Raw genomic sequence first — 72,089 nt, forward strand, 5'->3', positions numbered from 1 at the left:
TTCTGCTGTATTGAAGGTCCCCAAGAACACAGTGGCCTCCATTCTTAAATGGAAGATGTTTGGAACCACCAAGACTTCCTAGAGCTGGCCGCCCGGCCAAACTGAGCAATCGGGGAAGAAGGGCCTTGGTCAGGGAGGTGACCAAGAACCTGATGGTCACTCTGACAGAGTTCTTCTGTGGAGATGGGAGAACCTTCCAGAAGGACAACCATCTCTGTAGCACTCCACCAATCAGGCCTTTATGGTATAGTGGCCAGACGGAAGCAACTCCTCAGTAAAAGGCACATGACAGCCTGCTTGGAGTTTGCCAAAAGGCACCTAAAGGACTCTCAGACCATGATAAACAAGAATCACTGGTCTGATGAAACCAAGATTGAACTCTTTGGACTGAATGTCAAGCGTCACATCAATCAATCAATAAAATGTATTTATAAAGCCCTTTTTATATCAGCCAATGTCACAAAGTGCTATACAGAAACCCAGCCTAAAACCCCAAAGAGCAAGCAATACAGATGTAGAAGCACGGTGGAGGAAATCTGGCACCATCCCTACGGTGGTGACATCATTCTGTGGGGATGTTTTTCAGAGGCATGGACTGGGAGACTAGTCAGGCTCGAAGGAAAGATGAACGGAGCAAAGTACAGAGAGATTATTGATGAAAACTTGCTCCAGAGTGCTCAGGACCTAAGACTGGGGGCGAAGGTTCACTTTCCAACAGGACAGCGACCCTAAGCACACAGCCAAGACATTGCAGGAGTGGCTTCGGGACAAGTCTCTGAATGTCCTTGAGAGGCCCAGCCAGATCCCGGACTTGAAGCCGATCGTCCCTTGACCCCTCCTCCACCCCTACAGCAGTTAGTTGGCAATGTCATCACTTAGCTTAACTTTGCTTTCAGAGGCAGCTTATTTTTAGCTTTGGAATCCTATGCATTCTATTTGAAATTCTGCAGATTTTCGTAGGAATTCTATGAGCACGGATTCCATGCCGGTCTAGTCATCACTCAGCAAAACGCCTGTCACTCAGTCAGTCTAGATATTATGAACTTCTTCCGAAAGAGTGGCAATAAAAGCCACTCTTTTACGCCTGTGATTTGCTGCTGCGGTGCAGGTGCCTAATCCAGGCACTTGTGATCTCCTGTCTGAACTACAGCAACTTGCTGTTGGCTGGGCTTCCCGCTTGTGCCATCAAACCCCTTCAACTTATCCAGAAAGCTGAAGCCCGCCTGGTGTTCAACCTTCCCAAGTTCCCCCATGTCACCTCGCTCCTCCTCACACTCCACTGGCTTCCAGTCGAAGTTCATATCCACTACAAGACCACGGTGCTAACCTACGGAGCAGCAAGAGGAACTACCCCTCCCTTCCGGCTCTGCTCAAACCCCACACCCCTACCAGAGCACTCTGTTCTGCCACCCCTGGTCTCTTGGCCCTCCCACCCCTACGGGAGGACAGCTCCCGCTCAGCCCAGTCAAAGCTCTTCTCTGTCCTGGCACCCCAATGGTGGACCTAGCTTCCCCCTGAAGTTAGGACAGCAGAGTCCCCGCCCATCTTCTGAAAACACCTGAAACCCTACCTCTTCAAAGAGTATCTTAAATAATCCCCTAACACTTCCCTTGCACCATTTTCATGAACTGACACTTAAACTTGCCGCCCCGACCCTTACTAGCTTTGACCTTTTTGATAGTTACTTTGTGGAAAAATGGACTTACTATGACTGTGATGTGGTTCTCCCACCTAGCTGTTTTAAGATGAATGTACAAATTGTAAGTTGCGCTGTATAAGAGTGTCTGCTAAATGTCAAAATTGTACAAATGTTGAGCAGAATAAGGAAGCTGCGGAGCAGGTGGAGAGGGCTGAACACAGTTAGAAAGTCAATGCAGCAACAGTAGCAGAGTTGGTCACAGGTTTGTGCAGAGTTGGGTGGTAGCTAACTAGCTAGTCTACCTCAGCACAAGGGTTTTCTAATGCTAATAAGCACTCAGCATCCTTAAGCTATTGGGTGTCAGTCACAGTTACTACCAGTATACTTAATGAATGGGCAAGCTAAGGATGTTGATAATCAAAGGGCTACCCAGACCCCTCTTATGCTGCTGCTACTCTGTTTATTATCTATGCATGGTCACTAACTCTACCTACATGTACATTTTACCTCAATTAGCTTGACTAACCTGTGCCCCCGCACATTGACTCTGTACTGCTACCCCTTGTATATAGCCTTGCTATTGTTATTGTACTGCTGCTCTTTAACTATTTACTTTCATTATTATTAATTTCTTTTACATATCTATTTTTTACTTAACATGTTTTTCTTAACTTCTTAAAGCATTGTTGGTTAAGGACTTGTAAGTAAGCTTTTCACTGTAAGGTCTACCTGTTGCATTTGGCACATGTGACAAATACAGTTGTATTTTATTTGATATAAGTCATGATATTAGGAAACGTGTTTATTTCCAGCAAGTGTATTTGGTCGGTTTCATTTCTGTAGCTAGCTTGGCTGCCTAGCCACTTCGGTAGCTACTGGCTGGCTAGCCACTCCGGTAGCTACTGGCTGGCTAGCCACTTCGGTAGCTACTGGCTGGCTAGCCACTCCGGTAGCTACTGGCTGGCTAGCCACCTCGGTAGCTACTGGCTGGTTAGCCACTTCGGTAGCTATTGGCTGGCTAGCCACTCCGGTAGCTACTGGCTGGCTAGCCACTTCGGCAGCTACTGGCTGGCTAGCCACTCCGGTAGCTACTGGCTGGCTAGCCACTCCGGTAGCTACTGGCTGGCTAGCCACTCCGGTAGCTACTGGCTGGCTAGCCACTCCGGTAGCTACTGGCTGGCTAGCCACTCCGGTAGCTACTGGCTGGCTAGCCACTCCGGTAGCTACTGGCTGGCTAGCCACTCCGGTAGCTACTGGCTGGCTAGCTAGCTGAAACCAAAGAGATGAGAGAACCTTTTTTGACTGAAGTACATATCTTCTGACAGTGACACTGAAGCTTTACTACAACATTATATTTAACCCTGTTTTAAGACGAGCAATGTTGAAGTGGTAGAACTGACCACATGAAATGAATCATGGAGGTGTTATAACCTATTCCATGCTACAGGTAAATATGCTTGGCTCATGTCTGTTATTTCCATATAGGTTATATAACTATATAAAAAAAGCCCATTATTAAATTGATACATTTTTTAAATTGAGATTTTATTTTTGACTCTTTTTATTCACATAGCTACTTACTTTTTATATTGTGGTTACATTGTTGAGAGGTTAATCTGCAAGTAAGCAATTCATTTCACTCTGTGTACTCTGTGTATATCATGTGTTTGTGATGAATAAACAAATGTGAACTTAGAAGGGGTAGGGCAGCCAGAAAGACAAGGGGAAAGATGGCCACCTTTGCGTTTAGATTGTAGGTGAACAAAACATTGGAAAAAAAATAGGCCCTTTAAGTTATGTGTCCTCAAATGAAATTAATCAGGGGTTTTAAAACGTATTCCATTCTACAGGTTCATGTCTCTTTATATTCATATAGCCTAGGGGCTATGTAAGTTCTTATCTGTCATGTCTCTTTATATTCATATGGCCTAGGGGCTATGTAAGTTCTTATCTGTCATGTTTGGAGTTGTGTTGCTCTTATGCCCATGTGGCAACAATATGAGTCAAAAATGTATTATACTGTGAAAATTGACAACAGTCGTTCAAAACTGCGTTTTGTGAGACTTGTGGTCATGACTGCATCACGACGTAAATGAACGTTGGGTTTGTTTCAATTCTGCCCACGCCCACAGCTGACAGTACACAAGTAATCATCAATTCAGAGTGCAGCTGCACATGACCCAGTTCTAATCCCTGTGGTAAATTTGTCTTGACTTTGGATATCCCTGTGGGGCTAGTTAGGGACCATCGTTAAAATTCCAATAGCTTAAAATGTCAATGACTTAAAAACCTCAAACAAAATATAAATTGTAGAAATTCAAATATAAATATTGTAAGCATTTAATGAGAACTAAAATATGTACAACATGAAAATGTTGTTTCATTTACATTGCGTAATTTATTGACGGTCCCTAACTAGCCCCAGAGATAGGCTATTCAAAGTCAGGTCGCAAAGCAGCCCGCTGAAGCTAATTGGCTAAACAATTTGGCTAACTCTTCCAACCTGCGAACACACACACACTAACACCCACATCAAATCACAACAGTTTGTTTGAAGTTGAGTGGCTTTTTGACAATACACTATAGATGTATTTGTTCCAGAGTAGAGAGACCCACATTAGCAACTGTAATTGAGTACAGGCAGTGTCTGCTGTGGCAGGTGGGAAAGTGTAAGTTACCTAAAGAATATCGAATCTCTCAATGTTCTGATCTCTTAATATTCAAAGTGCACCAAAATCATGAATTTATCAGTTGAAATTTGTAACTTGTTTTGCTGGGGGAGAATGCCCCCGGAACCCCCTACTGACATTGGGCTAAGCCCCATAATGTCTCAAAATCATAGAAACGTCCCTGATACCTACATCCATACACTGAAGTAAGTGGTGAGAGATACATGTATTTGCCCTAGCTCTCATTAATGGATGCTTTTCAGTGTGCCGGAATAGGCTGCAACAAGCATGATAGATGATTATAAAATTGTATCCGAATCTGTCAGGTGAGTAAAGTTGGACTTTACTGCTTTTATTATCTTGCATCTTTCATCACTACAATACAACAGCACTTTATTTATCCCTTGATGCGCAATAATCAGGCCAATAACATATAACACATTGTATAGAACAACATTCCTACAGAACCATCACCGTGCACAGAATACTGTAGTGGATGTGAAATGTTTTATACATCATTTCTCCACCTTAAAAGACCCATTACTGTCGTTATGGTAATTATGTTAATTAGACACACCAAAGTAAAGAGACACAAAGGGCTCCTCATTGGCTTCTTGATGTATCGGAGCTCACACATAACGGAACTGATGCGGGGCTGGATGGAAGAGTCCACCTGCAGATTCCACCAGTGGGAGAGACCAATTCGAATGGGATTAAAACATGGGAATAAATCAGTCTTTTCTATATATCAAGGTAAAGTAAATGTTTAATTATTCAATTAAAACGAAGAGTATTTTCATCTTTCATTTTTATATCATAAGACATCCAAGCAAAATGTGAAAATGTTCTTATGCGCAGTACGGTTTTAAATATTTTTATTTGATATACTTGCGTTTCTGAGAGCAAAATTTGTAGGCTATTCAATGACTTTAATTTACAAAAAAATATCAACATACCTCCTTTAGCAGCCAGATGTAATTGACCACACTAGTTTGTATTGAGGTGGGAAAGCTCTGCATTTGGTGTTGACCCTATAATAATGAGGCAAATGCATTAGATGGATGTTTGCGTTGGACAAACAGTAGAGAGGAGGATATATGCATGTACAGTAGGAGTATGTGTATGGTCAACACACACTATTATCAGTGGCTAAAGAACTACATAGGAGTTTGGAATAGGAATTATTTTCTTTAAGTAAACGTCAAGATAACTAAAAAATCCCTTCAATTTGGCTTTTTGTTTCTTGCTCCCAAAGACATTTATTTAGTTATTTAGACAGTAACCATATACTCTCAGATATTTCTCCTTAGCATTTAAAGTCATTTATCGTTTTTAATAAACGTATTTGATAAACAAAAACGTTTTGTTTTATATGCTACAATTGTATTGATTATTTAGATATATGTTGCATATGAAATTTTGCTGTTGAAAAATATGAAAAATTATGACAATGTTAAAATGCATGTGATCCTTTATGGGAGCATAATATAGCCAGCCTATAAAATAATTTATTATTCAGCACTGCTTAAAATTAAAACTTCGATGACTAAATATTTTCAAGAGCTTAAAAAACATTCAAACTGCAACCTGTATTCCTTTTTCATATACTTTCTTGTTTAGATATCAATCGAAAAAAATATTTAGGGTGAACATAAAGTTAATGTTACATTAGGCTAAATTTTGTTATTAGCCTACACAATTGTTAACGCCAGTTTTAGGATGATTGGCGTTGTTAACATCAAGGGGTTATAACAACTTACTACAGTTGTTAGAATATTGTACGAATATTTTCTACACATCTTACAGATTATTTAGATGGCATAATAATCAAAAAAATTCTCTATTTACACCTTATTATACCGCAGTAATTTACACCAACGTCTACATGGCTTTTGTATGCCTTGTCTATGCGTATAATGTTGGCGTATAACCTGTAACGTACAGCCTAGGTCTACACTTCTTTTAAACCAAAAATGAAATAGGACTTTAGATATTATTTATTGTACATGATCCCCCCAGTGTCGTTGGTAAATTAATGTGTAGCCTAAAATTGGCAATTACACTTTCCAAAACGAATAGGCCTGTACACCAATCGCAAATTGAAATCCTTTAATTGCCATTGATTTTTAAATCGTTATCTCCATATAGTAGCCTACATACAGTATGAAAAATCAGGCAGGCTTTACAGTAATAAAATCTTTATAGCTTTAAATTAACTAGTTCTTGATTCCAATAAAAACGTTCAGACCGTTTTCAGTCACAGTAGAATATATTCATCAACCACGCTTTGTTCATAATATACAGCTTTAAATTCACTGGAAATTTTGAAAATGTATGCATAAACATAGCACAAAAAAATTGCTAATGCTCGAATTGAATTTAAAAAACATCTTTAAAAATAAGATACATTTGAATGTTTTTTGGGCTTGTGCTCTGTAGGTACCATGATAGTGTGCACTCTCATATTAACCTCTAAAAATAGCCCAATATTAGCACTGGCAAGTATCAAAATGGGCATGGTTCTGGGCACAGAGACAGCATGTTCACCTCTGGTCTGTACAGGGACACTCCTCAGCTCACTGAGGGGGCAGTCACCCAGGTCACTGAGGGGGCAGTCACTCAGGTCACTGAGGAGTCAGTCACCCAGCTCACTGAGGGGGAAGTCACCCAGGTCACTGAGGGGGCAGTCACCCAGGTCACTGAGGGGGCAGTCACCCAGGTCACTGAGGAGTCAGTCACCAAGGTCACTGAGGGGGCAGTCACCCAGGTCACTGAGGAGTCAGTCACTCAGCTCACTGAGGGGGCAGTCACCCAGGTCACTGAGGAGTCAGTCACTCAGCTCACTGAGGGGGCAGTCACCCAGGTCACTGAGGAGTCAGTCACCCAGGTCACTGAGGAGTCAGTCACTCAGCTCACTGAGGGGGCGGTCACCCAGGTCACTGAGGAGTCAGTCACCCAGGTCACTGAGGAGTCAGTCACCCAGGTCACTGAGGAGTCAGTCACTCAGCTCACTGAAGGGGTAGTAACCCACCTCACTGAGGAGTCAGTCACTCAGCTCACTAAAGGGGTAGTAACCCACCTCACTGAGGCTCCCCTGGGGGGGTACTGGGCAGTGGTAGAAAAAGTACCCAAAAGTAAAGATACCTTAATAGAAAATGACTCAAGTTAGAGTGAAAGTCACCCAGTAAAATACTACTTGAGTAAAAGTCTAAGAAGTACTTGGTTTTAAATATACTCAAGTATCAAAAGTAAATGTAATCGCTAAAATATACTTAAGTATCGAAAGTAAAAGTATAAATAATTTTAAATTCCGTATATTAAGCAACCCAGACGGTACGATTTTCTTATTTTTTTAAATTTACGGATAGCCAAGGGCACACTTCAACAGTCAGACATAATTTACAAATTAAGCATTTGTGTTTAGTGAGTCTGCCAGACCAGGGGCAGTAGGGATGACCAGGGATGTTCTCTTGATAAGTGAATTAGACCATTTTCCTGTCCTGCTAAGCATTAAACATGTAAGTACTTTTGTGTGTCAGGGAAAATGTCAGGAGTAAAAAGTACATTATTTTCTTTCGGAATGTAGTGGAATAAAAGTCAAAGTTGTCAAAAATGTAAAGTAATGTACAGATACCCAAAAAAACGACTTAAGTAGTGCTTTAAAGTATTTTTACTAAAGTACTTTACACCACTGGTATTGGGTAATGCCAGCAATGCCTGCTGGACTGGCAGAGTCAGCTCCGTAGAGATTTGACTATTCCTTTCATCCATTGAGATTCTGTATTCATTTAGGAAGCTGGGTTCTACTGGGTGTTAAAGTCTCTGATTACTATATTTATTCTATTGCATGTGATATGTGAAGTGGAATTTGAATTCAAAACAGACGTGGTTTTCTTTGCGTTACAATATTTGTAAATTACAAAGATACCTCTTAGGAGGTGATAATTAACTAAAGCCACGAGTCAAAACATTATTTGACATATATAAAAAAAGATTCAAAATGCTTTCAGAAAATAAAGCAGTTTTATTGATATATTTCTCTGTTCTATTATTACTGTACTCAGCATCAATTAGATATTATACATACACACAGATTTTTTTCAGAAAAAAATGATAAACGGAGGTGACTGTCCATAATAATTGAATAGCAATATTGAAGAGGCAATTTCTGTATTGTGATTTTGTCCAGTTTTAGATGTCCATGTTACTCAACATTCCCTGAATCTTCATAGAAAGCTTGAAGTCAAAGGAGTGTTTTTCCCGCTCTTTTCTTAGGTGAACCAATGGGAGAGCTCCACAAGGTCTTGTGATCCAGTTGGTCCAATCCAGCGCCTTCCTTCTTTCACGCTCACAAGTTCGTCTGTAAGAACACAGAAAGAGAATGCGTTAGATCATATGTGAGTCTTTCAATTGTTCAATGCTGTTAAAATACTACTGAAACCACTCTGTGGACAATAAAAAACATTATACTTTACCTAAATATTTTCTAAACTCAATTTTCTTAAAACGGCATTGTTGGTTAAGGGCTTGTAAGTAAGCATTTCACGGCAAGGACCCCCAAAATGACCTGTTGTATTCGGCGCATGTGACAAATGAAATTAGATTTGATTAGATTTATTTGAACACAGAAATGCAGTAAGATACTATTGCTGTCAGTCCAGAATGCTAGTGGAGTATAGCGGTGCTGATACATGCTACTGCAATGGCAGGGTGATGATGCTGTATGTGTGTGTATGTGCAGTGGGTAATAAAAGTGGTGATGCGCATAAGAAACACACTGTCCATGTGTTTCTCTCCCATCTCTTACCGTTAGTCCTGCGGTTATCGTGTATCTGTCCCCTCAGTCTGCACATAGACACAGGTCAGCACACACAGTGTGTGTGTGTGTGTGTGTGTGTGTGTGTGTGTGTGTGTGTGTGTGTGTGTGTGTGTGTGTGTGTGTGTGTGTGTGTGTGTGTGTGTGTGTGTGTGTGTGTGTGTGTGTGTGTGTGTGTGTGTGTGTGTGTGTGTGTGTGCGTGTGTGTGCGTGTGTGTGCGTGTGTGTGTCTGGGCTCCCACTACCCCTGACCTCTATGTCTGGGATGGGGGTGTTTAGAGGAAGAGCAGTCAGCTAGGACCCCCAAAATGACACCTCTGGGAAAACACACACACACAGACACAATCACAGACACACTCAGAGACACACGTCTCATGTCTGGTTTTTGCAATGTCATGGCCCTATGACTTGTCTGCACTGCACAATGTCCATTAGGCTAACATCACTTCCTGGTGTGTTCACGTTCATTTCAAATAAGGAATAGTAACAGTCATAATCATCGATCATAAAATACAGCCACGCCCAGTTTAAAACAAGATCTCAATTCAGATCAACCCATTTTGACCAGAAATCCAAATGCAACAGACTAGATTCCATAAGGACATGAAAGCACAATATCAATTAAATAAATATGTTTGGTTGTAGTCACATTTCATGCAGTGCAACAAAGAGAGAAATCTAAGTCAGATCCTAAATTCCTCTCTAAGTGGGAAAAATATAAGCTTGCATTATAGGGATAGAGATGTGTTTTGTGCATAGGCACCAAACAACCAAACACAACTCTTCTGCACGGGAGAATGTCAACATGTACTTTACAACATAACATTATTGGGGACCGATATGACATACTGTATGATGACTGAGTACCAGTAGCAGCCTGAAGGCAGAGGGGTTGGACTTAATAGTGAGGCTCAGCCATAGACCACAACACATGGCTTGAAACAGTTTCAGACATTGACAATCCATGTAGACTGGGGCAGACACTGTTTCAGACACAAGGCTTAATTATGCCCCCCCCCCCCCCTGTCTCCCTGTCCCCCAACCCCTCAGAATAATTATATTGCAACCATATCCCCCAACTCCTAACTCTCATACACTCTAAAACCAATGTAAAGATAGAAACCAGGCTGTTCACACCCCACCCCACCTCACCAGACTGAGAGGGGGGACTGGGGAGAGGGGACCTGGGAGAGGGGACTGGGGTGGTTAGGGGGCAGTCCATCCACACCAGACTGGGGTAGTTGGGGTTGGGGGGACTGGGGAGAGAGGTAGTTGTTGTTGGGGGGACTGGAGAGAGGGGTGGTTGGGGTTCGGGGGACTGGAGAGAGGGGTGGTTGGTTGTTGGGGGGACTGGGGAGAGAGGTAGTTGTTGTTGGGGGCCTGGAGAGAGGGGTGGTTGGGGAGAGGGGGACTGGGGAGAGGGGTGGTTGGTTGTTGGGGGGACTGGGGAGAGAGGTAGTTGTTGTTGGGGGGACTGGAGAGAGGGATAGTTGGGGTTGGGGGGACTGGGGAGAGGGGTAGTTGTTGTTGGGGGGACTGGAGAGAGGGTTAGTTGGGGTTGGGGGGACTGGAGAGAGGGGTAGTTGGGGTTGGGGGGACTGGAGAGAGGGGTAGTTGGGGTTGGGGGGACTGGAGAGAGGGGTGGTAAGGGGTACTGTGGAGAAGAGTGATAAGGGTGACATCCAACCAACCAGACTGGGATAATTGCAGTTGAGTGGACTGGGGGAGAAAGGTGGTTATGGGGTAGTCCACCCACACCAGACGGGGTTGAGAGGACTGGGGGAGAAAGGTGGTTATGGGGTAGTCCACCCACACCAGACGGGGTTGAGAGGACTGGGGGAGAAAGGTGGTTATGGGGTAGTCCACCCACACCAGACGGGGTTGAGAGGACTCGGGGAGAGGGGTGGTTATGGGGTAGTCCACCCACACCAGACGGGGTTGAGAGGACTCGGGGAGAGGGGTGGTTATGGGGTAGTCCACCCACACCAGACGGGGTTGATAGGACTCGGGGAGAGGGGTGGTTATGGGGTAGTCCACCCACACCAGACGGGGTTGAGAGGACTCGGGGAGAGGGGTGGTTATGGGGTAGTCCACCCACACCAGACGGGGTTGAGAGGACTCGGGGAGAGGGGTGGTCGTTCTGGTCGTGTCTGGGAGGTCTGGGTTCAGTTCAGACTGTCTGATTCCTGTCCATGTCAGGAGTGGTGGATGCTGTTCTATCAGTACTTCCAGATAGACTACAGTCTAATTATGAAGTCCAATTAGATGTTACTATGCACTCAGCTCTCTGGTGGTCATTTAATCTGAGGAAATTATGAAATAATAAGTGTTTTGGTGGATATGGGGATAGTGTCCATCTGTGTGTATTGAAGAAATAGAGAGAGGGGGAAACACAGGAGCTGAATATGTCCATCAGGGGGGCTTGCCCTTCTCTCTCTCTCTCTCTTTATCTTTCTTTCTTTCTTTTTCTCTCTTTCTTTCTTTCTTTCTTTCTTTCTTTCTCTTTCTTTCTTTCTCTCTCTCTCTTGCTCTCCCCACCCTCTCTGTCTCCCTCTCTCTTGCTCTCCCCACCATTTCTCTCGCCCCCTTTTCCTCTTTCCCTCTTTCTGTCTCCTCCCCCTCTCTCTGTCCCTCTCTTTTTGTCCCTGCTCCTGATATTGTGTCCGTCCAACAAAGACGTCCCCGCGGCCCGCTCATTATAAATACATGTCATTGGATCACACCTCGTCTCAGTCTGCTGTGCTTTAAGTGTCCATGACTGAGTCCTGAATGGGTGGCCGGGGGACAGCTAGGCCAATAGAGCTGCTGTGTGCGCGCATGCCCGTGTGTGGCTATGGCCCCCAGACTATGGGAACTACAGCCTCACAGCAGGCTAGGGTCAAGGATCAGGGACTGTCTGTTAGACACACACACACATATGCTTGCAAGCTTATCTAGCACACACACACACACACACACACACACACACACACACACACACACACACACACACACACACACACACACACACACACACACACACACACACACACACACACACACACACACACACACACACACACACACACACACACATATCTACCTCCTGGAACGTCCTTTATGTAAACTACACAAAAGCGAACTTGGACTGGAAGATGAGAATGGAAGGTAAGTGATGATGGGAGAAAAAAAATATGAGAGAGGAAAATATGAGCCAATATGAAACATTTGAATCCTGAATGCATGGATAATTAAGAAGCTGAACCATAAATGGTTAGTGCTGCTGCATGATGCGGGCCTAGGTCAAATAGAAAGAGAGAGAGAGAGGCAGGTTTACTTTCAATGTGGGGTGCTGAGTTTTCTGCTGCCGGAACAGAGACCTATGCAGCCAGCCCAGTCCTGACTCACTTAGCAGGGAACGATGTGTTTCTCTCCCTGAGGATCCTATAACCAGGCCACAGCATTGTTCACGCTCTCACTTCACCCCCCTCTTTCTGCCTCTTCTCTTTCTCTCTCTCTCTCTCTCTCTCTCTCTCTCTCTCTCTCTCTCTCTCTCTCTCTCTCCCTCTCTTTATCCCCTCCACCCTCTCTCTCTCTCCCTTGCTCTCCCTCTCCTTTATTTCTTTCTCTCTCTCTCTCTCTCTCTCTCTCTCTCTCTCTCTCTCTCTCTCTCTCTCTTCATCCCTCCCCTCTCTCCCCCTCTCCCTCTCTTCCTCTCCTCTCTTTCTTTCTCTCTGTCTCTCTCTCCCACGACTGCAGAGAGCAAAGACGCTATTTCTGAGTCATTCCTCTCCTCCCTCGTTCCCTCTTTCCCTCCGTGGTTTTAATAGTTTTTCTTCATTCTACTTTCACTCGTCTTTTTAACCCGTGAGCAAGGTGTAACCTAGACTAAAATACATGCACAAATCTGAAAAGTTACAATTCTTAAGTCCAAATAAACAGTAACATATAAACAACTACTATCTATGATCTGCATACTGTACTAGAATCTATTCTGTGAACTGTGCTATGCCATCAGTCCTCTGAACGTCAACAGGGGTTACACTGGGAGTCCACCATATAGATTTAAACTGGGTGCTCCAACTCAACTCACACCTGACCACATATATTCTATAAATCAGTGCAGAGGACTGTTGTTTCACTTTTTAGTGATCCAGAGTGTAGACAATAGTCATATTATAAATTGGGGGATGAACTCGTCCAAATATTTACAGTTGAAGTCGGAAGTTTACATACACTTGGAGTCATTAAAACTCGTTTTTCAACCACTCCACAAATTTCTTGTTAACAAACTATAGTTTTGGCAAGTCGGTTAGGACATCTACTTTGTGCATGACACAAGTTATTTTTCCAACAATTGTTTAGATAGATTATTTCACTTATAATTCACTGTATCACAATTCCAGTGGGTCAGAAGTTTACACACACTAAGTTGACTGTGCCTTTAAACAGCTTGGAACATTCCAGAAAATGATGTCATTGCTTTAGAAGCTTCTGATAGGCTAATTGACATAATTTGAGTCAATTGGAGGTGTACCTGTGTATGTATTTCAAGGCCTACCTTCAAATTCAGTGCCTCTTTGCTTGGCATCATGGGAAAATCAAAAGAAATCAGCCAAGACCCCAGAAAAAAAATTATAGACCTCCACAAGTCTGGTTCATCCTTAGGAGCAATTTCCAAACGCCTGAAGGTACCACGTTCAGCTGTACAAACAATAGTACGCAAGTATAAACACCATGGGACCACGCAGCTCAGGAAGGCTCCTAGAGATGAACGTACTTTGGTGCGAAAAGTGAAAATCAATCCCAGAACAACAGGAAAGGACCTTGTGAAGATGCTGGAGGAAAAGGATACAAAAGTATCTATATCCACAGTAAAACGAGTCCTATATCGATATAACCTGAAAGGCCGCTCAGCAAGGAAGAAGCCACTGCTCCAAAACCGCCATAAAAAAGCCAGACTACGGTTTGCAACTGCTCATGGGGACAAAGATCATACTTTTTGGAGAAATGTCCTCTGGTCTGATGAAACAAAAACCTGTTTGGCCATAAAAACACCATCCCAACCGTGAAGCACAGGGGTAGCAGCATCATGTTGTGGGGGTGCTTTTCTGCGGAAGGGACTGGTGCACTTCACAAAATAGATGGCATCATGAGGGAGGAAAATTATGTGGATATATCGAAGCAACATCTCAAGACATCAGTCATGAAAGCTTAGTCGCAAATGGGTCTACCAAATAGACAATGACCCCAAGCATACTTCCAAAGTTGTGGCAAAATGGCTTAAGGGCAACAAAGTCAAGGTATTGGAGAGGCCATCACAAAGCCCTGACCTCAATCCTATAGAAAATTTGTGGGCAGAACTGAAAAAGCGTGTGCGAGCAAGAAGGCCTACAAACCTGACTCATTTACACCAGCTCTGTCAGGAGGAATGGGCCAAAATTCACCCAACCTATTGTGGGAAGCTTATGGAAGGCTACCCGAAACGTTTGACCCAAGTTAAACAATTTAAAGGCAATGCTACCAAATACTAATTGAGTGTATGTTAACTTCTGACCCACTGGGAATGTGATGAAAGAAATATAAGCTGCAATAAATAATTCTCTCTACTATTATTCTGACATTCACATTCTTAAAATAAAGTGGTGATCCTAACTGACCTAGGACAGGGAATTTTGACTCGGATTAAATGTAAGGAATTGTGAAAAACTGAGTTTAAATGTATTTGGCTCAGGTGTACGTAAACTTCTGACTCCACCTGTATCTCTACATATTCTTATTCCATCCCTTTAGAGTTGTGTGTATTAGGTATTTGTTGTAGAATTGTTAGATTACTTGTTAGATATTACTGCACTCTCGGAACTAGAAGCACAAGCATTTCGCTACACTCGCATTAACATCTGCTAAACATGTGTATGTGACCAATAAAATTTGATTTGATTTGAACTTGAATGACAGAAAGAGGAAGATGAGGGAGAGAACAACTTGAGTCTCAGGCAAGAGAGGAAAGGCTTAGGGAAGCTAGCTGAAAAACTAATTTCCTCACCCTACATCTGTATGTGGTGTGCATGGATGTGCATGTTCACGTGTGTGTGATGTGGGTATTAGCAGAGATAGTTGTGGCGGCATCAGAATAGCTCAATGTGTTTCTAGACTCATTAATGCCGTTTGGTAACAATGAACAAAACCAGGGATGAATGGCGGCTGGCCATGCTAATCATCCCAATGTTGATCACCTCCCAGGACCCACCGTCACACACGTCTCCTACCACTCGCCAGACTAGGACCCCACATAGCCGTCCACAGACAGCGTACGATGAGGATGAAGGTGGCAGAGAAGAGGGGGTGGAGTGCAGAATCCACTCTTCTTTATCATGGTTTATTCTGCCCAGCTGACTGTGTATGTGTGTGTGTGTGTGTGTGTGTGTGTGTGTGTGTGTGTGTGTGTGTGTGTGTGTGTGTGTGTGTGTGTGTGTGTGTGTGTGTGTGTGTGTGTGTGTGTGTGTGTGTGTGTGTGTGTGTCTGGGCGCGTGTGTCTGGGCGCGTGCCTGAGTGTGTGTGAACTATTTGCATAGGAATGAGCTAAACTGGGCTGAGATCTTTCTTCAGGATCTGCCATTTTGCAATGAGATGACCAAATACGACAATAGAGGATGAGATGACCAAATAAGACAATAGAGAATGAGATGACAAAATAAGACAATAGAGAATGAGATGACCAAATAAGACAATAGAGAATGAGATGACCAAATAAGACAATAGAGAATGAGATGACCAAATAAGACAATAGAGGATGAGATGACCAAATAAGACAATAGAGAATGAGATGACCAAATAAGACAATAGAGAATGAGATGACCAAATACGACAATAGAGGATGAGATGACCAAATAAGACAATAGAGAATGAGATGACCAAATAAGACAATAGAGAATGAGATGACCAAATACGACAATAGAGGATGAGATGACCAAATAAGACAATAGAGAATGAGATGACCAAATACGACAATAGAGGATGAGATGACCAAATAAGACAATAGAGAATGAGATGACCAAATAAGGAAATAGAAGATGAGATGACCAAATAAGACAATAGAGAATGAGATGACCAAATAAGACAATAGCGGATGAGATTACCAGATAAGACAATAGGGGATGAGATGACCAAATAAGACAATAGAGAATGAGATGACCAAATAAGACAATAGAGAATGAGATGACCAAATAAGACAATAGAGGATGAGATGACCAAATAAGACAATAGAGAATGAGATGACCAAATAAGACAATAGAGAATGAGATGACCAAATACGACAATAGAGGATGAGATGACCAAATAAGACAATAGAGAATGAGATGACCAAATAAGGAAATAGAAGATGAGATGACCAAATAAGACAATAGAGAATGAGATGACCAAATAAGACAATAGCGGATGAGATTACCAGATAAGACAATAGAGGATGAGATGACCAAATAAGACAATAGAGGATGAGATGACCAGATAAGACAATAGCGGATGAGATTACCAGATAAGACAATAGAGGATGAGATGACCAAATAAGACAATAGCGGATGAGATTACCAGATAAGACAATAGAGGATGAGATGACCAAATAAGACAATAGAGAATGAGATGACCAAATAAGACAATAGCGGATGAGATTACCAGATAAGACAATAGAGGATGAGATGACCAAATAAGACAATAGAGAATGAGATGACCAAATAAGACAATAGCGGAGGAGATTACCAGATAAGACAATAGGGGATGAGATTACCAAATAAGACAATAGAAGATGAGGTGACCAAAAAATAAAATAGAGGATGAGATTACCAAATAAGAAAATAAAGGATGAGATGACCAAATAAAACAATAGAGGATGAGATTAGCAAATAAGACAATAGGGGATGAGATGACCAAATAAAACAATAGAGGATGAGATTAGCAAATAAGACAATAGAGGATGAGATGATAAGGAAGGTGTAAATCAATAAAACAAGGATTTAAGAATAAGGACTGAGAGCTGATATAGAAAACCATTCAATGTGAAGGCAGACAGCTGAAAGAGAGAGAGAGCTGAGACAGACGAGAGGGAGAAAGACTGACTCATTGCTAGGCTTGATTTAAGTCAGAGAGAGAAAGACTGACTCATTGCTAGGCTTGATTTAAGTCAGAGAGAGAAAGACTGACTCATTGCTAGGCTTGATTTAAGTATGAGAGAGAGAAAGACTGACTCATTGCTAGGCTTGATTTAAGTCTGAGAGAGAATCTGAGGCCTTGTGGCGTGTGAAGGTTGGGACACTACACACGCTCACGCGCACACACACACACACACACACTATTCTCAAACTCAGGGATAGTAAGACAGGGTCTATGGACCTATTGAGCAGACTAGGAAGGAGTTGTGCCTTTCAGCACAGCTAATGAAGCTTACAACCCAAGGCATAAAGGAGAGAAGCGAGAGAGTTAGAGCTGCCCTCCTTCACCCATTCACTCACTTCCTCCCTTTGGAGAGATCCTGATGAGGTAATGGTGTCCTCTCTTTAAGACCTACCACGGATTATAATGAGGCTATAGAGGTACAGCACTCACAGTGCAGGGGAAGGCTGAACTGAATGGTTTGGATGGAGGAGAGAGTAAGGGCGGAGTGTGTGCGACTCCTCTGTACTAATGCTTTTCATAGAAACTAACCTGTTACAGGTTGGACCTTTAATAGTGCATGTTTTAAAGTAAATGCAATACAATGCAGTTTTATGTCTTATTACATGATCGACCAGGCAAGTGTCTGGTGGAACACACTGCATTATAAATGTTTCACATATAACGTGCTTCCTAACATGTCTTAGTAGCTGACAGGCAGGGTTGAGGAGTAACGGAATACATTTAGAAAGGAACCTACCCAACCCTGCTGTCAGGGAAGTTTCCGGAATGCCTGAAATCAGAATGCCAATCATAAAACAATCTCCCACTTTCAGTAGGGGAGGTCTAACCTGAGGCAGTCTGCCTGTCTGTTATTCCAGAGGGTCTGAGTGACTGCAGATGATGGAGGACCCCTTCACCCCCATCCCTGCAGCAGCAGCCAGTCTGACCATCTCCTCGTCTGAAAGAGGAGCTCTGATCTCTAAACAAAAGTAGGCTACGGCTTATTAAACAGCCCTGAACATTCATTAGCATCCAGCTAGACCCAGACAGAGTGGTGGCCCTACACACGCACACGGACACACACTTACAAAGAGAGAAAGAGAGAGACTGGCCTCTCGGTCCCCCCTTTGGCCTTGACCCTTGAACTCTGGGGTCCTCTTTCACCTGCTGCAGAGACATTCTGGGCTTGGTGTCCGTCTAGCCAGTGCCTGCCTGTTCTGCATATATTCACTTGACGTTCCCAGGCTCCCAGTCCAGACCTCCAGGACCAGCCTGTTCACCCCCCTGTCCATCTCTCCATCACCAGCACAAAGCAGTATTCATATAGGACATTATGGAGATCCTCATTGTGTCTCTGTGTCTGGCTGTCTGACTTCTTTCGCTCACAAGCTCTGCACTCCCTAAATCCTATTTTAGTATCACTCCCTAAATCCACTTTAGTATCATTCCTTAAGCTCACTTTTAGTATCACTCTCTAAACCCACTTTAGCATCACTCCCTAAACCCACTTTAGTATCGCTCCCTAAACCCACTTTAGTATCACTCCCTAAACCCACATTAGTATCACTCCCTAAACCCACTTTAGTATCACTCCCTAAACCCACTTTAGTATCACTCCCTAAACCCACTTTAGTATCACTCCCTAAACCCACTTTAGTATCACTCCCTAAACCCACTTTAGTATCACTCCCTAAACCCACATTTGGTATCGCTCCCTAAACCCACTTTAGTATCACTCCCTAAACCATATTTTAGTACACTCCCCAAACCATATTTTATTATCACTCCCTAAACCATATTTTATTGTCACTCCCTAAACCATATTTTAGTATCACTCCCTAAACCCTCTTTTAGTATGGGCGAGCCCCCAAACCCTGCCTTAAATCATTTGCACTTCGTAATGAGCGATCGCTATGAATTCCATTGGCAATATCATCACTATATTCAGATTAGTGTGCCACAAGACTACCTTGGTCTATGACTGTAGAGCGATCTCCCTTTGTCATACCGAGAGAACAAAACCTCTATCAGAACTCATTTCTACGTCATATGTCCAGTCTTCACTGCTAATACTGAACATCTCAGTCGAATTGCTGTCAATTACATGTTTTTAACTGTCTCTGAGAGTATTCATTAAGTCGTATTGTATTGTCTGTGAATTGCACAAATGTATGTCTCTATATTACAGCTTCTCGACCTGCCGTAGCACTTTCATATTTCACCAGTACCCATCCCCTCTCCTCTTCTCTCTCCTTCCTCTCTCAGAATTTATAGTGTTGTTGATTTCTCCCTCTCTGGCATTGCAGGGGTAAACTCTCTACTTCGCTCCTTCTTGCTTCCTCTTCCTGTTTTATTATCCATTTCTATTGGCTCCAATCAGCCTTCCGTCCTCTGATTGGACAGAATGATGCAGAATACCATTAATGTATTTAACATGAGAGCTCTTTACTGTAATGGTGTTACTGGTGGTGTGTGTTCTACCTCCTTGTTAAAGTGTGGCAGTTCCTTCACATGTTTAAAAAAGCGTAATCCTTCTTTGATAGGAGCGAAGGATGATTGTGTTCCGCTAATGGGGAGACCGGGGTTGTGTATATGTTTGGGTCGTCGGACAGCATATGGGCTCCCTCGCTGCACTGAATATGTAAATGACTCACAAACTCACACACACTCACACACACATATTCAGTCCCAGACATGCGATCCCCCCTCCTCCCTGGACCCTCTATTAATAGTTTCTGGGCAAACGAGACAGTTACACCCCCCCCCCCCAAACTCTCAACCCTCCGAAACACATGCCCTCCAACCCCTCAAGTCTAGACCCCCAAATCACCCCACAGTCTCCCCCTCACCCAGACTCCCCAAAACCCCCCAATGTACCCCTCCCCCCCAATCACCCCTCTCCGCTGCCCCCCTCCCCTCCGCTCCCAAGATCGTCAGACAGACCCTATGATTCGCGTGACCGCCATTTTGCCCACAGTATAGCCAACTGTACAGGGCTAACTGCTGCAGCTGCCTAGCTGCATGGGCGAATGCAAATACGAAGACCGCATTGTCGCTCAGCTGCTCAGACCATTCGCCTCGAATTAATTAATGCCCAAAAACTGAGACGCTCAATTAAATGTAACTGTGGGAACGATGCGCCAGAGGATGTTTTTCACATTCATCACTATCCTCCTAATTCCCAGACTATATCATTTGAATGAATTGACAGTACCATCTAGTTACTAGACAACTCAGATGAGAAAATGTGCTGTGAAATTATGCCTCACATAAGAGTTTTTTAAATGTATTTTAAGAGCCTTCTCCCCCTTATTTTCCCCCATCTGTCTGACATGTTTGAAAATAATGACAAGGAGATCCTTGAAAGCAATATTATCAGAGATTTATTTTAGCAATAAGGAGAGTATCAGCTCAAAAGACAACGAGTGAATGACTCAATGCTATTTCCATCCCCTCTCATCCTACATCTCTCATTTCATCTCTTACTTCTATTATATCCCGTCATGGCAGAGTCGGTTACACCACAGCTTGGCGACTGGGTTCTATACATATAGTTGTGTCCAATGCCATGGAAACCAGACGACCCACTATGAGAGACCAATGTGCATGGTAATGAGGCTATTATGGTCTGTCTGTCTGGAGTTCATTGGGCTTGGGAATCCCCAGGCCCAATTACAGTCTGGGTGCGTGTGTGTGTGTGTTTTTGTCCGTCTCGCTTTTCATTTACGTGTGTCTATACGTGTGTGTGTGTGTGTGCCAATGAGCGCCCACTCGTGTCTGTGATGTGTGTGCATTGCATGTCTGTGTACACGTGCGAATAAGTGTGTGTGTGTGTGTGTGTCTGGGGCATTTGATTAACGAAAGCCCCTGTCTCTCTGTACAGTGAGTGATTTGCATATGGGGGAATGTCCCAGACTGACACACACATTCCTCATATGACACCGCCAGATCACTCCTTCTATTCCAGTCACATTAACAGCTATAAAACACAATATCACACACACACACACACACACACACACACACACACACACACACACACACACACACACACACACACACACACACACACACACACACGAGGGAAACGAACAGCGGGGACAAGCCTTTCTACTTAGCGTACAGACACTCACCATCTCTACGGCATGTTTACGAGGAATTAGCTGTGTCAGCACCCATGCTTACTAAATCAAGGGGATATGCAAATGCAATTAGCCTAGATTTGCATATGGCGGGCAAGGTAATGGTCACACAGATGGTGCTAGAACAGAGACACCGCTGGCCGCCATCTTTGGCAGAGGAACTGAGCGGTGGCCATTTTGTCTGAGGCTGTGCCCGTCTGGATGTAAACAACGGCGCTGTGTTACCGTGACTACGATGGTAGCTTGGCACTAAAGCCTTATAACAGACAGCTGGCACATTCACCAAGAAAGAAGGGGTGTGATGGAGACCCACCATTATGGGCTTGTCCTAGTACATAACACTACCAGACAATAGCAGGGCACAGTGCATCTGTAAGGAAAGAGATACTACTCGAGAGCAATGCGGATTTGTGGGTTATGTGTGTTCGTTTTCTTCTCACAACCATATTATGATGGGGGCTATACAGGTATAATTTTGTTTTATGTGATATTTAAATTAGAGGGAATTATAGGGAATTACAGGGAATTGCTCAGTGTTGGAAAGAAGACGTATTGTCAGTGTGTGTAACAGTGGAAAGTATGTTCTTACCAGGTAAAATACAGTGAGCTCCTAAAGTATTGGGACAGTGACACATTTTGTTGTTGCTTTGGCTCTGTACTCCAGCACTTTGGATGTGAAACGACTATGCTATGATGTTGAAGCTCAGATGTATTGTGTCATTTTGGAGTCACTTTTATTGTAAATAAGAATAGACTATGTTTCTTAACACTTCTACATTCATGTGGATGATACCATTATTATTAGATAACCCTGAATAAATCCTGAATAATGATGAGTGTTATACCCCCCCCCCCCCCCCCCCCCCCAAAAAAAAATGCTAACCTCTGTTAATGTAATGGTGAAAGTTTAGCATGTCTTGGGGATATGATATTTGTGCATCTGTAATATTTTCCCTCATCATTATTCAGGATTCATTCAGGATGATCCATAATCAATGTAGCATCCACATTAATGTAGAAGTGTTTGGAAACACATTATATTCTTATTTACAATAAAAGTGACTCCAAACCTACACTCGATCCCTCCGATGTCAACAACTACAGACCAGTATCCCTTCTTTCTTTTCTCTCCAAAACTCTTGAACGTGCCGTCCTTGGCCAGCTCTCCTGCTATCTCTCTCAGAATGACCTTCTTGATCCAAATCAGTCAGGTTTCAAGACTAGTCACTCAACTGAGACTGCTCTTCTCTGTATCACGGAGGCGCTCCGCACTGCTAAAGCTAACTCTCTTTCCTCTGCTCTCATCCTTCTAGACCTATCGGCTGCCTTCGATACTGTGAACCATCAGATCCTCCTCTCCACCCTCTCCGAGTTGGGCATCTCCGGCGCGGCCCACGCTTGGATTGCGTCCTACCTGACAGGTCGCTCCTACCAGGTGGCGTGGCGAGAATCTGTCTCCTCACCACGCGCTCTCACCACTGGTGTCCCCCAGGGCTCTGTTCTAGGCCCTCTCCTATTCTCGCTATACACCAAGTCACTTGGCTCTGTCATAACCTCACATGGTCTCTCCTATCATTGCTATGCAGACGACACACAACTAATCTTCTCCTTTCCCCCTTCTGATGACCAGGTGGCGAATCGCATCTCTGCATGTCTGGCAGACATATCAGTGTGGATGACGGATCACCACCTCAAGCTGAACCTCGGCAAGACGGAGCTGCTCTTCCTCCCGGGGAAGGACTGCCCGTTCCATGATCTCGCCATCACGGTTGACAACTCCATTGTGTCCTCCTCCCAGAGCGCTAAGAACCTTGGCGTGATCCTGGACAACACCCTGTCGTTCTCAACTAACATCAAGGCGGTGGCCCGTTCCTGTAGGTTCATGCTCTACAACATCCGCAGAGTACGACCCTGCCTCACACAGGAAGCGGCGCAGGTCCTAATCCAGGCACTTGTCATCTCCCGTCTGGATTACTGCAACTCGCTGTTGGCTGGGCTCCCTGCCTGTGCCATCAAACCCCTACAACTCATCCAGAACGCCGCAGCCCGTCTGGTGTTCAACCTTCCCAAGTTCTCTCACGTCACCCCGCTCCTCCGCTCTCTCCACTGGCTTCCAGTTGAAGCTCGCATCCGCTACAAGACCATGGTGCTTGCCTACGGAGCTGTGAGGGGAACGGCACCTCAGTACCTTCAGGCTCTGATCAGGCCCTACACCCAAACAAGGGCACTGCGTTCATCCACCTCTGGCCTGCTCGCCTCCCTACCACTGAGGAAGTACAGTTCCCGCTCAGCCCAATCAAAACTGTTCGCTGCTCTGGCACCCCAATGGTGGAACAAACTCCCTCACGACGCCAGGACAGCGGAGTCAATCACCACCTTCCGGAGACACCTGAAACCCCACCTCTTCAAGGAATACCTAGGATAGGATAAAGCAATCCTTCTGCCCCCCCCCCCCCCCTTAAAAGATGTAGATGCACTATTGTAAAGTGGCTGTTCCACTGGATGTCATTAGGTGAATGCACCAATTTGTAAGTCGCTCTGGATAAGAGCGTCTGCTAAATGACTTAAATGTAAATGTAAATGCAAACTGACACAATACATTATGTACCATTCATTTCTATTTGGGCACAAAATAATCTGAAACACAACCAAAACAAACTGCAAATGCATCCAACAAGTTTGTAGATCACAAGCTTAATGTAATCATTGTGTGCTGTGAATATGGGACCAAATACGAAATTTTTGACTACTTTAATACACATATAAGTGAATTTGTTCCAATGCTTTTGGTCCACTAAAATGGGGGGATTTTGTACAAAAAGTGCTGTAATTTTAATCCGATATGGATGAAAATACCCTCAAATTAAAGCTGACAGTCTGCACTAACATCAAAGTCATTGTATCATTTCAAATCCAAAGTGCTGTAGTACAGAGCCAAAACAACACCACATATGTCACTCTCCCAATACTTTCGGCGCTCACTGTATGCGTGTCTCTGCTGGTACTGTGTTCTTCAGGGAGTGTCCAGTCATCTGTACTGCTCCTTTTCGTGGTCTTGTGTTGTCCAGGATCCTTTTCCTCCCTTTTTTCAAGCTGGTCAGAATGAAGGAACTGGGTTTTACTGGGCCTGGGTTTTACTCTTTCGTTCTATGGTCTTTCATCATGCCAAATAAAAAAATACTTTAGAACTGAACAATAAAGAGCCTAATAAAAATTAGTCAAAAAAAAAATCTCCTTTAGTGGTTGTTGTGGTTTGTATACTGCTTTGGAGGAAGCACAGCAGTGTAAACTGTCTCTTTGTCAAATGTAAAAGTGTCCCAGGAAATAAGCAATGAGTGGATTTGAAGTCTGAATCAAAATGTGAACCCCTCTGCCAGCATTTACACACAGCAACACAGGGAAGGTAGGGGAGTATGTCAATCTTATTTTTAAGAAAACAGAAATAAAGAGAGAGGGATATCCCCTTAAGCATTCTTTCAGAAAAATAACCGATAACTCAGGAGAGCGTGTATCATGTGTTGTTTGTTGGGAGGCCCCCTCCAGCAGCAGAACCACACACACCAAGAGCGGGTAGGGACCCAGGCCCAGTCTCAGGAACTTTGGCTGGGGCTGAGCAAGGTTGAGATGGGCCTCTCCTCTGGAGGTCTTCAGGCCTCTAGGCTGTGGGCTAATATTCTCTTCTCCATATTGATTTATTTTGCCGTCAGCTCCAGAGGTGCTGGTAACCAGCAGGGACTTCTTCCTGCATCGCCAGCCCACTCAAAAGCTCTGTTTTTGGGCCTCACTCACTCCAAACGACCCTGTGATGGGAGTATAGACCTGGGAAGGAGAGAGGAGGACAAGAGCCCATGGCGATGAACGAATGAACTGCTGCATAGGGCCTGTCTCTGTTCAGCTGTCTACCCAGCCTTCATCCTTCACTCCATCCACCCACTCTCTTTCTTTTTCTCATCCTCCATCTGTGAAAGGAGACAAATACAGAGTTATATATATATTTTTTTACACTTCACCTTTAGCATTCGACATCTCTCCGCTTCATGCAAATGCAAATGTTTTACACCAGCTCTTTGATGGAGATGTGGAAAGCAAATGCCAACTTGTGCTTTTAGTAGCGTAGCCCCAAGACTACTAGACACAAACAAACTCTACAGAAAAGCAAAAACAGGGCGGTAACACAATAGATGCATAAACCCACAGTATCCCTTGCATACGTTGAATTTACGTTCATAATAACAAAATGGTAGATGTTAATTTCAAAGCATTATTGCCATATACAATTTACTACACACTAAGAGTGAAAACAAAGCTTGCACATTTGAATAATATGCTGCAATACCTTATATCACCATCTGATTTGTTATAATTGCAGTATTCACACTAATATCTTCCTGATAACATCCCCAAGGTTCCCTAAAGTCTTCTGAAATCCCTGTCTCCCTGTCTCAGTCACTCCCAAGGTTCCCTAAAGTCTTCTGAAATCCCTGTCTCCCTGTCTCAGTCACTCCCAAGGTTTCCTAAAGTCTTCTGAATCCCCTGTCTCCCTGTCTCAGTTATCCCCAAGGCTTACTAAAGTCTTCTGATTCCCCTGTCTCCCTGTCTCAGTCATCCCCAAGGTTTACTAAAGTCTTCTGAATCCCCTGTCTCCCTGTCTCAGTTATCCCCAAGGCTTACTAAAGTCTTCTGATTCCCCTGTCTCCCTGTCTCAGTCATCCCCAAGGTTTCCTAAAGTCTTCTGAATCCCCTGTCTCAGTTATCCCAAGGTTTCCTAAAGTCTTCTGAATCCCCTGTCTCCCTGTCTCAGTCACCCCCAAGGTTTCCTAAAGTCTTCTGAATCCCCTGTCTCCCTGTCTCGGTCACCCCCAAGGCTTACTAAAGTATTCTGAATCCCCTGTCTCCCTGTCTCAGTCATCCCCAAGGTTTCCTAAAGTCTTCTGAATCCCCTGTCTCAGTTATCCCCAAGGTTTCCTAAAGTCTTCTGAATCCCCTGTCTCCCTGTCTCAGTCATCCCCAAGTGCATTGACGTGATATTATTCTGATGGCGTCCTGGGTCCTGTTCTCATGGTAACAGCAGAGGGGGCATTATTTTATGTAGCCATAGGCCCTTTGACCTTTCTTCCCTACGCTGTGAAAGAGTTGACCTGGGCCTCGCACCACAACTACACACACATTGAACCCATTTATGCCTAATAGATCCAGGGGCCAGGAGATGTCGACCTGTGGGGATGATAAGCATGATAGTAAACATAGCTATGATGGTGAGAGACATTTGGGAGATTTGAAAATGAATGCAAATGTGGTTGGTTAACATGTTGGTAAAAAAGCAAGGTTGGTAGTGTTACGGAAGTAATGGTTGATCTTGTATTTCAGTAGAGGATTGGAGTACAGAAATCCTCTGTGTGTGTGTGGCGTGTGTCCGTGTGTGTCCTTCGAATATCAGTACATGCTTATGAGGGAGTGTGTTTGCCTAAGATAGGAAAGAGTAGTGAGTGGGACCAGATAGATCAGGGGTGCAGCCACGATGCCCTATGCAGAGGGGGGTTATGTGGAGAAAGATTCAGACACAATACTCCCATTGAGAAGGTTCAGACATGGGTGTTAACTCTCCATTCCTCACCAGCAGAGGCGGGTGGGGTGGACAATGTTAGTTCAGGGCAGCCTTCCACCAAGCACAGAGTAAAGGCACTGCATTATAAAGACAGGAGCGGAGAGAGAGAGAGGGATGGAGAGTTGAGAGGTGAAAGGAAAATGGGAGAGAGAGAGAGAGAGAGAGAGAGAGAGAGAGAGGGGTGTGTTTATGTATGTGGAGAGGGAGAGAGAGAGAGAGGGGCGTGTTTGTGTATGTGGAGAGGGAGAGAGAGGGGCGTGTTTGTGTATGAGAGAGAGAGAGAGAGAGAGAGAGGGGGGTGTATGTGGAGAGAGAGAGAGAGAGAGGGGTGTGTTTGTGTATGTGGAGAGAGAGAGAGAGAGAGAGAGAGAGAGAGAGAGAGAGAGAGAGAGAGGGAGAGAGAGGGGTGTGTTTGTGTATGTGGGAGAGAGAGAGAGAGAGAGAGAGAGAGAGAGAGAGAGAGAGAGAGAGAGAGAGAGAGAGAGAGAGAGAGAGAGAGAGAGAGAGAGAGAGAGAGGGATGTGTTTGTGTATGTGGAGAGAGAGAGAGCGAGCGAGAGAGGGGTGTGTTTGTGTGTGGAGAGAGAGAGAGAGAGAGAGATCAAATCAGAAAAGATTAAATCAATGTATACTGGCAATACGTGCAGCATTAAAATTGGTAAGAAAAGAACAGAATTCTTTAACCAGGGGTGGGGCCTTCGCCAGGGTTGCAATCTGAGCCCTGCACTCTTCAATATTTACATTAACGAATTGGCCACGATTCTAGAAAAATCCTCAGCCCCTGGTGTTAGTCTCCACAATTCAGAGGTTAAATGCCTACTCTTCGCAGATGACCTATGCCTGCTGTCACCCACAGCACATGGCCTACACCAGAGCCTGGACCTGCTAGAGCAGTACTGCCAGACCTGGGCCCAGGCAGTAAACCCCAAAAAGACTAAAATAATGATTTTCCAGAGAAGATCCAGAGCTCAGGGAATTAGACCAAAGTTCTCAATTGGTACAATATACACTGCTCAAAAAAATAAAGGGAACACTAAAATAACACATCCTAGATCTGAATGAATGAAATATTCTTATTAAATACTTTTTTCTTTACATAGTTGAATGTGCTGACAACAAAATCACACAAGAATTATCAATGGAAATCAAATTTATCAACCCATGGAGGTCTGGATTTGGAGTCACACTCAAAATTAAAGTGGAAAACCACACTACAGGCTGATCCAACTTTGATGTAATGTCCTTAAAACAAGTCAAAATGAGGCTCAGTAGTGTGTGTGGCCTCCACGTGCCTGTATGACCTCCCTACAACACCTGGGAATGCTCCTGATGAGGTGGTGGATGGTCTCCTGAGGGATCTCCTCCCAGACCTGGACTAAGCATCCGCCAACTCCTGGACAGTCTGTGGTGCAACGTGGCGTTGGTGGATGGAGCGAGACATGATGTCCCAGATGTGCTCAATTGGATTCAGGTCTGGGGAATGGGCGGGCCAGTCCATAGCATCAATGTCTTCCTCTTGCAGGAAATGCTGACACACTCCAGCCACATGAGGTCTAGCATTGTCTTGCATTAGGAGGAACCCAGGGCCAACCGCACCAGCATGTGGTCTCACAAGGGGTCTGAGGATCTCATCTCGGTACCTAATGGCAGTCAGGCTACCTCTGGCGAGCACATGGAGGGCTGTGCGGCCCCCCAAAGAAATGCCACCCCACACCATGACTGACCCACTGCCAAACCGGTCATGCTGGAGGATGTTGCAGGCAGCAGAACGTTCTCCACGGCGTCTCCAAACTCTGTCACGTCTGTCACATGTGCTCATGTGCTCAGTGTGAACCTGCTTTCATCTGTGAAGAGCACAGGGCACCAGTGGCGAATTTGCCAATCTTGGTGTTCTCTGGCAAATGCCAAACGTCCTGCACGGTGTTGGGCTGTAAGCACAGCCCCCACCTGTGGACGTCGGGCCCTCATACCACCCTCATGGACTCTGTTTCTGACCGTTTGAGCAGACACATGCACATTTGTGGCCTGCTGGAGGTCATTTTGCAGTGCTCTGGCAGTGCTCCACCTGCTCCTCCTTGCACAAAGGCGGAGGTAGCGGTCCTGCTGCTGGGTTGTTGCCCTCCTACGGCCTACTCCACGTCTCCTGATGTATTGGCCTGTCTCCTGGTAGCGCCTCCATGCTCTGGACACTACGCTGACAGACACAGCAAACCTTCTTGCCGCAGCTCGCATTGATGTGCCATCCTGGATGAGCTGCACTACCTGAGGGTTGAGCTGTGGGTTTCAGAGACCTCTCTGATGAGGATAGGCTACCCGTCCTGTTGGGGGAGGACGCAGAGAGCTGTGGGTTCCAGAGACCTCTCTGATGAGGATAGGCTACCCGTCCTGTTGGGGGAGGACGCAGAGAGCTGTGGGTTTCAAAGACCTCTCTGATGAGAGTAGGCTACCCGTCCTGTTGGGGGAGGACGCAGAGAGCTGTGGGTTCCAGAGACCTCTCTGATGAGAGTAGGCTACCCGTCCTGTTGGGGGAGGACGCAGAGAGCTGTGGGTTGGCAGCGCACTACATTGCTGCCTGCCATAAGTTGAGGGACAGTGTCTGACAGACCAATCATCCTGCACATGTACTCTACTGTATGCTTATTGTTATTGTTGAATGTATGGTTATTTTGACCCTTGGCTATTGTTGTTACTGTTGTCCCATTGACAATTTTGATTGTCATTTTTATTTATTTTTACATTGTAAATATCCAAAATAAGCTTTGGCAATATGTACATTGTTACGTCATGCGAATTGAATTGAATTGAGAGGGGTGGGTCTGTGTATGTAGAGAGAGAGAGAGAGAGAGAGAGAGAGAGAGAGAGAGAGAGAGAGAGAGAGAGAGAGAGAGAGAGAGAGAGAGAGAGAGAGAGAGAGAGAGAGAGAGAGAGAGAGGAGAGAGAGAGAGAGAGAGAGAGAGGGAGAGAGAGAGAGAGAGAGAGAGAGAGATGAGAGAGAGAGAGGAGAGGAGAGAGAGGAGAGAGAGAGAGAGAGAGAGAGAGAGAGAGAGAGAGAGAGAGAGAGAGAGAGAGAGGTGTGTTTGTGTATGTGGAGAGAGAGAGAAATACAGTGCTTGTCTGTGTGTCACCACTGCAGGGCGGAGGTCAAAGTCTTAGCAGTGTGTTGCCAGGACAACAACCTCTCCCTCAACATCAGCAAGACCAAGGAGCTGATCTTGGACTACAGGAGAAAGAGGGGAGAGTACGCACCCATCCACATTGACTGGGCTGTTGTGGAGCGGGTTGAGAACTTCAAGTTCCTTGGTGTCCACGTCACTAAGGACTTAACATGGTCCACACACATCCTCACAGTGGTGAAGAGGGCACGGCAGCACCTTTTCCCCCTCAGGAGGCTGAAAAGATTTGTCATGAGCCCTCGGATCCTCAAAAAGTTCTACAGCTTCACCATTGAGAGCATCTTGACTGGCTGCATCACCACTTTGTATGGGAAATGCACTGCCCTTGACCGCAAAGTGCTACAGAGGGTAGTGCGGGCAGCCCAGTAAATCACTGGGGCCAAGCTCTCTGCCACTCAAGACCTCTATACCAGGCATTGTCAAAGGAAGGCCCGAAAAATTGGCTAAGAGTCCAGCCACCCAAGCCATAGACTGTTCACTCTGCTACAGTCCAGCAAACAATACCGGAGCATCAGCTCTCGGACCAACAGGCTCTGAGGCAACTATATATAGACTATATATACACACTATATACATACTCAATAGACTATATATACACTCAATAGACTATATATACACTCACCAGACTATATATACACACTATATACATACTCACTAGATTATATATACACTCACTAGACTATATATACACACTATATACATACTCAATAGACTATATATACACACTATATACATACTCACTAGACTATATATACACACTATATACATACTCAATAGACTATATATACACACTATATACATACTCAATAGACTATATATACACACTATATACATACTCAATAGACTATATATACACACTATATACATACTCAATAGACTATATATACACACTATATACATACTCAATAGACTATATATACACACTATATACATACTCAATAGACTATATATACACACTATATACATACTCACTAGACTATATATACACACTATATACATACTCAATAGACTATATATACACACTATATACATACTCAATAGACTATATATACACACTAAATACATACTCAATAGACTATATATACACACTATATACACACTCACTAGACTATATATACACACTATATACATACTCAATAGACTATATATACACACTATATACATACTCACTAGACTATATATACACACTATATACATACTCAATAGACTATATATACACACTATATACATACTCAATAGACTATATATACACACTATATACATACTCAATAGACTATATATACACACTATATACATACTCAATAGACTATATATACACACTATATACATACTCAATAGACTATATATACACACTATATACATACTCACTAGACTATATACACACTATATACATACTCACTAGACTATGTACACACTCACCAGACTATATATACACACTTACTATACTATATATACACACTCACTAGACTATATACACACTCACTAGACTATATACACACTACCTAGACTATATACACATTCACTAGACTATATATACACACTCACTAGACTATATATACACACTCACCAGACTATATATACACACTTAATAGACTATATATACACACTCACTAGACTATATATACACACTCACTAGACTATATACACACTACCTAGACTATATACACACTCACTAGACTATATATACACACTCACTAGACTATATACACACTACCTAGACTATATACACACTCACTAGACTATATATACACACTCACTAGACTATATACACACTCACTAGACTATATACACACTCACTAGACTATATATACACACTCACTAGACTATATACACACTCACTAGACTATATACACACTCACTAGACTATATATACACACTTAATAGACTATATATATACACTCACTAGACTATATACACACTACCTAGACTATATACACACTCACTAGACTATATATATACACTCACTAGACTATATATATACACTCACTAGACTATATACACACTCACTAGACTATATATATACACTCACTAGACTATATACACACTACCTAGACTATATATATACACTCACTAGACTATATACACACTCACTAGACTATATATACACACTCACTAGACTATATATATACACTCACTAGACTATATATATACACTCACTAGACTATATACACACTCACTAGACTATATATACACACTCACTAGACTATATACACACTCACTAGACTATATATATACACTCACTAGACTATATACACACTCACTAGACTATATACACACTCACTAGACTATATATACACACTTAATAGACTATATATATACACTCACTAGACTATATATACACTCACTAGACTATATATACACACTTAATAGACTATATATATACACTCACTAGACTATATACACACTACCTGGACTATATACACACTCACTAGACTATATACACACACACTAGACTATATACACACTCACTAGACTATATATACACACTTAATAGACTATATATATACACTCACTAGACTATATACACACTACCTAGACTATATACACACTCACTAGACTATATATATACACTCACTAGACTATATACACACTCACTAGACTATATATATACACTCACTAGACTATATATACACTCACTAGACTATATACACACTCACTAGACTATATATACACTCACTAGACTATATACACACTTAATAGACTATATATATACACTCACTAGACTATATACACACTACCTAGACTATATACACACTCACTAGACTATATATATACACTCACTAGACTATATACACACTCACTAGACTATATACACACTCACTAGACTATATATACACTCACTAGACTATATACACACTCACTAGACTATATATATACACTCACCAGACTATATATATACACACTACCTAGACTATATACACACTCACTAGACTATATACACACTCACTAGACTATATACACACTCACCAGACTATATATATACACACTACCTAGACTATATACACACTCACTAGACTATTTACACACTCACTAGACTATATACACACTCACTAGACTATATATATACACTCACTAGACTATATACACACTCACTAGACTATATATATACACTCACTAGACTATATACACACTCACTAGACTATATACACACTCACTAGACTATATACACACTCACTAGACTATATACACACTCACTAGACTATATATACACACTCACTAGACTATATATATACACTCACCAGACTATATACACACTCACTAGACTATATACACACTACCTAGACTATATACACACTCACTAGACTATATACACACTCACTAGACTATATACACACTCACTAGACTATATATATACACTCACTAGACTATATATATACACACTACCTAGACTATATACACACTCACTAGACTATATACACACTCACTAGACTATATATATACACTCACTAGACTATATACACACTCACTAGACTATATATATACACACTCACTAGACTATATACACACTCACTAGACTATATATATACACTCACTAGACTATATACACACTCACTAGACTATATATATACACTCACCAGACTATATATATACACACTACCTAGACTATATACACACTACCTAGACTATATACACACTACCTAGACTATATACACACTCACTAGACTATATATACACACTCACTAGACTATATACACACTCACTAGACTATATATACACTCACCAGACTATATATATACACACTACCTAGACTATATACACACTACCTAGACTATATACACACTACCTAGACTATATACACACTCACTAGACTATATATACACACTCACTAGACTATATACACACTCACTAGACTATATATACACACTCACTAGACTATATACACACTCACTAGACTATATATATACACTCACTAGACTATATATATACACTCACTAGACTATATACACACTACCTAGACTATATACACACTCACTAGACTATATACACACTACCTAGACTATATACACACTCACTAGACTATATATATACACTCACTAGACTATATACACACTCACTAGACTATATATATACACTCACTAGACTATATATATACACTCACTAGACTATATATATACACTCACCAGACTATATATACACTGACCATACTATACACACTCACTAGACTATATACACACTCACCAGACTATATATACACTGACCATACTATATATACACTCACCAGACTATACACACTCACTAGACTATATATACACTCACCAGACTATATATACACTGACCAGACTATATATACACTGACAAGACTATATATACACACTCACCAGACTATATACACTGACCAGACTATATATACACTGACCAGACTATATACACTGACCAGACTATATACACTGACCAGACTATATACACTGACCAGACTATATATACACTGACCAGACTATATACACTCACCAGACTATATACACTGACCAGACTATATATACACTGACCAGACTATATACACTGACCAGACTATATACACTGACCAGACTATATACACTGACCAGACTATATATACACTGACCAGACTATATATACACTGACCAGACTATATATACACTGACCAGCCTATATATACACTGACCAGACTATATATACACTCACCAGACTATATATACACTGACCAGACTATATACACTGACAAGACTATATATACACACTCACCAGACTATATACACTGACCAGACTATATATACACTGACCAGACTATATACACTGACCAGACTATATACACTGACCAGACTATATACACTGACCAGACTATATATACACTGACCAGACTATATACACTCACCAGACTATATACACTGACCAGACTATATATACACTGACCAGACTATATACACTGACCAGACTATATACACTGACCAGACTATATACACTGACCAGACTATATATACACTGACCAGACTATATATACACTGACCAGACTATATATACACTGACCAGCCTATATATACACTGACCAGACTATATATACACTGACCAGACTATATATACACACTCACCAGACTATATACACTGACCAGACTATATACACTGACCAGACTATATATACACTGACCAGACTATATATACACACTCACCAGACTATATACACTGACCAGACTATATATACACTGACCAGACTATATATACACTGACCAGACTATATATACACACTCACCAGACTATATACACTGACCAGACTATATACACTGACCATACTATATATACACTCACCAGACTATATATACACTGACCAGACTATATATACACTGACCAGACTATATATACACTGACCAGACTATATATACACTCACCAGACTATATATACACTGACCAGACTATACACACTGACCAGACTATATATACACTGACCAGACTATATATACACACTGACCAGACTATATACACTGACCAGACTATATATACACTGACCAGACTATATATACACACTCACCAGACTATACACACTCACCAGACTATATACACTCACCAGACTATATATACACACAACAATATTTATATATTCCTTAATTCCATTCTTTTACTTTTAGGTTGTTTGTATTTTGTGTATTGTTGTGAATTGTTAGATATTACTGGTGTCACACCCTGATCTGTTTCACGCGTTCTTGTAATTGTCTCCACCCCCCTCCAGGTGTCACCCATCCATTATCCCCCGTGTACAGGACAGGCAAGGATCAAAACCAGGAGGGCGAGAAAAATAAAGAATGGGGAAACGCAGGAGCTGAGACAAAATGCTGGTTGATTTGACAAACAAGACGAACTGGCAACAGACGAACAGAGAACACAGGTATATACACTGACCACTCTGCCCGTGATCCTGAGCCTGCCTGCCGTCCTGTACCGCTCCCCTCTACTCTGGATTACCGACCCCTGCCTGCCTTGACCTGTTGTTTGCCTGCCCCTGTTGTTACAATAAACATTGTTACTTCAACCCAGTCTGCATTTGGGTCTTACCTTTATCCTGATAACTGCACTGTTGAAGCAAGAAACACAAGCATTTCACTACACCGCAATAACATCTGCTAAGCATATGTATGTGACAAGTCAAACTTGATTTGATTTGAACACAAACACATGTACACTCACACACTTTTACACTCATCATATGCTGCTGCTACTCTGTCCTTTATATTACTCTTATTATTATATATTCTGATGTCTAGTCACTTTACCCTGCCTTCATGTACATATCTACTTCAAATACCTTATTATTATCTATCCTGATGTCTAGTCACTTTACCCTGCCTTCATGTATATATCTACCTTAAATACCTTATTATTATCTATCCTGATGTCTGGTCACTTTACCCTGCCTTCATGTATATATCTACCTCAAATACCTTATTATTATCTATCCTGATGTCTAGTCACTTTACCCTGCCTTCATGTACACATCTACCTCAAATACCTTATTATTATCTATCCTGATGTCTAGTCACTTTACCCTGCCTTCATGTACAGTTGAAGTCGGAAGTTTGCATACACTTAGGTTGGAGTCATTAAAACTCGTTTTTCAACAACTCCACACATTACTTGTTAACAAAGTATAGTTTTGGCAAATCGGTTAGAGCATCTACTTTGTGCATGACACAAGTCATTTTTCCAACAATTGTTCACGGACAGATTATTTCACTTATAATTCACTGTATCCCAATTCCAGTGGGTCAGAAGTTTATATACACTAAGTTGACTGTGCCTTTAAACAGTATGGAAAATTCCAGAGAGAGGGAAGGGAGGAGGAATGGTGCCTATGGAGAGAAGGATAGAGAGAGGGAAGGGAGGAGGAATGGTGCCTATGGAGAGAAGGATAGAGAGAGGGAAGGGAGGAGGAATGGTGCTTATGGAGAGAAGGATAGAGAGAGGGAAGGGATGAGGAATGGTGCCTATGGAGAGAAGGATAGAGAGAGGGAAGGGAGGAGGAATGGTGCCTATGGAGAGAAGGATAGAGAGAGGGAAGGGAGGAGGAATGGTGCCTATGGAGAGAAGGATAGAGAGAGGGAAGGGAGGAGGAATGGTGCCTATGGAGAGAAGGATAGAGAGAGGGAAGGGAGGAGGAATGGTGCCTATGGAGAGAAGGATAGAGAGAGGGAAGGGAGGAGGAATGGTGCCTATGGAGAGAAGGATAGAGAGAGGGAAGGGAGGAGGAATGGTGCCTATGGAGAGAAGGATAGAGAGAGGGAAGGGAGGAGGAATGGTGCCTATGGAGAGAAGGATAGAGAGAGGGGAGGGATGAGGAATGGTGCCTATGGAGAGAAAGATAGAGAGAGGGAATAGAGGAGGAATGGTGCCTATGGAGAGAAGGATAGAGAGAGGGAAGGGAGGAGGAATGGTGCCTATGGAGAGAAAGATAGAGAGAGGGAAGGGAGGAGGAATGGTGCCTATGGAGAGAAGGATAGAGAGAGGGAAGGGAGGAGGAATGGTGCCTATGGAGAGAAGGATAGAGAGAGGGAAGGGAGGAGGAATGGTGCCTATGGAGAGAAGGATAGAGAGAGGGAAGGGAGGAGGAATGGTGCCTATGGAGAGAAGGATAGAGAGAGGGAAGGGAGGAGGAATGGTGCCTATGGAGAGAAGGATAGAGAGAGGGAAGGGAGGAGGAATGGTGCCTATGGAGAGAAGGATAGAGAGAGGGAAGGGAGGGAGGAGGAATGGTGCCTATGGAGAGAAGGATAGAGAGAGGGAAGGGAGGAGGAATGGTGCCTATGGAGAGAAGGATAGAGAGAGGGAAGGGAGGAGGAATGGTGCCTATGGAGAGAAGGATAGAGAGAGGGAAGGAGATCTGCTAATAGGACATCTATAGGCTCAACTGAATATGAGTTTTCAGAGTGAGGAGTGAAGAAATATAATCTCAACAGGCAGCTCACTGCTTTCCCCCAAAGTCTAAAAAACCCCAACAATCAATCACTACCATTGCAGTGACAAAACATAGTCTCCTCAATATATCGCTTTGTCTGTGGTTACAGGGGAGGTAGTTTATAGTGGTAGAGACCTTCTCACTCACTGGGGGGCTAGTTGTCTGGGGTTACAGGGGACATAGCTTAGAGTGGTAGCGACCTTCTTACTCACTGGGGGGCTAAAAGACCCCTGTGGTTGGAGGGGGGGCAGCTTTGTTCTGTAGTAAAGGATTACAATGGTAAAACCCCTTCAACCTCTCCTGGAGGAGCAGTAAACCAAGAGGAACGAGAGGGGAGAGCAAACGGCTATAGCTAACTCAATTAAAACATATTAAACACAACAAAACACAAGAGGAGGCTAGAGAATGAGAGAAAACAACAAAAGAGGAAAGAGAAAGGGAGAAAAGGGAAGTCAAATCTGGGCAAAGTGGATATCTGTCTGTATTTCTATCTTTTTTGTCTGTCTCCATTTTGATTGACCGTTTACAATCTCAGACCAGGCAGGCAGGCAGGCAGGCAGACCAGGCAGACCAGGCAGACCAGGCAGGCAGACCAGGCAGGCAAGCAGGTATGCTCTCTGGCTCCAACCTCCCCTCGTCTCCCCTCTTTTTCATTTCCCTACTTCCCCCTTCACTCATCTCTCCCCCCATCTCCTCTCATCAGCTCTCCTCAGCTCTCCTCTCCACACCCATTCTGTCTTCAGTTTATATCCGTCTCTCCTTCAGTATATGGTCTTATAGCTGCAGTGGTTATAGGAATTCAGAGGGGATGTCAGCTGCAGTTCAGAAGTGGCGCATGTAAGACATTATTAATCTACACTTCAAATACAAACCACACAACACAGTATATAACCTATTATATAATTGTCAAAGACTCCAGCCACCCTAGTCATAGACTGTTCTCTCTGCTACCGCATGGCAAGCAGTACCGGAGCACCAGGTCTAGGTCCAAAAGGCTTCTCAACAGCTTTAACCCCCAAGCCATGAGACTCCTGAACACCTAATCAAATGGCTATCCAGACTATTTGCATTGCCCCCCTCTTTTATTTTTAAACTGCATTGTTGGTTAGGGGCTTGTAAGTAAGCATTTCACTGTAAGGTGAAATGCGCATGTGACTAATACAATGTGACTAATACAACGTGACTAATAGAATTTGATTTGAAATGTAGTACGGTAAAAGCCTAGTCTGTCTCTCTCTCTTCACTCCTGTCCCTTCAAAGGGTAAAGATGAGAGAGTGAGATGAGAGAGTGAGATGAGAGAGTGAGAGGAGAGAGTGAGAGGAGAGAGTGAGAGGAGAGAGTGAGATGAGAGAGTGAGAGGAGAGAGTAAGAGGATAGAGTGAGAGGAGAGAGTGAGAGGAGAGAGTAAGAGGATAGAGTCAGAGGAGAGAGTGAGAGGATAGAGTGAGAGGAGAGAGTGAGATGAGAGAGTGAGAGGAGAGAGTGAGAGGAGAGAGTGAGAGGAGAGAGTGAGATGAGAGAGTGAGAGGAGAGAGTGAGAGGAGAGAGTGAGAGGAGAGAGTGAGAGGAGAGAGTGTATTCTATTCAAACAGCAGGGTTTCAACTCCACTAACAAACCCAATAAACAGACTATACATCACCTCACAATACTCCCACTGCCTGTGGCACAGATCCTCTCCATACGCACACTGACGCTCACAATACGTCTTTACACAGAGCTAATTAGGAGGAGGTGCCCCTCTCTATTCTTCACCTCTGTCTGAATACCAGGGCAGGGGAGAGGAGAGGAGGAGAGGAGAGGAGGAGAGGAGGAGAGGAAAGGAGGAGAGGAGAGGGATGAGTGCTTAGTAACTGTTCACTCAAAGGACTGGAAGGCTTGTGTCTTTTAATTTTGCGGAACGTAAAGCGGGATAGTTAATCGTGTCAAGTGGGGAGCAATATTAGTGTGACACAGCTCAGAGTAGCATGGATGCAGCTGAGGAGGGCAGCAGGAGTGATTTGAGTGCGGCACCGTTCTGGGTAGTGTAACAGGCAGTGAGAGAAAGGAGAGGGAGAAAACTGTGTGTGTCAGGGCTCTGGGTGTCGATGCCACTGCAACGAACAGTAAGACAAGACCACAGTAACCATTTTTGCCATCTGTGTAACGGCTCACCTCAAACAATGAAACCAGTTATAGAATATGTGTGGACTGCATGAATATGTCAACAATATTAGGTAGCTTTTAAAAGCCTAAAACATTTTAAGGTGATATCCTCTAATAACTAACTATTTTGTTACAAATGGTGACTAAACATTTTAAATGTGCTCTAATATGAGAGTGAACACGTAGTGGCAACAACATTCTGAAGACTTCCTGAAATGCTCTCTCCCTCGCTTTCATATCTTTATTGTTATCATAGAGCCTGGCGATAGAATACTTGCATGAATCAAAGATGGTATTTGGTATTCTGTGTGTATAGCTGAATACTAAAATGTCCCCTTTCCCTTTCACACCCATGCCCCCATTATTAGGACCGGAATCACACTGAGAGTCCGCCTGCAAGACATTCCTCTAAAGTTGTCATGTCTTCCACCCACCCACACACACACACACACACACTGACCCCCATTCTCTCCTTGTTTAAATGTGCTGTCTTTTGTGTTTTCTCCCAAAGCATTCTGGGTGTAACACAGCCAAGCTCAAGGCTATGGGTCCGAGTTTGTCTGCAGGGGGTGCAGAGTGGGGGTGGAAATATAACAGCTATCAACACAACGTAATACAACATAAGCGTAACTAACCATCTCTCTGGAGCATCATAACATCCTGAATGTAATAATATGTGACCGGCTATATCACTATCTGAACAATTAAAAAATGTGTCTAAACAAATCCTGAAATATATGTTGCATTACAAAATGCATTACATACCAGTATTTAAAAACAGAGACGCAGTACTGTGCAGCTAAAATCAAGACTTTAAAAAGTGTTTTTGTTCTTCTGAGAGTGTAAGTTCAAGTTGAAATGAGGAATGATTTGTCTCCCCATCGAACCCAGTGGCCCCAAGTGAGGCTGCAGTGTGTTCTGGGAGAATGGCAGGTGTCTCCATGTCAGAGTGCCTCCCAGACAGCTCATTAATTTGCACAACTTTTATACATGAATGTTTTTCTCTGCGTGTTTGTATGCATGTGTGTGTATATATTAGCGATGGGACTTGACCCTAGCGAGCTGAACTACTGTTTTGCGCCTTGCTGGGCGTGGGAAAAAGACGAGACCTCTTTTCACAGCTGCTCTGGTGGATGGGTCATACCAATGGGGCCCCTACCACTACCCCCCTGTACCCCATGCCCCCCCCCCCCCCCCCGTCTGTCTCCCCCGTCTCTCTCTCCCATTCAGTCTGCAGCCGGCTGCCTTTCAAAAGCTGCCACGAACCCCCTACCCTTCCCTGCTCCTTCCACCCCTCCCACCCACACACACTCCTCTCATTATTCCAGCCCTAGTTTGCATAGAAAATACCAGAGCTCTCTCTCCTCTCTCTCTCTGCTCTTAGGGCCTGAAGCCCCTCAACCACACAAACTATACATGTGTAAATTTGACTTGCAGGCCTTTGTATCGCCTTCCCTAGATTAATATTGTTTCTCTGTCATTTCACTCACAGACCTTGTTGTGAGACAATTGGGAAATTTTCATAATATATTTTGTTATGGTTGAAAATAGGAAAAACTCTACCTACATTAGTTCTCCTGTCATGACACACACACACACACACACACACACACACACACACACACACACACACACACACACACACACACACACACACACACACACACACACATACACACACACACACACACACACACACACACACACACCCACACCACTGCATTAATTTGCAGAGATTTATCTCAAATGAGACTGTGTAATGCTCAGGGCATAATTTACATCCACTTTTGAGAGCAGCGCACAGAGAAGTCTTTGCATACGGTAATATAAAAGCTTGGGAAAGTCTAGACAAGTCAAAGACCCTCTCAACAAATTTCACTGAGCTAGCCTCCAACTGAACGACCCAAGGTTGGAAGCCATGATGATTTGACCTTGCTTTGGACCTGGCCTTCTTGTTTAGGTACTGTTTGTAATTTCTTAAAGTACATCTTTAAATATTCAATGTATGTTAAGGTAGGTCTTAAAAATGTTCTTTACTCAAACATAAGCATCAACAAAAATACTGCCATATTTCTAAAATTGACTCCTAAGAATTAAAAGTGTCCTAGAAAATATGACTATTCCTTAAGAAAAAGATAACAAAATATTAACAGATCGGGGTTACATGAATAGAAAGCGGAACAGAGATAGAATGAGAAAAAGAGGGGGGGAATATGGGGGCGGGGGCTTGCCTAGGAATTAGGGGTGAAACAGACAGAGCCACCAGAACAGCCTTTCCACATGAGCAGTCCCAAACCCAGGACGAGCCCCTGTCCCCTTTGCTCACTTAAAGAGATAAGGCACCGCAGCAAAGGCTCTCAAATATGGATTAGACACCCAGCTCCCCTGCACCTTAGCTATAGCAAGCCACTTGATCAGAGTATTTTAAAGGATACAAATAAGTGTGTGTCTCTGAGTAAAATGGAGAGAGAACAAGAGAAGGGGGGTGTAGAATGTGAAAAATGCAAACATTTCAGAGGATAAAGGAATAAACTAAATTATATTTGGAGTTGGTATTCAGTTTGTTCAAAATAATATTTAGGAAGTGTGTGTTGTTTGAGGAACAGTAACGTTGAACCGACCTTGCAGCCTTACCCTAACTCAAATATTAGACAGCAAAATAATAGTACATTTGGCTTGGACTGCAAATACTGTATAGGCCTATATTCATTACTAAAAGTGTATTTATTTTTACAATCTAAATACATTTCCTCATGACCTGAGGCTGTGAACATTTTGAAATGAAATATTTTACAATTAAAAAATTAACTATGGAAATGTCTTTCAAATTGTTTTAATTATTAGATATGGTATTTGGAAAACTACCATGCTGTCTAAGTGGTATGAAGTATCTATCCATGGCCTCTGTCCTCAACACACACAACATACACACACTCTAGTCCACATACACAGACCCTTACTAGATCCCCACAAACACTCCCCCATCCACACACACAGCTTTGGGTTCTTACATACAGATCTGCTTTGATCACTGTTTTCGCAGATCATTTTCCTGCATAGCAGGAAATGCTAATTGTGGTGTATTCAAGGTTTAAAATGGCTTCTAAAGTTTCCAATTTCCACTTTAAATTGATTGACTTGGTTTGCCCTGTAGGAAAATGTATCAATCCCTAGAAAAATGTCAATTAATTATAATCCACATAATAATTCACATTTCCTGTTGCTGCAGGATTATGTGCCTGCTGTGAGAAGCAGGGTGAAATTAAGATATGTAGCACCTTCCCAAAACCCAAGAGGACCTACTTGTCTCAACTGAGACAAAATGACCGCCACTAGTAAAACAAGCACATCTCAATAATGGACTAACTTCCACTCCCTTTCTCTCATTTATTTACGCACAATAGAAAACTATTCTGTACCACACAACACTGGGGATGACTGCATCAGCTAGTAGCTACACCACAGTACCTAATATACAAGCAAAAGCATCATATGCATACGTCTCAGACTTCTCAATTGAAGTATATACGGTTTGAGGACCAACGTTTTAATTCCTCGTTTTAACTACTGCCGTACTCTTAGGGCCAACTTGTCAAGTATTTGCACCTGTGAAGAACAAAAGGTAAACTGAATATTAAGTGAAAAGACATGTGGAATATGATATATTTTATGTTTTTATCTGTAGTATTGTTACCTGTAAATTGGTGGTTGATCCTTGTAGGTTTGACCTGGGCCCTCCTCCTCCCAGTCCCTGGTATCTGAGACCTCAAGGTAACATGAGACGCCATCTTGTTTTCTGACAGGTGCACCTTCCAGTATGTACAATCACTTTTTCTTCTTCCTGAAATAAAAAATAATTGAGAGACATGATGGGTTACAATGCTGTTGATCAAAATATCAACCATTATTAACTGTTATTAACCGCTATCAACCGTTATCAACCGTTATCAACCGTTATCAACTGTTATCAACCGTTATCAACCGTTATCAACCGTTATCAACCGCTATCAACCGTTATCAACCGTTATCAACCGTTATCAACTGTTATCAACCGTTATCAACCGCTATCAACCGTTATCAACTGTTATCAACCGTTATCAACTGTTATCAACTGTTATTAACCGTTATAAACTGGTATCATCCGTTATCAACTGTTATCAACCGTTATCAACTGTTGTCAACCGTTATCAACTGTTATCAACGTTATCAACTGTTATCAACTGTTATTAACCGTTATAAACCGGTATCAACCGTTATCAACTGTTATTAACCGTATAAAGGATATCGGAGAACACAAATTAGGATATAGCAAGCCATACCTAAGCCTGAATTTAAAAAAAGACAAATGGCGTTAATTATTTTGAGTATATTAACCTTAAAAATCATGCAATTATAGCATGAATTATATCAACTAAAAACACGTGTCATAGATAAATTATGAAGTTTTGCTTGTGTCTCTGTGTTCCGTTGCTCTACTGCTACTTTTCTAGTAGTCAACTAGAGATTGAGGAAGAGTCTGTGTAGATCATTTCAAATCATCCAAACATCAGCCAAGAAGACTCCTACTCTTCTTCCTACATTCTCATTCCAATTCAAGGCCAAACTTTCAACAACCCAGAAGTATACATCAAAGATTGAGCTATGTGTCACTCATCCTCCAAATAGAATGTGGGTTATGACACGTCACTCACAGCCAAAGATAGATCCTTATTTATGATCATTCTAAGAATAGTATAAATAGAACAGAAACTATTCTGTGCTGTGTTACGTTGTTCAATTCTAGAACAATCTCCTCAGAATGACTATTCAAACTCACTTTGAACTTGGTCTGAAATACTGTACTGTGCGCATAATGAACAACCAACGTCTACTTCAGGAACTTCAACAGAATAAACATTATTATGCCTAAAATACACACCTCCAGCAGTTAACTGTCACCAGTTACATGCATTCATTATCAGTAAATATTGATGGAATCACGAGGAAAACATTATAGGCTACATAACATGTTGAGAACCTGTCACTGACCAGCTATATGAATTAGTTTCATTACTTCTCCACACAAGGGCAACACAACATGTGATACTGAGATCAAAATAGTATTTTGGAATAGGGAAGATTGATCTATTTCTTTCTTACAGTAAAAAGTACATACACCCTGTTCTTCTGACATGGCGAGAGGGATTGACATACATTCTGCGTATTCAGTAAAAGAAATGACAGGAGCTATGCAGCTATGCCAACGTCTAACATCACACCTGTTTTGTGTGCATTCAAATGAACACTCCTTCTCACCCTACATAGAGGCCTGTGTCTCTCCTAACAATATGTAGGTGGCTGTAGCCAACAACGTGAATCTGCTATCACTCACTTCTTGACAGGTACAACCTAAAGTTTTAAGATGGCAGAACGACTGTTGTTACTTCTAATACCAAATCAAATCATATTAGTCACATGCGCCAAATACAACAACCTTACAGTGAATTATTTACTTACGAGCCCCTAACCAACAATGCAGTTTAAAATTACAAATTAAATAAAAAAGAATAATATTTAAAAAAATATATATATAATACGGATAAGAATAAGAAATAAAAGTAACAAGTAATTAAAGAGCAGCAGTAAAATAACAATAGCGAGACTATATACAGGGTACAGGGGGGTACCGGTACAGAGTGACTGTGCGGTGGAACCGGTTAGTTGAGGTAATATGTACATGTGGATAGAGTTATTAAAGTGACTATGCATAGATGATAACAACAGAGAGTAGCAGCAGTGTAAAAGAAGGGGGGGGGGAAATGCAAATAGTCCGGGTAGCCATTTGATTAGGTGTTCAGTAGTCTTATGGCTTGGGGGTAGAAGCTGTTTAGAAGCCTCTTGGACCTAGACTTGGCGCTCCGGTACCGCTTGCCGTGCGATAGCAGAGAGAACAGTCTATGACTAGGATGGCTGGAGTCTTTGACCATTTTTAGGGCCTTCCTCTGACACCGCCTGGTATAGAGGTCCTGGATGGGGCGCAGGGGACGCAAAGTTGGTTTGAGAAGTGGGTGGTACATAATATTATTATTATTATTACATTTTTTGAGTCTGATAAATACTCCAAACAGCCTACCCGACCACTCGGAGGCGTCCGCATGGTCCTAAAGCACACCGCTGCCTCATTTTGTATCACATTCCAATGATAAAACCGGGGGTGACATAAATGCAATTTCAGAATGTGGGGAATGTCCCCCCTGTCCTCAACGAAAGTTGCACCCCTGACTAATACACAAAATCCAATTGTAATAGTCTATGATTGTCATCAAAACGATTAGGTAGCCTAGGCAGTATGCTATGCAACTTGTGTTTTCTTTTCATTATGTTGTTGCCACAAAATACAGGTAGGCTATAGTAGGAAGGTGAATATATTGGTTTGACTATCAGGAGTATTTTAAATATACAGTATTGAAACCCACCACTTAGGAAAGCTATACATTTCACAGAGATGTCTGATATGCAACAATCTCTCACAATCTCACATCAGAATTAGAAGTTCATCCATGTTTCAGAAATGTCAAATTTTTAAGTTGTTCCAAACATCAAATTTCGAAGTGTTTGGTTACTGCTTTGTATTGTTCCAAGGTTAAGTTTAGGCATGAACTCATAATGGTTAATGTAAGGGTTAAGGTTAATGATAGGTTTAAAAGGGAAATATCAAAAACAACTTTCTATTGTTGGATTCAAACATGGACCCTTCAGATGATTAAGAAACATGGATGAACGTCTAATTCTGACATGAGACGGTGAGAGTTTGTTGCATATCAGACATCTCTGTGAAATGTATAGCTTTACTTAGTGGTGGGTTTCAATTAATGTATAGCCTACTTGAAAGTAACAGTGCTCACTGTTCCTCCTAGTGGCCGGTTCCCACTTCACCTCCCGACATCCTGAGACATGGATGGACGTCGAATACTGACTTGTATCATGGGTGACCTGCCTGCTGATATCGCAGCTTCAAGAACCAAGTGACACCTCAGAACTGACCAATCGGACGATTTTTTTTTTTTTTTTTACCCTTTCTTCTGTTTTTCCAGATCGAATAGCAATAACAGTATCAGAACAACTGTCTTGCATTTCTATATTCCTCATTTGCCTTTCCGGTTATAAAGTACAGCAGCTTAACTCTATAACTATTTAGAAATGTGAATTAGGTCCAAGCATCAAGATGCTCGACTGTTCGCATCCATTGACAGCGCAACCAGCGTATTCTCAGCTCCTATTCAAGATAGGCTACACATCAGGTTAAACTGATTCATTTTTAGACTTATAATTTCCCACCTGAATACACTAAATCCAAAGCTATCTACCGTTTCTCAGCAGGCAGGAGTCTACTTGAATCCCCACGTCGGCATTTTGGGTGTTCTGAACTGGCACAGACATGTGCAGCATCCAGCGCCCCCCTACCTTCTCCCTGCCCAGACCATAGCCACCTCGCCGCAGGCCCGGCTTCTGAAGTCCTTGGAATTAGTTTATACTTTCGGTTCTCTAGCTTTATGAAATTATAACTCATACAGCTAGATAACCAAAGACACAAACGAACCCGTCGTCTCTTAAAGGGGCCGCTGCGTATCCGCTGTTTGTGGTCACATGGAGCAGAAACAGTCGTTGGAGCGAGACGCTCGAGAGGCTCTCCCGCACTGCCAACACACCGTATAGCTCCGTAGACAACGATGCTGTTTTCCCAGCATATGTATGCATGCCATGTATATATATATATATATATATATATATATATATATATATATATATATATATATATATATATATATATGTGTAGATAGGGCTATGTAAGGGAATGCTGTCTACGTAGCTGACACACACCACACACACAGCCTGTTATCTATCAAGCTCAACGATTTACCGTCTTAAATCTGAAAATATCCCACCCATCTTTCAAACCTTAAAATATAATATTAAAAAGGCTATCATTTAGAGCAGCCTATAGGCGTAGGTTACATTCAGATAGGGTATTATTCAAGTAAATCACATAGACCTAACGCAAAACTATAAGAAAGGCAATGCATGCGCTGGGTAGCAAATAGGCTATTGCAACAAAACTGCCCAACTGACTTAATTAAATTCTCAGCAACTAACATGTTGTTATTGCTAATATTGACAAGAAAAAGAGAAAATGCTGAGGGTACACGAAAAGCAAAGTACCTAAAGCCATCACTAGGCAACGTGAACTTCTTAAGGCTATCTCCTACTCATCCTCAAAATACAATTTCACACAGACTGATACAGTTCAGAATATTATCTTTATAACCTATGACAATACAATGAATACAAATTATGCACATCTCAAAATAAAGACATCTTACTCACAGATGTACAGTTCGTAGTATCGTTCATCATTTTTGTTATTCCAATTTCTAAAATGTGTTTTTAGTAAGAATATGTAGATAGCCTGTAAGGCAAATTAAGGTTTCAGTGTCAAGTTGAAGAAAGCAGACTATATGAGAATATACCAAGGCAGATATCCATAGGCTACAGAATGGTGTCTCCACCCTGACACACAGGCTGCAACTGACGAGCATGAGATAGTTCACAATATGCTTAGCGGTTAACTCCCCCGAGCGCCCCGCCTACTAATCCCAAACCGCCCTGACCACCCGAGACAAACACACACACACACACACACACACACACACACACACACACACACACACACACACACACACACACACACACACACACACACACACACACACACACACACACACACACACACACACACACACACACACACACAGGTGTAAAATGTAAATATTCATGGTGCATTTCACTATGTAAATGCATTATTGTGGTGTAGTCCTAACTGGAAGCGTCCATTATATTCTCCACAAGCGTATAGAAAATGGAGACACCAAACATACTCTCAGAATAGACAAGTCAACCAGAAACTTAAGGCTTATACAACCCTAACCTTTGCAGCAAGAACATAGTTGGATGTCATTTGGGAATATTGAGCATTATCTTGAGAATCCCGTGCAACACTGCTAGTTTGTCAGAATGAAGGTTTACACATTTACAGCAATGCTGTGGTTAACATAATTAGGCCTATACATAAGCCTATAAAACGCTCAGTGGTCTATCAGGGAAATATGCACTGAAATAGCTACATATAATCACCAGGCCTAGAGGATTTGTCAAAATCCCAAACACAGAATTGAAGGAGCTCGTGATGTTGATTTCATAATAGATGACCTCATAATGTGTAATTTCGTGAAGTAGTTTAGGGAACGCCGTACCACCCACCGTTACAACAGCGGGCCTGTTTGAGAAAGGGCTATAGGTCCACTCAGCATTTATTTTTACCTGGCAAAAATACAAATGTCTTTCTTAGATTATATATTGTCCAATCACTTATATTTGGCTGCATGTTGTCTCTGTTTACTCAAGTCTTTTTTCAATTCATGCAGCACATACATTTTTAAATAGTCATCACAATTTGGTCAAAGATAAAATGTTTTACAATATGAAAGGCATGAAAATAGTCAGGGGAGTCAAGTGGAAAATATTATAAAAAATATTATTAATTACAACTGTGAAAATTCCTAAATTACACCGTCCAAAATATAGCAAAACATGCTCACGAATCAAGGGCTACACTTAACCAAAATGCATGTTATTTTTGAACATTTCAATTAAGAGTTTTTAATGAGGTATCTACGAATTATAATAGGAAAGAATAAGACAGCGTTTGTGCTTTTGCTTAAGCTTCATATTGCCTTTGAATATACCTATTTCTGCTATATTGTTCTATACTCCTTACGCCATAACGACTATTTCAAAGTAATACGATTGCTGTAAAAAACAAACCAGTATTTTTAGGCATAGGCTACTTATAGGGCTGAAGATCATCTCTTTCCGCATACATATTCTAAACTTGTGCTTCAAGGATTTGATCCAATTAGCCTACTTCCAAATATTCATTTCTGAGCTTCTCATCATCTGAGAGGTTCTGCTAACAAGCTCTTGCTAATTAATGCCTCATGGTGAGCGGTGAATTGGGTCAACTAGCTGGCTGGCCTACATTGGGTCAACTAGCTGGCCTACATTGGGGCAACTAGCTGGCTGGCCTACATTGGGGTAACTAGCTGGCTAGCCTACATTGGGTCAACTAGCTGGCTGGCCTACATTGGGTCAACTAGCTGGCTGGCCTACATTGGGTCAACTAGCTGGCCTACATTGGGTCAACTAGCTGGCCTACATTGGGTCAACTAGCTGGCCTACATTGGGTCAACTAGCTGGCCTACATTGGGTCAACTAGCTGGCTGGCCTACATTGGGTCAACTAGCTGGCTGGCCTACATTGGGTCAACTAGCTGGCCTACATTGGGTCAACTAGCTGGCTTGCCTACATTGGGTCAACTAGCTGGCCTACATTGGGTCAACTAGCTGGCTGGCCTACATTGGGTCAACTAGCTGGCCTACATTGGGTCAACTAGCTGGCCTACATTGGGTCAACTAGCTGGCTGGCCTACATTGGGTCAACTAGCTGGCCTACATTGGGTCAACTAGCTGGCCTACATTGGGTCAACTAGCTGGCCTACATTGGGTCAACTAGCTGGCTGGCCTACTTTGGGTCAACTAGCTGGCCTACATTGGGTCAACTAGCTGGCTGGCCTACATTGGGTCAACTAGCTGGCTGGCCTACATTGGGTCAACTAGCTGGCTGGCCTACTTTGGGTCAACTAGCTGGCTGGCCTACATTGGGTCAACTAGCTGGCTGGCCTACATTGGGTCAACTAGCTGGCTGGCCTACATTGGGTCAACTAGCTGGCTGGCCTACTTTGGGTCAACTAGCTGGCTGGCCTACTTTGGGTCAACTAGCTGGCTGGCCTACTTTGGGTCAACTAACTGGCTGGCCTACTTTGGGTCAACTAGCTGGCTGGCCTACTTTGGGTCAACTAGCTGGCTGGCCTACATTCTCTCTTACCTGTTGCTCTCAGCAGCTATTTTAATAATGTTCATCACTGCTGCTTCCTCAGTTTTCTTACTGTACCTATGGGATTTGGTATTTTCGTCCACATTATTTTCACTCTAGTATCCTCTATTTCAAAGCCAACAACAGTTTGAGATTTTACACCATGATGAGGTGTTATAGGAAGATCTGAATTTAGTCAAATATTCACTCTACATCAAAGATGACCAGAGCATCTTCTCTCTCCCTCTACACACTCACAACCACAGCCAAACACACTGTAAAAACACACATTTACCCAAAAGGGAAATTATACCAGCACATAAATAAGTATTGTTCCTTCGTGTGAAAGCACCAGGAGGTCTTAACTGTAAAGCTTTGCTAAAGCAATGACTTGGAAATGGGCTCCAACTCCCTCGTTAAAGCAGAGGAATTCAACTCATTCTCGGCCTTCCTTCTAAGTCTCTGTCCACGGTGCTGAAATGGTCTGGCCGCTTCTACACATTTCAGCTGTAATCTACTTCTGATAGTGTACTCAGTCCGGATGTACCACGTTATCAAGTATGTTAGGATGGATAGCTTTAGCCAAGAGATAGATGAGATTGCAGGATAATGAACAACCTACATCTATTGATAAAGAGATCTGTCCGATCTACTGGAAACGAGCCAGTATAGCATCTCACTGTACTCATAAAGTTTGAAAGGCTTTTACCATCTAGAATGCGCGCGCGTGTTTGTGTGTGTGTGTGTGTGTGTGTGTGTGTGTGAGAGTTTGTGTATGTGTGAGTGCTATATGATGCATGCTAGACTACCAATAAAGATAGAAGAGGGAGATTTAAACAGAACGAAATATACCTGCTTGCATCAGATATCATATCTGATTATAGCACATGAGCCACATCGTTATCACGAAGGTACACCTTGGGAGACATTGATATAGAGTTCACGTAGGCCTATAGGGTCAGAATAATTACAGTGAAACGGGACCACATCCCAAGGGATTATAATACTGTCATGTTATGTCTACTCGAGGCCTAGCCTGGATTTTATAACATGAGAAAGGTCCTTTGTTAAGGTCTAGCATAGGCTATGCGTCGCTCCTTACAGCATTCCGCGTAGTGAACTGAACAACAATCACGTAAAACCCTTTGTAATAAAAAAACGGATATGGTTACTAAAATTCAGGGAAGACAAAGTACTTGTAACCGTGTGAGGACACAAGCAAACCAGAGTATTTATTAGCCTATCACAAGACATGCCGTGATGTGAGCCTATCAGTATGCAGCATTTTGATGAATTGAGATCATCTTATTGAATTTTGATTGGACGAGCAAACCTTTAGCCCACTGAGCACGCGCTTGACTGTAAGGCATAAACATAAACATAAACATAAATTCTTAGCATAAACATCAGTAGAAAACGAGAGCTCAAATAATCACCAGTTAGTCCTATGAAATGACTTAAACACAAATAATGGTGTTCTTAAACCAAAATAGACCTACACTTGACCTAAATACAATGTATTATATTTATATGTGGGAAACGCATTAATTTATTCCTTAAGTGATGTCATCCAAGTTCAGTCCCCATATTGCAAAATTGCACAAAATATTTAAATGAAAAATTGTATTCAATTTTTTCATAAAGAATTTGACATTCGCATAGCAGCTGGCCATTCAGTACAAAGGCTAAGGCCAGTACCGCCCGCACCTGTTGCCGCTAAAATGTATAACTGGAAATAGCATTTAACAGAAAAATTATGTTATATCAAATTCATTCAATTCATCCCATGCCACATGATAAACTAAATGCATTAAATACATCTGCACATCCGCGTAAATATGTACGACTTACCCTGCAGATGCCCCCAGGATAATAATGGGATAGCACAATACATTTAGTGATTAGCCTATCAGGCAACTACATTACCACTTCCATAAAGTAACGACATCATTCACGTGAAGAAATTGCAATGACTGTAACCTCATACAAATGAGGGTTAGAAAAGAATGTCGGCCTATAAATCAGTCTACACTCTAATCAGCCTTGGTGTGCATTATATAGTTCCTTTCACAATCCCTGCCATGCAGACCCCTGGAAGATTTCCCAACAAACAAGGGACAGAGAAAAATGTGCCCCAAAGAAAGAAGTCAACATCAAGTTCAACAGGGAGCTGGAAATCATTATCATAACAATACCGTCTGGGAGCCCCGAGGTCCCCCGAAAAAGAGAGTCTCGTCAGCACGTCACTCCGTAGGCCCCGAAATATTTTCCCAGGCTCTGAACAATCCCTAAACAATCTCTGAACATTCTCCTAACGGCTGGGGGGCCTCTATATACCTATCTCTATATATAGGCTATGATACTTTGGAAGAGTTATTAAGTTACATTTAGTTTAGAGAATAAGTCGTAGGCCAAAAATTATAATGATGACTAAAATAATAATAATAATCATAATCATAATAATTTGTATTACAAATAAAAAATGGAAAAATGGAAAGATAAAATAACTACCCAAAACGAACTAAATTATGCCAGATGAAATGCAAGTCGAAATATCCTCAATCATCAGGTGAACGAAACTCTTAACATCTAACAGTATCACCACCAGCAAAGTTCATACTTACAACAGGGCCTCTTTATAATCCAAAATAGTACCAGATATCCTTTTTGATTAATGTTAAAGATATTTCAAAAGTTTATATTGCTCATCAAATTAATCAATGAAGTTTATCCTACTAAAATGTTCCCAAAAAAGGTGACTTGTGCTTGAATGGCAAGAGAGATAAATAAGGTTATTGTACTAAATGGAGTCACACGCCGTATTCTCCCCAGCCTAGACCACGAGAGAGAGAGCGATTGGAATCTGTTGTTTCTCCCCTCCACTCACGCGGCATCGGCGAACGTGGCCAGAAACCCAAACGCTGCAGCTTCACTGTTTGGTCCTTTCATAACAGACGTCTTTTGTTCCTACTCTGCGTGATCGCCTATTCTCTGCGCCTCTCAAAATGTACGTCCCCTATCGTTTTTGTTCCAGACAGAACCGAGTGAGAGAGAGAGAGAGAGAGATAGATAGATAGATAGATAGATAGAGAGAGAGAGAGAGAGAGAGAGAGAGAGAGAGAGAGAGAGAGAGAGAGAGAGAGAGAGAGAGAGAGAGAGAGAGAGAGAGAGAGAGAGAGAGAGAGAGAGAGAGAGAGAGAGAGAGAGAGCAAGGGGTGCGTGAGGAAGGCAGCGAGAAAGAGGGAGAAAGAGAGAGATAGAGCAAGGGGTGCATGAGAAAGACAGCGAGAAAGAGAGAGAGGGCAGCAAGCTATAGAGGGAGAGGGGATGGATGGATGGATGGATGGATGGATGGATGGAAAGGTGGGGGAGGAGGAGGGAGGCGACATATCAAATGTGTCAAAAGATGTTTGCAGAAATATGGAACAATACAAAGGCTGTTGGTCTGAAATGAATATCAGCATAACCACATGCCAGACCTATAACCCCCTATGCCATAACCTACCTTGCATTCACTAGAAACCAGTTCCAATATTGTATTATCTTGCTTTCCTTAGCTTCAAAATTATGTAGGACCATGAAGATGGGGAAAACAATGCCGAGGCTATTGTTTATCGCGACGTTATCCTCCTGGCAAACAGCCAGACTTTGGCAACGAGACAGAAACAGCGCCACAGCGACGGTGCTGATGCTCAAGTTTAATGTTAGCGCGTTAATTACTCCTCAATGACGCATCTGCCTCTCTGCCTTCTGTCGCGCAGTGAGGTAATAGGTGCAGTGCTTGTCGCGGGAGATACGAAAATCAAAATGCTAACGACGGTACGCGCATGGTCAGGCGATGCTATCCGAAGAGGTTACCGTATATGGTATATAGGTATACGATTATTTCGGCCTGACTTTATGGAAAAGCAATGCTCAGGGCATATACTGCTTGCTACATACTCGGCTAGTAGCCTACCTAAGCCTACTGCCCCAGACTATTATGAGGTGATAGGCTATTTAAGAAATGTAATTGTTGGATGAAAGCAATAATCAGGATGGAGCCACACACGCACGCGCGCACACACACGCACACTTTTGCCCATAAATAATCATTGTTTATTTAGGTCTAAATGTCACTCCTGTTAAACAAAGAAAAATATACATTGAATCTTTATTTGAGCGATTTTTTAAACAGTTTTGTCAGTTGGAATTACTGTTACCCTATCGACGCCAGATGTAGGAAACTTTAAGGAACCAAATGATTTCTTTACAAACGAGAATGAAGCAGCCCATAATCTTTATCATTCAAGTTATTTTGTATCAAGCCAAATAAACTCAAATGCATCGTGGGCCTGGGACTATATTTCTTCTCTACTAATCTTCAGTAGGTCTAAAGCCCATGGGCCTGCAGTAACATACACACTAAAAACAGATGGTTCTATATAGTGGCAAAGAAGGGTTATTCGGCTTGTAACCATAGCGCAACGCTTTTTGGTGCTATATTGAACTTTTTTTTGAAGGTTATATAAAGAACCATAGTCATTAGGTTCTAAATGGAACCTGTATAGTGCTATAAAGAACCCTTTCCTAAGGTCCTACAAAGAACCATTTAAAAAGTTTCTATATAGCACTAAAACAGGGTTCCACTATGGTTACAATTCTTTTGGGGGATATAAAACCCTTTTATTGTAAAAAATAAATAATTATAGAACCTTTATGGAGGATGGTTCTCTAAACACTAATGACACTCACTCACCGTTGCACAAAAAGAGCAAACCACACCCCAAATTATTCTAATGAGGCGCCGACCCTAGATTTGAATTATCACTAAGGAGGAAAGAACCCTTTTTGAACCACAAAAAACACTGAAGGACTCAAATATTTATTATTTGAGTTAGTATGGTTCCACATAGAAACATCACCTTAATCAAAGAACCATTGAGGAACCTTCATTTTTAGTCTGTATACTAATATAGTAACTTTGAATGATAAGGAATAATACTAACAGAGCTAACAGGGCTAACCGTCTAAACAGCAAACAAACTACTGAATTATTATATTTAAACAAAAAGGCTTTGTGAACGTTTCTACGTTATGAACGTATCTAACGTTATGGATTTTATGCTAAGAATGTAGGCTATCTGACCCTGACCCAAATAAAATGATATAGAACATACAGTATATCTCTCGGAATTAATATTGTCAAAACGTTGGGAGGAAAATCCCCCCCATCCTACAGTACACGAATGATAGAAACAGCGACGCTCTTTGGTGACAGGGGACATGGACATTGTCTTCAGTGGATTGGACTACAGTGTAGACTGCAGTGTTAATGTCCTTTTACAGTTAAATATAGGTTGTCAGTTGTTGACGACACGAAAAAACACGATACACAGACAATTAGAGGGAGAGATAGCTATGTGAATATATGTTTTAGGTGAACCTTTGTTTAGGCCTATCCCTGTAAATTAGCCTGAAGTAGGCTACAGACTGTATCATAAATGAAAATGCTTTATTTGCGTATTTGCCTTCTCATTTGGAAAACGAATGATACGCTTATACAGATTGTAAAATGTTCAGGTAACATTTCAAACACACACCTTCAAAAACTGTGTGGACATCTCATGCAGTCATAGAAAGCTAATGGAGGGACACAATTTACCAATTAGATTAAACTTTTCACTACATTATTCAGTGATTCATTCGGAGTCTTTAATTAACATATTTGCATTTGTAATTAAGAAACGATAAAGGCAAAATGTTACCTAATGTATAGGCTAAGTCATTCACATTTTGAGAAGGTTATTTTACGCTAGCCTACGCCTAAATACGTGCCGATATTTTTATTTTTTGTTTGACCTGCAGTCTAAACGTCATCGTACTGATATTTCGAGGCCAGAATCAAACTTTGATGTTCGATTGTATTGGTTGAAGTTCATTTTAAGTGTTAGATTAATTCAGCACAAATTGAATTGATCCTAAAGAAAACTAACATATTTACTGAAATGCACCAACCAACTTGCGCAGCTCATGCTGTAATTACGTGACAAAATAACGATACATCTATATGGTCAAAAGGAGCACTGCAACTTTTTTAATTTCCTTTTATTTCAATATGGCCTATAAATAATTTGACCGCATGAATAAGGACGATGATTTGGTAACCTACATAATTTATAACAATAGGTACTTGCTTAGTTTGAAACTTGCATCAAAGGCTTAATTTTACATTTCAGATGGGATGCTCTTTATTTGTTGAGCAATATGCCTATTTGCTATATTTCACAAATAAACTAACCAGTAATTACTTAGTAATTTCTTACGTAATAACAGTTTTATCAATGCATATAAACCATCCTGATAAAATTGAGAGAATACATGTTTTTTTTACGTACGTTTGCCGTCTTAAAGCGTCAACTACAGTACAAGGCGGTAAATAGCTTCAACCAAGGGAGTTTACAATACAACCCTCTAGATAAAACATACGTCAAGAAATATGTAGACAAGTCTATTTTAAAGTGTATTTAAATGTACATGCATTTTGAATACAGTTTGATAAGTGATTTGATGTTACAGTATCATTTACAGATTTGACTTATTTTGGAAATATGGTTTACACGGTAGAAATTGGGGAATATACCACTTCCATCATGCTTCACAGGAGTGTGTTCTATATACGCATTAAAGTTGTTCAAATAATGTAATGATTATTTTTTAATGATTATGCCACTGATATCATACCCCAATATGCAGGAGTAAATTATGTCAGAGAAAAATTGTGAAAATAGCCTCACGAGAGTAAAGTCCTGTAGAATGAATGCCTTCTCAAAAAATGTCTACTTGACACGTTAAGTTATGTGTTCAAAATCCCGAACTTATAGTATACCACAAAATACCACATTTAATACCACATGTTGCAGTGTATGGTGTTTTCAGGTGCAGTGATGTTGCAGTGTATGGTGTTTTCAGGTGCAGTGATGTTGCAGTGTATGGTGTTTTCAGGTGCAGTGATGTTGCAGTGTATGGTGTTTCAGGTGCAGTGATGTTGCAGTGTATGGTGTTTTCAGGTGCAGTGATGTTGCAGTGTATGGTGTTTTCAGGAGCAGTGATGTTGCAGTGTATGGTGTTTTCAGGTGCAGTGATGTTGCAGTGTATGGTGTTTCAGGTGCAGTGATGTTGCAGTGTATGGTGTTTTCAGGTGCAGTGATGTTGCAGTGTATGGTGTTTTCAGGTGCAGTGATGTTGCAGTGTATGGTGTTTCAGGTGCAGTGATGTTGCAGTGTATGGTGTTTTCAGGTGCAGTGATGTTGCAGTGTATGGTGTTTTCAGGTGCAGTGATGTTGCAGTGTATGGTGTTTTCAGGTGCAGTGATGTTGCAGTGTATGGTGTTTTCAGGTGCAGTGATGTTGCAGTGTATGGTGTTTCAGGTGCAGTGATGTTGCAGTGTATGGTGTTTTCAGGTGCAGTGATGTTGCAGTGTATGGTGTTTTCAGGTGCAGTGATGTTGCAGTGTATGGTGTTTTCAGGTGCAGTGATGTTGCAGTGTATGGTGTTTTCAGGAGCAGTGATGTTGCAGTTAGGTTTGGCCTACCTCGGCCAAACCCTAACCCGGACCACGCTGGGCCAATTGTGCACCCTCCTACACTCTAAAAAGAAAAGGTTCCTGGAGTATTCTTTAGGGGTTGTTCAATTGAAACTGTGGGGGAACCCCTATAAGTTCTTCAAATAACCTCTTTAATGGATCCTCGAAGAAGCTTTTGAAGAACCTTTTGGGGTTCATTTTTTAACTGGACAATCAATACAATGAATTGATTAGCCAGGAAGAATATAAACACAGCAGTATTTCAGCTTCCGAGGGCCATGCATTCACTTAATAGCCCTGCACTTATATATATATATATATATATATATATATATATATATATATATATATATATATATATATATATATATACATATATAAATACATATATTTTTTTATGTTTTTTATTCAGATTTTTCAGGGGGTGCTGCAGCACTTTCAACACTCCTACTTCCCGTGGATGTGCCTACTCTACAATATTTGCATGTTGCATTGGACTACCGTAGCCATGCACAAAATGGGAAAAAGACATAACAGTTCACCAAACCATCCTCCTTGTTGATAGAAAAGATTCCACAAAAATCTTCTAATTTAGAAATTAGAATGTGTTTTAGCTTTTGGTGCCAGCATTGTGTCATTAAAATTCAAAATATCAAGACGGAATTTCCCAAACTCTGTCTATGCTTCTGGTGGCCAACAAGTCATGATGAGTTTAAGTACACTACATGGCCTTCAGTTAGTTTACTCTTATTGGTCAACAGTAGTAAAGCCTCAACACAGCCTTGTTTTAGGGCTACATTCACTAGACTAGACTACTGTATCTGTTATTACCAGATCAACATTTTACACCTGTTATTTTCAGTGAGTGCGTGTGTGTGTTTTGTGTGTGTGTGTGTGTGTGTGTGTGTGTGTGTGTGTGTGTGTGTGTGTGTGTGAGAGAGAGAGAGAGAGAGAGAGAGAGAGAGAGAGAGAGAGAGAGAGAGAGAGGAGAGAGGAGAGAGAGAGAGAGACAGAGACAGAGACAGAGACAGAGACAGAGACAGAGACAGAGACAGAGAGAGAGAGAGAGAGACAGAGAGAGAGAGAGAGAGAGAGAGAGAGAGAGAGAGAGAGACAGAGACAGAGAGAGAGACAGAGAGAGAGAGAGAGAGAGAGAGACAGAGAGAGAGAGAGAGAGAGAGAGAGAGAGAGAGAGAGAGAGAGAGAGAGAGAGAGCAGAGAGAGAGACAGAGAGAGAGAGAGAGAGAGAGAGAGAGAGAGAGAGAGAGAGAGAGAGAGAGAGAGAGAGAGAGAGAGAGAGACAGAGACAGAGACAGAGACAGAGATAGATAGATTTTCAGTGGGGAATAAAATGCATAACTAGTGGAAGTTAAATGTTAAAGAATTACTAAGACAGTTTCCTGTTTAAACATTGAATCATTTATTTTCTTTCCCTCTGGAAATAACAGGTGCCATCTTTGCTGCAGTGGCAACATTTAGATATTTGGCTGCATAATGCAGAATACACTATTTATGCTACTATTGATCGAATCAAATACAATTGTATTTGTCACATGCGCCGAATACAACAGGTGTATACTTTACCGTGAAATACACTTACGAGCCCTTTCGCAACAATGCAGAGTTAAAAAATAAGAAAAAAGGAAATAGTAACAAAATAAAATAACAATAACGAGGCTATATACAAGAGGTACCAAGTCAATGTGCAGGGGCATGAGGTGGTCGACGTATTTGAGGTCATATGTACATGTAGGTAGGGGTAGAAGTGACTAGGCAATCCAGATAGACAATAAACAGAGTAGCAGAAGCTTATGTGAAGAGTGAGATTGTGTGTGTGTGTGTGTGTGTGTGTGTGTGTGTGTGTGTGTGTGTGTGTGTGTGTGTGTGTGTGTGTGTGTGTGTGTGTGTGTGTGTGTGTGTGTGTGTGTGTGTGTGTGTGTGTGCAGCGTCAATATACATGTGTGTTTGTGTGTTTTGTGTGTGTGCGTATGTAGTGTGGGTGTGTATGTGTGTGTTGGAGTGTCAGTGCAGTGAGTGCGTGGGTAGAGTTCAGTCAGTGTGCATAGAGCCAGAGCAAGAATGTCAGTGCAAAAAAAGGGGGGGTCAATGCAAGTAGTCCGGGTAGCCATTTCACTAACTGTTCAGCTGTCTTATGGCTCGGTGGTAGAAGCTGAGCCTTTTGGTCCCAGACTTGGCGCTCCGCGTGCGTGCGGTACAATGCGGTAACATCAGCCATGTTGAGAGCGAAATGATTAAATGAAGATAGAGATTGAGTAATCTCAGCCTCCTCATGATTATTATATTCAGCTATTATAGCACACTGTCTTATTAGGCAAACAATTGATTTGCAGTTGTATAATAATGATATTGTTATGATTATAATCATGTTAACAATCCTGATAAGAATTTCACACTGAATCGTGGACTACATTTTATATGATGAAGATATATGTGTTCCAAGAACCCAAAATATTTTTGGGGGAGCTAATTCAAATAAGGTTATAAACGTATTACTGAATCAGACAAATGCATTCTTGTCTACTTTACTGTATACTGAAATGTATACATTGAATACTTCATATTTTGAAGATAATTAACTAAGTACATCCTTCTGCAAATGTACACTGCAAAATAAATGTTTTTTTAATGTTTAAAAACATAAATTGCTTTACTACAAGGAGTGAATGGCAGTTTTAATTACCTGTTGGTATGTCTGAAAGTCATCTGCAAGGAAATAAGAAAATGTGTTAACGGAAATAAAATACAAAAATAAGATGAAAATAATTTAATCAGAATAGATCTCTAGTTTCTTAGGCCAACTTGAGTAAAAGTAGAATAGGCTTACATGCAAGCCGACATCACACTCTTGCAAATGTTAATGATGCTCTATAAAAGTTAGGCTAATATTCAGCGTAGGCCTACTTGGAAATATATACAATAAAATAAATATTGCCTACAAACGTTTACTTATCGTCAATATCAAAATGTGAGTAATTACAAATATTTCTCGTTTAACGTTACACAAGTAGCTGGGATTAAATATTAGGCCTAAACTTTCTCAAGTAGAAATGTCTGTAAAAATAAACGTACCCTAGTGGGCTTCTTCACCGAGGGAGCTCTTAATTCTTCCCCTGCCTTGGATGTGAGAGAGACTAGCTCCCAGCACCTCTCGTCCCTTAATTTGAAGCAGGCTGGGTTTTATGATAATTAGAGTTGACACCAAATTGTGCATCATGAAAGGAGGGGGCAAACTCGGGCCTGTTCCCACGAGGCACATTCCGACAGTCAAGTTCAAGCTCAAAGCGCGAGCATCTATTGCAATTCAATGCGTGTCGTGCAGCTCATTATGAAAAAATAGCGCGCGCTCTTTGTGGTGGGGAGTTTGTCAACCTTTTGAGATTCAGGCATTGAGGAACTCGTCATCATGTCAGTAGTTGCAGATGTCTAAAGTGATTCAAAAAAGTAAATAGCCTGAATAATAAAGCAGCCTAAACTAGATTTTTTAGAATATTTTTATTAGGCCTAAAGGCATAAACTTCACACAAAAAAAAGCCAATTTACACTAAACTACATTACACAATATGCCTATTTTGCGGAAAAGAAAACGATAATTGATTTCAAAAGTAATTTAGCTTTTACATTTGACTTGAAAAAGCATGTAGGTCTAGTTTCTTCCCGTCACACACTGTAGGACAGGGGTATTCAACTCTTACCCTACGATGTTCAGAGGTTTCTGGTTTTCTGTTCTACCAGATAATTAATTGCACACACCTGGTGTCCCAGGTCTAAGTCAGTCCCTGATTAAAGGGGAAACATTTAAAAATGCAGTGGAACTGGCTTCAAGGTCCAGAGTCACAACCGTGAAAACTTCAATTAGTATTTTGTTATGAAATGGGATCATTGAAAAATCATATGTTTGTCAAATAACGAATTTAACATGGCGTCTACAAAATCGTGATCTAGACAATTACTGTATACCTCAAATAAAATGAGACCATGGAGCCTACTTCACTTTCTGAAGGACATCATAAATTATATACAGTGCTTTCAGAAAGTATTCAAACCCCTTGACTTATTCCACATTTTGTTTTGTTACATCCTGAATTATAAATGGATTAAATACATTCTTTTCTCACCCATCTACACAGAAAAACTAATAATGACAAAGTGAAAACATGTTTTTAGAAAATGTACATATGTATTCACACCCCTGAGGCAATACTTTGTAGAAGCACCTAGCGATTACAGCTGTAAGTCTTTCTGGGTATGTCTCTAAGAGACTCTACACCTGGATTATTCAAGCTCTGTCAAATTGGTTGTTGATCATTGCTAGACAACCATATTCAGGAAGTCAAAACTGTAACTTGGCCACTCAGGAACATTCACTGTCTTCTTGGTAAGCAACTCCAGCGTAGATTTAGCCTTGTGTTTTGTCCTCCTGAAAGATTAATTAATCTCCCAGTGTCTGGTTGAAAGTAGACTGAACCAGGCTTTCCTCTAGGATTCTGCCTGTGCTTAGCTCTATTCTGTTTATTTTTATCCTGAAAAACTCCCCAGTCCTTAATGATTACAAGCATACCCATAACATGATGCAGCCACCACAACACTTGAAAATATGGAGAGTGGTACTCAGTAATGTGTTGTATTGGATTTGCACCGAACATAACACTTTGTACTCAGGCCAAAACGTTAGTTGCTTGGCCACATTTTTTGCAGTATTACTTTCGTGCCTTGTTGCAAACAGGATGCATGTTTTGGACTACTTTTATTCTGTACATGCTTTCTTCTTTTCACTCTGTCAGTTAGGTTAGTCTTGTGGAGTAAATACAATGTTGTTGATCCACCCTCTGTGTTTTCATATCACAGCCATTAATTCAAATCTGTAACTGTTTTAAAGTCACCATTGACCTCATGGTGAAATCCCTGAGCGGTTTCTTTCCTCTCCGGCAACTGAGTTAGGAAGGACGCCTGTATCATGTAGTGACTGAGTGTATTGATACACCATCCACAGTGTAATTAATAACTTCAGCATGCTCAAAGGGATATTGAATGTCTGCTTTTTTTTTTTTTTTACCCATCCAGCAATAGGAGCCCTTCTTTGCGAGGCATTGGAAAACCTCCCTGGTATGTGTGATTGAATCTGTGTTTGAAATTCACTACTTGACTGAGTGACCTTACAGATAATTGTGTGTGTGGGGTACAGCGATGAGGTAGTCAAACGTCATGCTAAACACTATTATTTCACACAGAGTGAGTCCATGCAATTTATTATGTGACTTGTTAAGCAAATATTTACTCCTTGCCATGACAAAGGGGTTGAATACTTATTGACTCAAGACATTTCAGCATTTGATTTTTTATTAATTTGTAAAAAATTCAAAAAATATAATTCCACTTTGACATTATGTGGTATTGTGACTAGGCCAGTGACCAAAAACAAACAGGCTGTAACACAACAAAATGTGGAAAAAGTCAAGGGGTGTGAATACTTTCTGAAGGCACTGCAGGCTACTGTAGTCCAGCCTGGGCTTGCAAACTGTAGCTCTTGCTTGAACGAGCAGAAGTAAAAATATTTATCACTTTTTCATATGGAACTAATGCACTCTGAACTGTTTGCTCTTATGGTTAGAGTTGGGGCGGGCTGGTGCCTTAAATCAATGGGCATGACCATTTCTAAGGCATTGGTCTTTTTTATGCTTTTGATGATCCCTGAATTGTTATGGGAGTGAAGTCCCCTAATTTTGTGGAAAGGCACGTTACAGCCAAGCTGACGAGGATAGGACATTTGGGGTTCACAGTAGTCTGTTTTAGCCACATGCCAGGTGAAGGGAAGGCATGGAACAGGGAATTTCATCTGACATAAGACATCGTCATCATTCAGAATTTTGTGTTTGATTAACAAATCAAATGAAAACAAATGTTATTTGTCACATGCGCCGAATACAACAGGTGTAGACATTACAGTGAAATGCTTACTTACAAGCCCTTAATCAACAGTTCAGTTTTAAGATTTTTTGTTGTTGAAATATAACAAATAATTAAGGAGCAACAATAAAATAAGAGTAGCGAGGCTGTATACAGGGAAGTCAATGTGGGGGCACCGGTTAGTCAAGGTTATTGAGGTAATATGTACATGTAGGTAGAGTTAAATTGACTATGCATGGATAATAAACAGCTTAGCAGCAGTGTAAAAATGGGGGGTGGGTGGGGACAATGCAAATAGTCTGGGTCAGATTTTTTATGAGAAACACCATAAGATGAATTCAGTGCTAACATGAAAACACCTTAATATTAATTCAGTTTTAACACGAGAAACACCATTGGATGAATTCAGTTTCAACATGAGAAACACCCTAAAATGAATTCAGGTTTAACATGAGAAACACCCTAAGATGAATTCAGTTTTAACATGAGAAACACCATTTGATGAATTCAGTTTTAACATGAAAAACACCATAAGATGAATTCAATGTTAACATGAGAAACACCATAAGATTAATTCAGTGTTAACATGGGAATCACCGTAAGAGGAATTCAGTGTTAACATGAGAAACACTGTAAGATGAATTCAGTGTTAACATGAGAAACACTGTAAGATGAATTCAGTGTTAACATGAGAAACACCATAGAGGAGAACCATGGAGTGTGACCATCATATGTCTAGCCACCCTATAATTGATCTCGCCCAGACACCCCATGGCTCCCCATTTCTCTCTATTTGAGGACCCATAAAATGATGTCTGGCTCTATGACCCCTGACCCCAAAGTGAATAAATCCCATAGAAATCTATGAAAATCTTCAAATCCACGGGCTGTGATATGCATATTTATGTTCCAGCCCCAGGGCTAACCCAGCTAATCAAGCCCAATCAGGTATGTTAGTGATGGGCTGCAACTCGATCAGGTTCAGGATCGGAGAACACTGCTTTACAGACACTCCCTTGGCACTGGGGTGCTGTGGACCAGACGAAGGCAATACGGGTTATAATGTTTTAGAATGTATATGAACTGTTTTCATTCGTTCACATTTTGTATGTATGCATTTTTGCATATTGTATATTGTTGAACACAGGAAACCAACAAATAAAATAACTGGACTCGGGCTGAAATCCACAGTTATCAAGTCAGTTAAGACTTGCCAGTTATCAAGTCAGTTAAGACTTGTCAGTTAACAAGTCAGTTAAGACTTGTCAGTTAACAAGTCAGTTAAGACTTGTCAGTTAAAAAGTCAGTTAAGACTTGTCAGTTAACAAGTCAGTTAAGACTTGTCAGTTATCAAGTCAGCTAAGACTTGCAAGTTATCAAGTCAGTTAAGACTTGTCAGTTATCAAGTAAGTTAAGACTTGTCAGTTAACAAGTCAGTTCAGACTTGTCAGTTATCAAGTCAGTTAAGACTTGCCAGTTATCAAGTCAGTTAAGACTTGTCAGTTAACAAGTCAGTTAAGACTTGTCAGTTATCAAGTCAGTTAAGACTTGCCAGTTATCAAGTCAGTTAAGACTTGTCAGTTAACAAGTCAGTTAAGACTTGTCAGTTATCAAGTCAGTTAAGACTTGCCAGTTATCAAGTCAGTTAAGACTTGTCAGTTATCAAGTCAGTTAAGACTTGCCAGTTATCAAGTCAGTTAAGACTTGTCAGTTAACAAGTCAGTTAAGACTTGTCAGTTATCAAGTCAGTTAAGACTTGTCAGTTAAGAAGTCAGTTAAGACTTGTCAGTTAAGACTTGTCAGTTAACAAGTCAGTTAAGACTTGTCAGTTATCAAGTCAGTTAAGACTTGTCAGTTATCAAGTCAGTTAAGCCTTGTCAGTTATCAAGTCAGTTAAGAAGTCAGTTTAGACTTGTCAGTTATCAAGTCAGTTAAGCCTTGTCAGTTATCAAGTCAGTTAAGACTTGTCAGTTTAGACTTGTCAGTTATCAAGTCAGTTTAGACTTACCAGTTAACAAGTCAGTTAAGACTTGTCAGTTATCAAGTCAGTTAAGACTTGCCAGTTATCAAGTCAGTTAAGACTTGTCAGTTAACAAGTCAGTTAAGAATTGTCAGTTATCAAGTCAGTTAAGACTTGTCAGTTAAGAATTGTCAGTTATCAAGTCAGTTAAGACTTGCCAGTTATCAAGTCAGTTAAGACTTGTCAGTTATCAAGTCAGTTAAGACTTGCCAGTTATCAAGTCAGTTAAGACTTGTCAGTTAACAAGTCAGTTAAGACTTGTCAGTTATCAAGTCAGTTAAGACTTGTCAGTTAACAAGTCAGTTAAGACTTGTCAGTTATCAAGTCAGTTAAGACTTGTCAGTTAAGACTTGTCAGTTAACAAGTCAGTTAAGACTTGTCAGTTATCAAGTCAGTTAAGACTTGTCAGTTATCAAGTCAGTTAAGCCTTGTCAGTTATCAAGTCAGTTAAGAAGTCAGTTTAGACTTGTCAGTTATCAAGTCAGTTAAGCCTTGTCAGTTATCAAGTCAGTTAAGACTTGTCAGTTTAGACTTGTCAGTTTTCAAGTCAGTTTAGACTTACCAGTTAACAAGTCAGTTAAGACTTGTCAGTTATCAAGTCAGTTAAGACTTGTCAGTTAACAAGTCAGTTAAGACTTGTCAGTTATCAAGTCAGTTAAGACTTGCCAGTTATCAAGTCAGTTAAGACTTGTCAGTTATCAAGTCAGTTAAGACTTGTCAGTTAACAAGTCAGTTAAGACTTGTCAGTTATCAAGTCAGTTAAGACTTGTCAGTTAACAAGTCAGTTAAGACTTGTCAGTTATCAAGTCAGTTAAGACTTGTCAGTTAACAAGTCAGTTAAGACTTGTCAGTTAAGAAGTCAGTTAAGACTTGTCAGTTATCAAGTCAGTTAAGACTTGCCAGTTAACAAGTCAGTTAACAAATTCTTATTGACAATGACGGCCTAACCCAGCCAAATACTAACGACACTGGGCCAATTGTGCACTGGCCTATGGGACTCCCAATCAGAGCTGGTTGTGATACAGCCTGGAATCCAACCAGGGTCTGTAGTGACTCCTCTAGCACTTAGATACAGTGCCTTAGACCGCTGCGCCACTCGGGAGTCCTATGCTATGTGGGAAGGAGACTGTGAAACCCCATCAGTCAGTGTCAGTCAGCCATGTAAAGCACAGCCAGTTAGTGTCCTAACAGGACTATAGCCAGCCACCATGACCCCAACAACCCTATACTACACTGGTGCAGCCTTAGACACAGAACCACCATTACAGCTCAAATCCCTACTGTACATTGAATGCTGTATTGTCGTCTGGTAACCCAATGACTATCCCTAAATCACTACAACTCTATCCTCTGTACCTTATAGGGGGTTGCTGTCAGAGGAGGCTGGTGGGAGGAGCTATAGGAGGACAGGCTTATTGTAATGGTTGGAATGAAATAAATGGAACGGTGTCAAAAGCATCAAACGTATGGAAACCACATGTTTGACTCCGTTCCATTAATTCCATTCCAGCCATTATAATGAGCCCATCCTCCTAGAGCTCCTCCCACCAGCCTGCTCTGGTTTATGTGTTACATTGTGGTGTAACACCAGACAGACAAAAGGCATAATCGATTCTGCAGAATGCACTATAATGATATATAATCTAGTCAATTTGAATCCCTAAAGCAGTGCTCTCTAAGTGGGTGTGTAGGTAGTGTCCATTTCCTGCTGGGTTGTGGCTCAACACTGGGTTATTATGGCTGGAGCCGTCATCATTATGATTAACTGGCGGGTCACATGAAAACATGGAATGTGATCACTGGACCGTCATTTTCACCCAGCCTACACACACACACACACACACACACACACACACACACACACACACACACACACACACACACACACACACACACACACACACACACACACACACACACACACACACACACACACACACACACACACACACACGCACACACCGTTGGCCAGTCATAGAGGGGAGACTGGCTGGTCTGGGAGAGTGTCTGCCTCTTTTAAGGGGAGACTGGCTGGTCTGGGAGAGTGTCTGCCTCTGTGGAGGGGAGACTGGCTGGTCTGGGAGTGTGTCTGCCTCTATTAAGGGGAGACTGGATAGTCTGGGAGAGTGTCTGCCTCTATGGAGGGGAGACTGGCTGGGCTGACACCTCCGTATAATAACGTTAATTATGGGCATCTGGTTGGACACCCCAGTCTGGGGCCTTCTCTAGACCCTGGCTGTTGCTATAGGGACCATAGAGAACTGTTAAAGGGCCGGGCAGGGCCGGGCAGACAGAGACCCCACTATTCTCCTGGGGGGTGCCCAGACATGACCTCTAGTGACCCCCCCCCTTTTGATTTGGGGGGGAAAGGGTGAGCAGCCATGGATGAGACGGGTAATTTGTGATTCATTTGGAGGGGGCCGTCATTTTGGGGTCCCAGAGAGATAGAAATAGACAGGCTTCATTTGGGGATGTAGAGAAACTTTATGGCTATTGCTTTCCTCAATCTTTAATGTGAAACCTATTTGCATCACAAAGGTTGTATCGGTGGTTGTGTTCTGTCAACAGAGGAAATAGAACTGTCTGGTTTTACAGCTACACCCTGAAGGGGTTTCATGGGAGTTTGGCGTACAGTGAGATACCAACGAAGACATTCGACAAGTATTTCCATACTTCCATAGAAGTATGGAAATGACAGCAAAAACAAAAGAAAAGAGGGGAAAAAGAGGGAGGGTTCTTAAAAGGGAAACAAGGATGGAGATGACATGGACGACTCTTACTGTCGTTAACAGAGGGCAGTTTACGGTATTCTTGTCTGAGGGGCAAACTATGTATGTCGATATAAATTGCTAGTCTTACTAAGTGTCCTTCAAGGCTATTCTCTCGTTTGCCTCATACTTGTCCCTGCCTATTACTCACTGTTGATAAGCTTCATGGAGTGTAGCACTGACATACAGGAACCCTGCCGCTGATCTGAGAGAGAAGCACATTATCCAGTCATGCCTGTTCTGCTACTGCACAGCTGTCTTCAGGTAGGATGGGCTAGGCAGTGACTGGGCCCTTTACATATATTAACCAGTGACTGGGCCCTTTACATATATTAGCCAGTGACTGGGCCCTTTACATATATTAACCAGTGACTGGGCACTGTACATGTATTAGCCAGTGACTGGGCCCTTTACATCTATTAGCCAGTGACTGAGCCCTTTACATATATTAGCCAGTGACTGGGCCCTTTACATATATTAGCCAGTGACTGGGCCCTTTACATATATTAGCCAGTGACTGGGCCCTTTACATATATTAGCCAGTGACTGGGCCCTTTACATATATTAGCCAGTGACTGGGCCATTTACATATATTAGCCAGTGACTGGACCCTAAAATGCATTGTTTCATTTTCCAATGCGTCTCCATTTGATGTCAATGTGAATAAAAGGAGATTGGTGAAAGGGAAGCAAACTCCCTCCATACAGGTGAATCCCTCTATAGCTGGGCTGGCGTATGGCTGCTGTCATTGCTGTGGGAAAGCCTGACACCTCGTGGTAAAAATGTGAATAGCTCATAACAAGTAACTATAGGATGGTGGATTGATTATAGCCTGCTACAGCGTCCAATGTAAATCAAGTCAAATCAAATCAAATGTTATTTATCACATGCCCCGAATACAACAGGTATTACAGTGAAATGCTTACTTACAAGCCCTTAACCAACAATTCCGTTTTAAGAAAAATAAGTGTTAGGTAAAAAATACATAAGTAAGAAATAAAAATAAAAATAACATAATTAAAGAGCAGCAGTAAAATAACACTAGTGAGGCTATATACAGGTGGTACCGGTACAGAGTCAATGTGCGGGGGCACAGGTTAGTCGAGGTAATTGAGGTAATATGTACATGTAGGTAGAGTTAAAGGGACTATCCATAGATAATAACCAGAGAGTAGCAGCAGTGTAAAAGAGGGGGTGGGGGGGAGGTGTAGCCATTTGATTAGCTGTTCAGGAGTCTTATGGCTTGGGGGTAGAAGCTGTTAAGAAGCCTTCTTGTCCTAGACTCAGCGCTTCGGTACCTCTTGCCATGCAGTAGCAGAGAGAACAGTCTATGACTAGGGTGGCTGGAGTCTGACAATTTTTAGGGCCTTCCTCCTGGTATAGGGATCCTGGATGGCAGGACGCTTGGCACAAGTGATGTATTGGGTTACACAGTACCATCTGTAGTGCCTTGCGGTAGGAGGCAGAGCAGTTGCCATACCAGGCAGTGATGCAACCAGTCAGGATGCTCTCAACGGTGCAGCTGTATAACTTTTTGAGGATGTGAGGACCCATGCCACATCTTTTCAGTCTCATGAGGGGGAATATATGCATACGTATTCTTCTCCGGTTAAGATTTGTCCAACAGTGTTTTTTTTTGGTGGCGATAAAACCAGTGTGGAAGTATAGTATGCTGCTGCTGTATAACCCTGTCCAGTTGAGTGTCTCTCCTGTCCTGAATGAAGATGGCACTGAACTGCCCAGTCCGGCCCATGAGTTTTCGCTGCTTAGGATTTCTCTCCTGTCTGAGGGTGTTGGATGTGTCCCCAACTGACTCCACTAGATGGCGATACTGTTCAATCAATCCCCTTGTCTCCATTCAACCAGGGTTAGTGCTATCCATGATCCTTGGGACGTCCCTACCCTAAACCCTAACCGTAACCATTTTAAATTGAATCTTCAAAGGGGTGACGTCAGAGTTGGACGTCCAATGGATCTCAGATTGCAAGGATCCCTGCACTAGGGGGCGACTATTGGCCACCTTGCTGAAGCACAGTGTGTGGGCAGGCTTTTAATCCACTTCAACAATCACATCTGTTATGTTACCAAGCAGGTTTCTTTCTTCCTTATTGCATTCACCAATCCAGCATAGCCAGATAGGCCAAGGAGGGAAGGAATTATGAAACTTTAAGGTATTCAAACTGGGATACAGTGTTTTTTAGTGAAGCTGTTGTACAATGATATATTGTGTCTCACACCTTGAGGTCAGCCAATGGCATGTCTGCTTCTTTCCAAGACTGTCAGAATAGCTTTACATTTTTACATTTACATTTGAGTCATTTAGCAGACGCTCTTACCCAGAGCGACTTACAGTAGTGAGTGCGTACATTTTCATACTTTTTGAATTGTATTTTTATACTGGTCCCCCGTGGGAATCGAACCCACCTAACACGGCATTGCAAGCGCCGTGCTCTACCAACTGAGCTTTAGGTGTCTCTTCCATTGCTTTTTCAGATGAGAATAACTGATTCTGCAGAACACCCTAACAATTTTCAAGTTGTATTCGTCGTATGTACAGGATACACATGGTATACACCGTCCAACAAAATGCTTACTTGCAGGGTCCCACTCGACAATGCAACAACAATAAGACG

This window comes from Salvelinus fontinalis, chromosome 17, assembly GCF_029448725.1.
Source record: "Salvelinus fontinalis isolate EN_2023a chromosome 17, ASM2944872v1, whole genome shotgun sequence".
Taxonomy (NCBI): domain Eukaryota; kingdom Metazoa; phylum Chordata; class Actinopteri; order Salmoniformes; family Salmonidae; genus Salvelinus; species Salvelinus fontinalis.